Source organism: Entelurus aequoreus, linkage group LG12 (assembly GCF_033978785.1).
Source record: "Entelurus aequoreus isolate RoL-2023_Sb linkage group LG12, RoL_Eaeq_v1.1, whole genome shotgun sequence".
In the NCBI taxonomy this organism is placed as follows: domain Eukaryota; kingdom Metazoa; phylum Chordata; class Actinopteri; order Syngnathiformes; family Syngnathidae; genus Entelurus; species Entelurus aequoreus.
In genome coordinates this window covers 47308150-47380238 of record NC_084742.1, presented here as the reverse complement: position 1 = coordinate 47380238, position 72089 = coordinate 47308150, and the positions used below count along the sequence as shown (strand labels likewise).

The following is a 72089-nucleotide window of genomic DNA, read 5'->3' as shown; positions in this document are numbered from 1 at the left end:
TAGGAATGTGTTTGGAGTTCATACCTGTGGAACTTAGATGCAGCTTGCAGATTTGTGCTCGACTGAGAGCCGTCCTCTTCATCACCGTCTGTCTCACTGTCCTCAGAGTCCTCCTTATGGTTGAAAAATGTTTAGAAATTTGAAGAAATGGAGTGACTATGGTGCAGAAATGCTTCCCACCTCCTGCTCCGACTCGGTGCCGGACAGCTTCTTGTCCTTGCCCTTGGATCCCGATCCACCGTTTTTGTGACCAGACACAGGCTTTCGACCACTGAGGGCAAAAAATGTGTGAAGTTGGAAACACGGATGGATGGCTTCAGACTGCTGGCATCAATACCGGCGTGAGACTTTGTCGCCCGCTGCCTCTGCGTGGTTTTCATCCCCCTCTCCCTGCATGTCGGGCACGGTTGCCACCAGGTCTTTCAAGAAATCAAACTGCTGCTCCAGTTCGATGCACTGCTTCCTACCGACACACAGGGCATTGTGTTCTTGGTTAACTTAAAAGTGATTTCAAGAGTTGAAGGGGCTTACAAGTGAGACGTTGTCATCGTCTTTGCGTTCTTGGACTGGGTGACATGACAGGCCTTTGTCAGCAGTGACTCTAGGAAAAGCTCCAGGGCTCTCGCTGATGTCACATTAAAGGAAATCAAGTTTATGATCCAACACAGCTTTTAAGAGCCAGAACATGACTGTATCACCACAATTTCCAATACTACAGAGCTGCTTCTAAAGTCAAAATCAATTTGTTGTGAACGTTTTAAGTCTTTGTTTTAAAACTGGGAGTTAGCTTTCAATCTACAGGTTATAAGCACAGGGGCCCCCCACGGCTGTGTAAGTTCCTCCTTCCTGTTTATTGCATATACCAACGATCTACGGAATCAGCAACCAAACAACTATATAATCAAATTTTCAGATGACACAGTCATCCTTAGTTTACTGACGAAGCCCAAACTATTGACAAAGCCCAAACGATTACAAAAGCCTAAACTATCCTCCAACATCGACTCATACAAACAAGAGATAGAAGGGGCTGTCACGTGGTGTGAAGAGAAAAATCTGATTTTAAAATGTTAAAAAAACAAAGGAGATGGTTTTTGATCCCAAATCTGTGGGGGATCACAGCCTGATCATTATCCATGGGGAGAGAGTGGAGCAGGTGTCGTCCTATAAGTACTTGGGTATTTGTTTTGATTCCCAGTTAACTTGGGCCAACCAAGTTGACTCTGTTTGCTCCCGTATTAACCAGCGCACTCAAGAGGATCAGGGTCCATGGTGTGGCAAGCAATTTCATGATGTTTAATAAGGCATACATTGAATCAGTCATCCGCTATGGCATCTCCACATGGTTTGGAAATCTGTCTGTCAAACTCAAAACCCAACTTTAAAACCTTATCCAAGAGGGCTGGTAAAATAATTGGCATGCAGCCCCCTGGTTCCCTTCAATAAATATTCGACAAGACTGTGAGGAAGCAGGGTCTTAAAATCCCCCGTGACCCACACCACATACTTCATAGTGAAATTGTGTTGATAGCCAAATGGTAAACGGTACATAACTGCAACAGGTATAGATTTCCCTTTGTCCCACCGGCATTCAAAGAACTTAACAGCGCACTGTTGTCACTGTATTGAGGGATTAACTGTATGTATGCATTAAACGTTGTGTCTTGATGTCCTAGACAAATTTCTCCTCGGAGACAGTAAAGCTAGTTTTTTTATATTATTATTAATCACCCTGAAAGGGACAAGCGGTAGAAAACGGATGGATGGCACTCTATGGGTTATTTGCATTACACAAGCATGCAAAGTTTCTTTGAAACTGAAGACAACACTGGAGAAAGCAAAAAAAATAAATAAAAAAGTGAAGCTTTTTGACAAAAAGGATACAAATAATAACAGGTACTGCTGCAGCCACTTTGCCAATTTCTTCGTCTGTTTGCATAATCTTCTTAATTCTTGCCTGTAAAGAAAAAACATGAGCGTGAAGGTAACGTTCGCGTTAGCGAGTCGTGCTAAAAACAAAGCTAACCGCCTGTAAAGCATCGTTGTCGATTCTAAGCCCCTTTTAGCATGTTTTAGCAAGGCGTGAGTTTAACTAAATCCAGTGCTAAATGATGCAATAACGCCTGCGGTTAAGCCCGACTAAAGAAGAATATCGTAAACAACGGACGTAAACTCCTGAAGTTAGCATAAACACAGTTAGCCGCTCTTAGCTGGGACGCCGGCTCGGCAAAGTTCATCACTTACCGGAGGGAACCTGGCGTTATATTTCTTCTTTTTACTCGGCATAGTTAAACAGCCCGGGTGGTGAACAGAAAATAAAAGTAAACACCAACGCCGGGTTATTAATACTTAGGCATATGGGGGGAATCCTCCTGCCGAGCTGGGCAAGCGACCGGCTAGCTAGCTAGCTAGTTAGCACGTCGTCACTCGGCTGTGTAGCTAGGCTGCGTTGATGGTTTCCCGCAGGGTCCTAACGCCCGTCCGATTAGCGCACACGCGCTGCTTTAATGTGTATTTCTTGTTTGGGTTTTGCTTTAAACTGACGTCTTAAATGTTATATTTGCTCTTTCTCTACAAAGCGACATTCGAGAAATTACCACCATTTAGATTGCGTGCATTTTTTTTCAGAGTGCGCCACTGTAGATATGTTTAAAGTAATGAGTAAAAAAATGCATTTAAAGTACACAATCTAGAACAAGGAGCAGGAGGCAAACAAAACTTAAAACTCAAATGTCAGATCAAAAGTTAAAGACGATCACCTTAAAATCTCCCTTGTGGAGAAGGGTGGCCATGAATGAAGTTCTGGCTGTCCAGAGTCGGGACCTGGGGTGGACCGCTCGCCTGTGCATCGGTTGGGGAAATCTCTGCGCTGCTGACCTGTCTCCGCTCGGGATGGTCTCCTGCTGGCCCCACTAAGGACTGGACTCTCACTATTATGTTAGATCCACTATGGACTGGACTTTCACAATATTATGCTTGACCCACTCGACGTCCATTGCACCGGTCTCCCTAGAGGGGGGGGGGGGGGGGGGTCACCCATCACCCACATCTGCGGTCCTCTCCAAGGTTTCTCATTGTCATCCCACTGGGTTGAGTTTTTCCTTGCCCTGATGTGGGATCTGAACTGAGGATGTCGTTGTGGCTTGTGCAGCCCTTTGAGACACTTGTGATTTAGGGCTATATAAATAAACATTGGATTGATTGATTGATTGATTGATTGATTAAAAGGTTTGAAATATAGTTTTGGTGTATTTTACTGCCAGAGAATATCTGACAGATAGAATAAATCTAGCCAGAATTGTTTTTTTTTTCAAGTGACCAGTGTGTTGAACAGATTCAAATGTAAATTTCAATTTTTGAATTGTTGCATTTGAAGTGTTTTAGTTGACCACTTGCATGCAGTGAATGTACAAAACCCAAAACCAGTGAAGTTGGCACGTTGTGTGAACCGTAAATAAAAACAGAATACAACGATGAGGTGGCGACTTGTCCAGGGTGTACCCCGCCTTCCGCCCGAATGCAGCTGAGATAGGCTCCAGCACCTCCCGCCACCTCAAAAGGGACAAGCGGTAGAAAATGGATGGATGGGACAATGATTTGCAAATCCTTTTCAACCTATATTCAATTGAATAGACTGCAAATACAAGATACTTAATGTTCCCACAGGAAAACTTTGTTTTTTTTGGCAAATATTAGCTCATTTGGAATTTGATGCCTGCAACATGTTTCTAAAAAGCTGCCACAGGTGTATAAAATCAAGCAGTTAGGCATGGAGACTGTTTCTACCAACATTTGTGAAAGAATGGGCCGCTCTCAGGAGCTCAGTGATTTCCAGCGTGGAACTGTCATAGGATGCCACCTGTGCAACAACAGTACGCAGAGAGCTTCATGGAGTAGGTTTCCACGGCCGAGCAGCTGCATCTAAGCCATGCATCACCAAGTCCAATGCAAAGCGTCGGATGCAGTGTTGTAAAGCACGTCGCCCCTGGACTCTAGAGCAGTGGAGATGACTTCTCTGGAGTGAAGAATCACGCTTTTCCATCTGGCAATCTGATAGACGAGTCTGGGTTTGGAGAACGCTATACATCTCGGACTGCAATGCCGAGAGTGAAATTTGGTGGAGGAGGAATTATGGTGTGGGGTTGTTTTTCAGGAGTTGGGCTTGGCCCCTTAGTTCCAGTGAAAATAACTTTGAATGGTCCAGGATACCAAAACATTTTGGACAATTCCATGCTCCCAACCTTGTGGGAACAGTTTGGAGCGGGCCCCTTCTATTTCCAACATGACTGTGCACCAGTGCACAAAGCAAGGTCCATAAAGACATGGATGACAGAGTCTGGTGTGGGTGAACTTGACTGGCCTGCACAGATTCCTGACCTGAACCCGATAGAACACCTTTGGGATGAAGTAGAACAGAGACTGAGAGCCAGGCCTTCTCGACCAACATCAGTGTGTGACCTCACCAATGTGATTTTGGAAGAATGGTGGAAAATTCCTATAAACATACTACGCAACCTTGTGGACAGCCTTCCCAGAAGAGTTGAAGCTGTAATAGCTGCAATAGGTGGGGCGACATCATATTGAACCCTATGGGTTAGGAATGGGATGGCACTTCAAGTTCATATGCGAGTCAAGGCAGGTGGCCAAATACTTTTGGCAATATAGTGTATATACATATACATATATACATACATAAATGTATGTATATATGTATATGTATGTGTATATATATATATATATATATATATATATATATATATATATATATATATATATATATATATATATATATATATATATATATATATATATATAGCCGAGCTAAATTGTATTTTATTTTATTTTAATTTTTGGTCATTTATTCACATCATTTTCTGTTGTGAACTTCCCCAAAAGTGTCTCTTGTTGTAAATAGGTTCCACTCTATTATTTTCCTTTACATACCTTTTTGTTTCCATGGGGGGTGATTTGTAGTGATGGGATCGGCAGTTCTTTTGACTGTACTGAATCACTAGAATCAGTGACTGACACAGCGCCATAGTCAGTACAGTTCAGTACGTGAACCTGAATCACTTCTGCAGCGGCAGTTCTGTTTGCAGGTCAGCGAATCATGTGTCAGTCAATAACAGCTCCCCCAGCGGCGGATCTCGGTGTGTGTCAGTTCGCGAACGACACAAGCCCTCAGCACCCAATGAACGACGCGCACAGTGACTGAACGAGAGCCTCAATGTGACGTCCTCCTCCGCGACACAGTCAGTTCTCTGTGTCAGTAGGTTCGCGAGTCCTGATTCTGAATGAGTGAGGGAGTGCAGCGCGAACCTGAATCACATCCTCAGCGACAATAAATAAATAAAGAATATAAATACCTTCAAAATAAAACAAATAAATTAAGAGCCAGAAATGCCAACATAAAAACTAAATGTCCTGTAGCCTACTTTTAAAAATATAACAAAGAAAATATCAACTTAAATGTGCAAACAAAAGAAAATAAATAGGCTACCTTAAATAAAACAAAACAAATATTAAACCAAGTGCCAGAAATGCCAACATTAAAACTAAAATTTCTGTAGCTTATATTTAAAAATATAAAAATGGAAATATCAACTTAAATATGCAATAAAAAAGAAAATAAATAGCTTGAATAATATAAAAATCAACAACAGTTGCAGTAGAAGGGTAATAATAATAATAATAATATGAATCAGAATTGATCCCCAAGGAGAAATGTATTTTTGTTACAATAACTATGTAAATAATTGCCTATGTATGTGTACATACATTAGTTATTATTTTAATTTTAAATCTTCTCAAAACAGCCTGCCCTACATTTTACCCCCCGCCCCTCCCCCTCGCGTCGCTGCTGCTCAGCCTTTCCCTGCCTGCACTGAGTTTCTTTCTGTCTCCTCTACTCTCATAACTTTATGTGTTGAGATAATGGGGACAGGGCGCGTGTGTGTGTTTGTTTTCATGTAGCTTGAGTCAACATTAGCCGTTAGCTTGGAGAATGAATGGAGAACGGATGCCAATGGCATGAAACATATCCCCGCGACGGAAGGAGAATCACTCGCGGCATTGGGGCAAGCAGAGCAGAGAGCGAGAGCATTGTCGTTCACTGAGTGATTCATGTCGTTAATCCACGGTGAACGAATCGTTCGCTCAGTCCCTCCCCCCGCCCTCTCATTGGCTGCATTTTTATAAACTTTTTGGTTGTCACTCTTAAAGTATTTTATAAGAATGCACACTGTCTTGTGGTGTGCTGTAAAGCATACAGGTTGAATTCCCGAACTTTCTGTTTGTTAAATTGTTGTAAAAAAACGGACTTTGATACAGCTAAATGATGTGTGGATTAGTTTACGGGGTTTCCTGGTCTGGTGAGTTTGCGCACGGGTCAAAAACTCCGCTGCGTGCCTGTGTGGACATCTTGTGTGCCGCTGTGGCATTAATATGAGTGTGCATTATTTATTTCTTTATTCTGTAGTGGAGAGAAATTCTGTGTACCGTTAGTGGGGGCCCTTAGGGAGATTTTAGGGTGTGTTCGTTCACTTTTGTCTAAAAGCGCCAAATTTGGCACAGGTGTAGCTCAGGGCATACTTAAATGATTTGGCTAGGGCGCCCGCACCGGTGACCTTTGGGGTCGCCACAGCGGCTGACCCAATATGGCCACCACCTGAACACGCTTTTGCCTCTACATTTGAACCAAATGAGCTACAAATCCAAACTTGGTGTCCATTTCATGTTTTTTGACAATTAGAAATATGATGGAAAATCATCTTTATGATTGGGTGTGTCTGGACACCTAATTAGCATATTTCCAAGATGGCGGCTATGTAAAAATTAGGTGTACCTTAACTTTTGATACTTTTGGCAAACTATTTTAGGTTTTTTGAGCATCAGAAACATACTGGAATGATCAGATTTATGATCATTTATTTATTAGAGCACTTTAATTTCCATATCAACAACATAGCCATTATCTACCAAAATGTATTGCACATATATTTCAACACAGATAGAATGTAAAGCTACAGATATATTTCATTGTAACATTAGTAAAAGTAGAGAAAGTCAGTGTTACACCCCCCCCACCCCCTCCTGTAATATAGGTTTCTGTTTCAACAGAAACAGAAACAGAAACGTATCTTACAGAGAAGCCTCCGACACTGTTATCCACACAGTGTGGTAATAGTTTGGTCCCTCGACAGGCTACTGTTGTGTCTTCTGAGTTCTCCTGATGTGAAACTCATACAGAAGAGCTTATCTATGTACAGTCATTCTACTGCCTAATCTAACACTGTGAAAATCATCAACTTTATTTTAATGTGATGCATTTTTCAGTGTAGCTATTATCAAACAATATGGCCTTCACATCATCTGATAGTAATAGTAGCAGCAGCAGCAGCATCAATTGGGACTTATGTTGTCTCTGCCAATTACAGTCTGATGACCCCTTACAAACACCCAAAAGCGAATGACTTTTGTCGCTAGAAAAGGATCTCAAAGATTTCATTGAAATTGCGAATGCTAGACCTTCATATATAAATGTCCCAATTGATCAATTGAATGATGGTTCAGGTATCGCATCAACACTTGTATTAAATAAGGCCAAATACCACAAACGCTGCAGAAGCTACTGTAGTAGTTCTCGTGTTAAAAGGGCTCGAAAGCATGAGGATCATGCTGTCCCCTCCTTATTAAGTCCTAAAAAGCTTCGATCAAGTCATCCCCAAACCAATGGTATTCATTGTGTGATATGTGAAGGGGAGGATACGGAAGATCTGCACAAGGTATTAATAATGTTGATTTCAAAATGAAAAGCTGGGCAGAATCTAGTAAAGATTTTAAACTTCTCAGGAGATTAGATGTGCACGCAGCAGATGTGTACTATCATACCAAATGTTATCTGAACTTGAGATATGCAGCACAAGTTGCACAACATAAAACATCTTCCAGCATATCAGAAGAAGAAGCATCTACCAGTGAATCCAGGGAAACCTTTGACCCTCTGACTATAGCGCAAATTGTTGCCCTAGTTGAGGATACAGATTGCTCCTTCACAATTTCAAATTTAAGGCAACTCTATAGAACCCTTATGAATAAACGTGGGCATGTCTGTTGTTATAATGAACCTCACACATCTCCTCTCTTTTCTGCCTGACTGGAGTGAACACCAGAAAGGGAGGGAGACATACATTGCAAGCAAGCAAAAAGTGTCAGACAGTGTAGCTAGAGGCCATGATTCCAACCAGATTGATCAAGATGAGGCACTTTTGTTGACAAGGGCTGCCTTGGTTTTACACAAGTATTGCTTACAACCGGGACACAATTTTGATGGCACCTTACCTTCCAATTGTCTTACGGTATCTGTTCCTGAACCTTTAAGAGTATTCAATGACATTGTCCTTCAAGGACCAGGACTCCTCAAAGCCATGCACCAACAATGAGGGTCTAGCACACTAACCTGGATGCGCACTCTTGGTGCAGCTTTTGTCAAGTAATTGGGGAACAAAAACAACAACAACCCCACCCCCCCAAAACAAAATAAAAATAAATAAATAAAATAAAATAAATTAAAATAAAAAAGGGAGAGAAGACAGCCTCCACAAGTAGCCAAAGAGTAGTTGCTCTTTAAGCGAAACCAATGTCTTCAAAATGTCACAACCACAGCTAACCCCCCACCCCCCTTGACATTTCATATAAACATTAGAAAGGAATCATGCATTATGCAGCAGGTTTTACTCATAACAATGCCCAAGTTACGTCCAATGTCTTCAGAATAGCAAAACGCCACTTGGAAATATGCAAATTAGGGGTCTAGACACACCCAAAAGTAAAAATGAGCATTCCAACACATTTCTAATTGTCAAAACACATGAAATAGACACCAAGTTTACATTTGTAGCTCATCTGTTTCAAATGTTAGAGACAAAAGCTATTAAAAGTGGTGGCCACATTTGATTGGCTGCTGTGGCGACCCCAAAGGTCACCGGCGCGGGCGCCCTAGCTAAATCATTTAAGTATGCCCTGAGCTACACCTGTGCCAAATTTGGCGCTTTTAGACAAAAGTGAACGAAAATATCCTTAAGGGCCTCCACTACGTGGACTGTGTGCAGGCATGTGCACACATAGGGCCCTATGGGTGCTTGAGCCCCTGCCCTTTTTTGCCTCGTCTTAAAAAGTGCCCTCTGCCTGTGTGTGTGTTTGTTTTTTTTTTTTTCTTTAATTACATTAATAAATTCCTGTCAGGGATGTAAAAAAAAACAGCGGTACAAAAACTCCACGTTTTCTTGTAATACCGGGTTGTTTGAGCCTGCCGCTTCCGCCAGAGAGAGAGAGAGAGAGAGGGCGAGTGAGTGAGTGAGTAAGTGAGAGGAGAGAGAGCCAACTGCACCCCTGAGGAGACGTGATAGTGGAGCAACTTGAACCTGTGAGTTATGGTCTAGTTGCCGTCCACTTATTCAGCATCTAATATGGGTAATATTTCAGAAAAACGCTGTATTATTCTATTATTCAATGTGTCAGCTTCTGTTTTTGCCGAACGTCGGAGCACGGCGCATCAATTGAGCACGGCACATCAATTCCGCACAGAGCAGAGCGGATCGTGCGGGACAGGAAGTAGTGTACAAAATACAAAATAAAACACCGGGTTAATTTTCAAAATAAAATGCACTGTGTTTACGGCGGATCACATTTCTCTCACAGTAGAGATTTAAATATAAAGTTTATTGTGACTTTGCTATTACTGTGTGGGTTAACAAAATAATAATAATAATAATGATAATAATGATAATAATAACAAAAATAAGAATAATGATAATGATAATAATAATAATTATTATTATTATTAATAATAATAATTTCAGCATTCTGGGGATATAAGATGTAGGTTATCCGTTAGGAATATTACCATCTGTATTTAAACTTGATTCATGTTGATTATGCCTGCAGCACAATGCCAAAAAAAGAAAGGATACAGAAAAGGAAGGAGAAGGAGCGCCAGGAAGCAGCTAAGGGTAGCAGACCTCTTAATGCATTGCTAAAACCAAGTACTAGCACCAGAATTCAAGAAAGACCACAGACCTCAGAAAGTGTCACACCTGAGAGAGAGGCAGAGACCTTAGAAGCAACACCTGAGAGAGAGGAGGAGGAGAGTGTAGAAGCAACACCTGAGAGAAAAGAGGCTTTAGGTGCAACTCCTGACACAGAGGAAGCCATAGAAATCTTGGTAAATGTTGGGGAGGAAGAATCCACAGGAAGGGAGGCAGATGATACTACTGCAGAGGAAGCCATAGATGAGGGGGAAGTTGAAGGAGCTACAAGTGATGTAGGAGAAGAGGTCTGTTAAAGTATCCTACAGATCCTGCCCACCAACAAGCTTTTGATCTAAAATGTAATGCCAGCTATGTCAAAATGTGTGTTGATAGAGGACCATGTCAACCTGTACTTAGATGTCCCAAAAATGCAGATGGACGATCATTTCAAAGAAACTGGTATAACACTAGGCCGTGGTTGGAATACTCACCAGACAAGGATGGTATGTTCTGCTTCAGCTGTCGTCTTTTTCTTAATGAAGAAAAGAACAGCAAGTCTGCTTGGAGAGTGGCTGGGTTAAACAACTGGAGAAAAGGGCTTGAAAAAATGCAAGAGCATGCAAACTCAGAGGCCCACTTAACAAGCATGGTGCGATGGAACACTTTCAAAAAGAGTGCATTACAAGCAGCTCTTGATGTATCAGACATTCAAGGCAAGGCGATGAGAGAGCGAGAGAAACAAAGAAACAGGGAAATTTTGACCAGATTGATTGACATAATTTTATATCTTGCACGACAGGGAAAGGCTCTCAGGGGTGATGATGAGTCTTCTGCAAGCTCAAACCAGGGCAACTTCCTTGAACTTGTGAAAATGTTCAGCCAATACGATAGTGTTCTCAAGCTACATTTAGATAGTGTAAAAGAGAAGAAAGTTGGTAAAAAGAAGAGTTGGGTTTTATTACTCTCAAACAGAACACAAAATGATCTCATAACAGCCCTGGCCACATTCACAAGAACAGAGATAAGAAAATAAATGGAGGAAGCAAAAATCTATTCCATATTTGTAGATGAAACCACTGATGTATCTCACTGTGAGCAGGTGTCCTTTGTTGTACGTTATGTGTCTGAAATGGATGTCAAGGAGCGCTTCCTCCAGGTTTGTAATGTGTCAACCACAACAGGTGAGGAGATGGAGAAAACAGTTCTGGACCTGTTACAAATGAATGACCTACAGATTGAAAACATGCGTGTTCAAGGCTACGATGGCGCTGCCAATATGAGTGGTCAGTACAAAGGACTGCAAACAAGAATACTACAACACAATGCCAAGGCTCTATATGTCAATTGCCACGCCCACTGCCTGAATCTAGTCCTGGTTGAAAGTGCAAAATCAAGCCTGCACTTTATCACCTTTTTCAACCTTGTAGAGAAGCTCAATGTGTTCTTCACTGCCTCTTCAAAAAGACACACAGCATTTGTAAAATGCCAACAGGACCTGCGCCCTGGAGAGTGTGTCATTCAACTACAGAAGCTCTCTGACACACGCTGGGCATGTAGGGAGAAAGCCCTGAAGGCCCTCAACAAGGTGATGGATGCTGTAGTGAAGACCCTCACTGATCTAACAGTCCAAGAGCCTCCAGATACTGCTGCTGGTGATGCAAGAATGTACCTTAATGCCATCGACTTTGAGTTCTTACTGTGCCTTGCAATAGCCACACCAGTTTTTGATGTCACTGCACTTGCCTCTGATGCACTCCAGAACCAGAGTATTGACCTGTCCACGGCATATAGTGTTGTTGGGGGAGTGATGGATACCTTGTCCAATCTGAGAACAGAAGAACAGTTTTCCAAACTGTTCAAGAATGCCACAGAAAAGGCAGAGGCTTCTGAAATCAGCATTCCCACAGTCCCCCGGGACAGAAAAGCAGAGGAAGGTTCCTGCAAAGTATAAACACAGTTCTACTGCAGCCACAGAGAGCCACTCCTTCAAATCAGTGGAAGAGTACTACAGAGTGAAGATGTACTATCCATTCCTTGATGTTCTTTCTCAGGAACTACATAGGAGATTTAAGGGAGATGGGAAGACACAGTCCTTCAAAGTACGCAGTGCACTCCACAGTTTGACGAAGGCCAGCAACTGCGTAGGTAAAGATGCCATGGGTCCTGACTCTACTGAAGCTGTTCGCACACTGTGTGAATTCTATGGAGGAGAAGAAGAGAAGCTGAAGACAGAGCTCAGAGTTTTCTATGCATCATTCCATGACACTCTCACACTGAATGGGATCTTAAGAACACTAAGAGACAACAGTGGACATGACATCTTTCCAGCACTGGAAGAAATGATGAAAACATATGCCACGATTCCAGTGTCCACTGCCACAGTAGAGAGGTCTTTTTCTAAACTGAAGCTGGTCAAAAACTCACTCAGAGGCCTATGCACAGAAGAGAGGCTGTCTGATCTCCTTCTCCTCTCCATTGAAAAAGATGTATTCATAAATCGCAATGATGTGATCAACATCTACAGGGACATGGCCCCCAGAAGGTTGCTGCTTTAAGGCCCCCAGAAGGTTTGGCTACTGATTGTGCACTGATTTCACAGCATTTCATGGAAGCCCTGAATTTACATTGAGGAGCATATTTGGGTATGGATGGCCTCCATTCTACAGCCCTCTACTGGCCCCTGGTCCATATTTTTGGCCCTGTATTGCGTTTCAGTTGTTTAGTCTGAGCATTAAGTGAGAAAGACCATAAGTTACAACTTGGCACTCAGCATCAAGGGTTGGAGTTGGGGGTTAAATCACCAAAATGATTCCCGGGCGCGGCGCCGCTGCTGCCCACTGCTCCCCAAGGGGATGGGTCAAATGCAGAGGACAAATTTCACCACATCTAGTGTGTGTGTGACAATCATTGGTACTTTAATCTTTAATCTTAAAATTGATGGTGTTTTCATCAAGTTAAGGGAAGAAGGACAGATTTTCACATTGAAGTTTTTTCCATTTGGGTATTTATTTTTGTATTTTTCAAGTTCATGTTGCACTGTTCAATGTTCAATATTAAAGTGCTTATCTTTAACAATTAATAGCCTAATAATAAACCAGTGTTTTGTTGCTTTTCATGTCTTCCAACTATGATAATGTGAATTAACTCGTTATGACAATAATTTGTTGACACAAAAGAAATGGCAATCACTTTTACCTACAAAGGACACACAGCTAAGTAGTTAGCTTCCTATTAGCAAATTTAAATTTACATTAATTTCCATATTGTGTAAAGGACCAAAAAAAAAAGTCCTGCCCTTTTCTGACTTTGAGCCCCTGCCTCTCTATAATCATGTGCACATCCCTGACTGTGTGTGACGCCCTGTTCTTTTTGTTCCTATCAAAAAAAGGTATGTTTGTTATGAGTTTTTTGGCATAGTTTATTGTAGAAAAATACAAAATGAGTTGATGTGAGTGGGAAAAATGAGGTAAATTGCTGCACATATTAAAGATCCTTTTTTTCCAATATATATTTTTGTTATTTGCTGATGTATATATTTTATATACTGTTTTTTATTTAATTAATTTATTTGAGACTATTTTATGCTTTACCTTTTATCAATATTATTATTTTATTTGTTCTTATTATTATTTCCACATGTAAGCATACATTCATGAGCACTGACGCTTCAAGCTGTGGAGAGAAATCCTGTGTACTGTGGACTGTGTGACGCCCTATCCTTTTTGTTCCTATCAAAAAAAGGTGAATAAATCCTCCACGACTCAATTCCTGTGTGTGCCTCACTACATAGACACAACGCAGAACAGATACTGTTGTGTATATATATATATATATATATATATATATATATATATATATATATATATATATATATATATATATATATATATATATATAGGCCCAATTTTTTTCAGCCCAAAGCAGCCCTGTTTCTGGTAACTTGTTCATTAATATTATTTCAGTGTTTGCTTGATATATTATTTAATTCTGTTTGTTTTTGTACAATTGAACGTGTTACTTTTATATATATCTAAATGATCTTATTGTTGCACTTAATTGTTTTCTTGCACTATAAATTATTTTTGCACATTGCTGTTGCAGGTTTTTGTTACCAAAAACAATAAACTAAATCAGAGTCAGCTTTATTGGCCAGTTATGTTTAACACACACAGAATTTAACTTCTGTCGGTAGAATGTAAACATTAAATGATAACAATCAGCTAAAAATAAAAACAGGTAATTTAAGACTAATATGTACAAGATTGATGAGACAAGATGACACTTTTACTGTAAATAGGATTCTTAATAGGACTAGTTGTTAAAGATCCCTAAATATTCAGCATAACAATTAAATGGGGTTGGAGATGTCCTCTTGGGTGGGGTGGAGTTTGGCACTAATCACGTGGTGCCACCAGTACAACACATCTTCAGTTGTGTTCCCCGACGTCATTGGGCGTTTCGGCCATTTATCACAAGACACCCTCTGCCGAGGTTGGCCCACCACCGGCTGATCAGACCTGGGTGTGTGTCGCATGGTGGCACCACGTGGTTATTTGGCAGCCCATGCTGCATCCCTGCGCTTCAGCCACAGCCAGTGACTGCTCCGTTCTGCTGCGGTGGAAAGTTCTTTAATAGCCTTGCGTTGGGCCTGTCCTCTGATTCCTACTTCTTTCAGGAGCCTTGTGGTGGAACTGGCTACAAAGCCTCTACAGCCCACCTCCACTGGCCACACCTTCACGTTCCAGCCCCGTGCCTCTGCCTCAGCTGCCAAGTTGGCATATCGCAGCCTCTTCCGCTCGAATGCTTCATCGATGGCGTCCTCCCATGGGACCGTTAGCTCAACGATGAAGACACGGTGGCAGGACATGGACCAGAGGACCAGGTCTGGGCGCAGGCTGGTTGCTGCAATTTCGGGTGGGAAGATAAGCCTCTGGCTGAGGTCTACCCGCATTTCCCAATCTCGGGCTGCGTTCAGTGGGCCTAAGTCTGGAGGTGATGGCTTGGTCCGCCGTTTCTCTCCTTCGCGGATGAAAGTTGTTTTGCGTGGGAAGGTTGCCTGAGCATTTAGAGGCATGGCATTGGTGACCACTCTCTTATTCTCAAGTTCGGCAGCCAAGCACTTCAGTACCTGGTTGTGGCGCCAGGTGTATCTCCCTTGAGTCAGACTGGTCTTGCAACCTACCAAGATGTGTTTGAGGGTTGCTGGGGCCGTACACTGGAGACAGGCTGGGTCCTCTCCATACCAGAGATGTAGGTTGGTTGGAGAGGGCAGGACATCATATGTGGCTCTAATGATGAAGCTTAGTCTATTAGACTCCATGCTCCCTATTTCGTTCCACGTGATTTTTCTCCTCTCCACGCCCTCCCACCTCATCCAGCGGCCCTGCTGAGCTTGGGAGACTGCCTTGGCACACCTGGCTGCTTCCTCCTGGTGGCGCACTTCCTCCACAACCATGTGCCGCCGTTCGGTTGCAGTTGCCTTTTGCCACGTGGGTGTTGTTTCTTCTAAACCAAGGCCCCCTCTGCCATATTGGACATGCCCCACTATATCCCAGTGTCTGAGGGCAGTCTTTGCCACTGCGACTGCTGCAGATGGATTCCATTTCCTCCCTGTCGCTAGGGTTGGAGCAGCACCTCTGACGAATGGATCCCGGGATTCTGTGAGAGTCATTTCCAGCCTTGATTTGGCACATTTGTACTCCTCCACCACGCTTGAGATCGGTAGGGAGAGGGCTCCGTTGCCATACAGGCCTACGCTGCTATTTATCACTTAGATTGTTCAACCCCAGGCCACTCTTGTAGTTGAATGTTCTAAATTTTGAAATGAGGAACCATATGTGGCACCCTGGACATCATTGGTATTATTTATGTTCTTTACTGGGCCACCAGCATGCACTTATAAATAACATGTCATATGTCAAAACATGCCAGACTAACAATAGGATCATGCAAACAACACGGCCAGAGACTATATAGTAGGTTTCAATGATCAACAATCAATATTATTGGCAGAAATAGAGGGCCCTAAAATCAACATTTTCCCTTGGAGGCTCAGGCCTGGTGCACAGGGATTATTTATACGTTTATTTAAATGTTACAAACTACCACCCTCCGCAGTCACCAGCTTGACTATTTAGTTTTTTGATTGATTGAGACTTTTATTAGTAGGTTGCACAGTGAAGTACATATTCCGTACAATTGACCACTAAATGGCAGAGGTGGGACCAAGTCATTGCTTTGCAAGTCACAAGTAAGTCTCAAGTCTTTGCCCTCAAGTCTCGAGTCAAGTCCCGAGTCAAGACAGGCAAGTCCCGAGTCAAGTCCAAAGTCAAGACTGGAAAGTCTCACGTCAAGTCCCAAGTCCTGCATTTTGAATTTCGAGTCCTTTCAAGTCCTTTTAACCACAGACTAATATATTTACACAGATTGTGTATGCTTTTAAAACGCTGTATTTATTTATTAAAACAAGTGCATTTGAAATTGCAGGAAAAAAAATACTGCTGACATTGCACTTCATAATAGCACTATTATCCAGTCATTTTAAACATTTAACTCATTCCTTTACAGAATAAACACATTTGAAAAAACAAGTGCAACTGTAATTATTTGCACAAAAGTGTTAACATTGTATTTCCTTGGCACATTGCATTGTAACTACCGGTAGTTCCACAGCAGTTTCTATCCTGTTCTTACCTTATCTCATTGATCTCATCTCATACTGTATGTGTGTTGATGTGTGCGTACATATGAAAAACATAACAAAAACATTAACAAAACAATGAACAGAGTTGTACTTTTTAGATGTCAGGGCCCTATGCAATATGTTCACATATTCTTAATATAGTATACATTTTAACTGACCTTTATTTGACTATGTTTGTGTTTTTGTAGGTGGCTAAAATATGCGGTGCTGCTGATCGCCGTCTAACGTTACGTTACTGTGTGTGATACATTGACTAACGTAACGTTAAGTATAGGTACCTCATGCAACCCTGCTTAAAAAAAATCACTTGACAAAAAGTATGAATAAGGTAGCGAACTGCAGTGGACGCAACATATTGCCGTGTTTGCAATGACGTTATAACCATAGACATCTTATAAGTAGACGCAGCATTGGCTGCTGTGACACGAGCAATTTGGCCGCCATCTTGAAGTGGTGATGAGGAGCCGGCGAGCAGCCTAAACTGACAGTTGACAGGTAGAAAACAAAGATGGTGTTCAGCGTTTTCCAACTCAAATGAGCGGACTGTTGAAAATAGAAATCGGGTGATTACTTTTCACAAGTAAGATTTAACATTAATGTACTATTGGTTGTATTTTATGAAAATAATATTACCACAGAGTTGAGAAGGAGCAAAGATCTTTAATATTTGTATGTGAAAATCACAAAGAAATCTTCTGGGGGAGGATGACGCCCCTACATGGGTTTGGTTTACAAACTTTCAGGCCCACCTAAAACAAAATTCACCAGCCGCCACTGATAATGATGCATTCTCATTTTAGGCAAAATATAAGACAATACTTTCTTAACAGTATACTTGTAACCAGGAATAAGTCTTCAAGTAACAATATTCAAATACTAACATTGTTGGGTAAAACAGAATTTGGTTTTATTCTGAATCCAGTGAAACAGATTGGTGGTTTTAGCTGATATAAAGACTTACAGGTGTTTATATATGTTTATGTTGAAGTATTTGGCAGACGCTTTTATCCAAAGCGACATACATAAAAAATACATATAAAACAATGACTGTAAACATGATCATTAAAGGGAAGAATGTAATACAAAATATCAATACAAAGTGTCAAGACAGAATAAACTCTCTGCTGCTGCAGCAACAGAGATACAGTCTATAAGATGTATAGATATCTAATGTATTCATACATTGTTTATGTAGGATATACACATGTATATATAACCTAATCATATTATTTCTTCAATTTAAAAATAGCTGACCGTTTTTTTCCCCTTTCTCTGGGATTATATTCCCAGTTTTGATCTCGGACATCTGGTCACTTATAGCGTATAAGAATATTATATTACTGTTAAGCAAACTATGAATAATAAAACACGCCAAAACATGTGTCCTTTATCATAGCTACACATATAACAAAAAAGCGCGTGAAAATCAGTGGTATTCAGTGAGGTAAAATGAATTAAATGTGCTGACAGTTCATTGCTCCTGCCAAATGAATTGCACTAGTGGAGCGGATCACCACTCCAAGATGGCGGCCCCGCGTCTCGTCTGCGCCTGTAGGCAGTGGCGCGCGATGCTGCGTACCCTTATAAGATGTCTATGGTTATAACGTTAGCAGTGAGTTTACAGCCTCACTGATTTAACTACACAGCAAATAAAAGTCACGTTACTTAGCCAATAAACGTTAGCTTACATTCAAAACTTACCCGTCTTTGTGCATCTTCAAATGTCGAACGAAGTTGGAAGTTGTTACGTCTCCGTCTATAATATTCGAACTGCATGATTTGCTTAGGGCTATTCGTTTTTTGTTGACCGAGTCGTAGTTTTAATACCCGAACGAAATTAACTTTGGCATAATTGTTTCTCACTGCCGCATTGTTTGACAATTCTTCTTCATTGGTTGTCCTGCAATTTGATTGGATGAGAGCTGTGGGATGAAAACAGCGTAGATCTAATTTGATTGGCTGTTGTACTGACAGCACACCAGCTGACAGGAACAACACGCTGATAGACACAGACGAAGAAAAGGAAAAATACGGAGCGGCGCGCTCCCAAATAACTTTTTAATCTTTGGGTTTTGGGGAAAGTAGCAAGTCATGTCAAGTCAAAAGGCTCAAGTCCAAGTGAAGTCACAAGTCATTGATGTAAAAGTCTAAGTCGAGTTGCAAGTCTCTTTACATTTTGTCAAGTCGAGTCCAAAGTCATCAAATTCATGACTCGAGTCTGACTCGAGTCCAAGTCATGTGACTCGAGTCCACACCTCTGCTAAATGGTAACACCCGAATAAGTTTTTCAATTTGTTTAATTTAATTTAATTTGTTGTCCACTTAAATTGATTCATGTTACAGATATATACTATCTAGTGGAAAGAGATGCAAATAAAAGGAGAGAAGTAGCTGTCATTCTATTGTCTTTTTCCAGTAAGTGAATGTGGGTCAGCAAATGTAAGCATGCAGTGTACGCAGACAGTACATGTTTTGAAGTGTACTTAAATGCAGTGATACATTTGAGACACCGCCTTCCATCCATCCAATTCCTACTGCTTGTCCCTTTCGGGGTCGCAGGGAGGTGCTGGAGCCTATCCCAGCTGCATTCGGGTGGAAGGCGGGGTACACCCTGGACAAGTCGCCTTCTCATCGCAGGGCCAACACAGATAGGAAGAGTGAGGCAGACAACATTCACACTTTAGGGCCATTTTAGGGTTGCCAATCAACCTATCCCCAGCTGCACTTTGGATATAAATGTTTTTTCCCCGACTCGCTTTTACTTTGAAAATACTTTTTTTTGGCGTCCTCTTATCGTAATGTCCACCGTGCAAGGCTGCCTTAAAATATCTGCGAGATCACTTTACCGTAAACCCCGGCATAGACGGGCACGCCTATTTAGAAAGGGCTAAGGTTGCTAGCCTCCGGTGTGTTATGCCGCCGAGTTGTTTGGTTCCTCGCCGCTTCCGACAGCACAGGTAACGGTGTAAGATGTACGATACGTGCGGCTCGGTTTGTGAGACGTGACGGTTAAAAAAATGTGTCCCGCTTAACGACCATGTTTGCGCGAACAAACAGATTGGTCAGGTGGCTAGCATGGCTAAACTAGCATGCTAGTGACTTGACGTTCACTTAAACGCGATGTAAACAAACTCGTTACAAAATTGAGGTTGAGTTTATTTGGAACATGATACATCACAATTCCAGTTCCTCTATTCAACATGTTCGAAAAGGAGTAGGAAGAAGCAGAGCTTGTTTAATCCTACCCCCTTTTCCTTTACATAGCAGTTGCTAAAACTTTTGTTCACTTCCTGTTCTCAATTTATTCACTAAATACTCCATGGTACTTGAGTGCAAAATGCACTACTTTAAGTAACACGGTAGCAGTAAATGTTATGGAGTTGTGAAAATATTTTGTTATTTTATCCCACAACAGGACGCCAAGTTATTAGGCATGATGGAGGAGGAAGCTGTGACCCAGAATGAGGGGGAAACGGAGCCCTCCTTCACTGCGGCCACCTACGCCGCTGAGGCCATGGCCGCAGACATGTACCCCTGGATCGTGTTCGATTCCAAAATAACCCCCAAGTCCGAGTTCGACGCCTGGCTGGAGAGCAACAGGCCCTCCCAAGTGTGCCGCTACGGAAACGAGGAGAGCGGCGTGAGCCCCGTGGGCTGGATCGCCGTGCTGGGTCCCGACGACTGCCCCGGCAGCGTGGACGTGAGGAGTCTCCAGGAGGACTGGGACCAGCTAGTGTCCAGCGGACGGCCGGTCAACTTCCAAACCATCAAGGAGCTGGCCCTCAACCACGGGGTCCTGTCGGGCAAGTGGCTCATGCACATGGACCGTGGCTTCAAAGTGGACCACGCCTGGGAGTGCGTGGCCCGCGCCACCCTGGACGGCAAGATCGACCAGGTCAAGGTCAGCCCGCACGACCCTGTAAAAGGCGGCAAGCAGGTCATCTGCGCCTACAACAACAACTTCACCGACGAGAACGATGTGGTGCGGTTGGACATGCACATCCGAGCCTCAGGGGTCAAGTGTCCTCTGGTCTACAAGCCGGACGTGTACACCTATCTAGGGATCTATCGGAACAACCGCTGGAATATCTGTCCTACCATCTACGAGAGCAAATTCAACCTGGAGTGCGTGCCCAGGCGCTCTCGCATCATCAACAAAGTCACCAATATGGAGGTCACTTAGGCTGCTTTGCATTCTGGGTCACCTTTTGCTTGAATGTTGGATCCAGTTCTTCCTGCAGACTTGTTCTTAATTCGCTTACCTTGTGGACAGAGTGAGCTTTGCACATTTTATGAAGGGGATTAACACCCCGCCATGCATTTACATTTGTCTTTTTATTTTTTGGTAGGTAATACTTGGTCTTTGCCAAATAAAATTCCACCTCAGCAGACCATCTTCTGACTTGCTAAAACAACCAATCACAAGACGGCTCCAAGCCTCTTTTATTCCATATTATATATAATATACAGCATGACAGCTTACAGCAGGGGGTCCACAATTTACACTGAAGGCCACAAGTCATCATGACATTTCTTCAATTTGGAAACAGGCTAAAACCAATCCAGTGTTGTATTGATTAACATCCTTTCTGTTACAATTCAACGCTAATAAGGGCAGAATGTATTTTTAACAAAATGGGCCCCAGGCCACACTTTAGGCCTACAGATGTGGGTTTGTGGCGTTGCTGCCATTTCTGCTGTAAAAATTAAGAAACAATTCTGTGTGACATTTACAAAGACCTTCATTTTTTGTTCAAGAAAAGCAATTTGAGTATTTGATGGAGACGATTGCATAGATTCCCTACATTATGCTTCTGCGTCATCAAGCACTCTTGATCATTTTGTGTGGGCGGAGAACAGCGCAGCATGAACACCGACGCACGGAAGCATAAACCTGACACCTTTTTGGCTGTCTCTCAACTTTGCGCACTTCCACTTGAGTGCAAAATGCAGCGCACTTTCAGCACTCAACAAAGCCAAAATGGTGAATTCAATGGTGGGACACATCAGGGGTCCCCAAACTACGGCCCACGGGCCGGATACAGCCCCCCCGCGTCCAAACTCCGGCCCGCAGGAAGTCCCAAGTTAAATTTTTTTGAAATTATTTTAAAAAAATCTGTCCTAGGAGACCCCGCTTGTTACTCCGGAGTCTCCTAGCCGCTCAGGCAAATCATATCTAAAAATGCATTTTCCCCATTAATGTGACATCGCAAATTTTTTAACCCAATGCGGCCTCCCTTCCCCCCCAGTCAAAAATAGTGGAGAGGGAGGCACTGACCAATGGTTGCATTTCACAACTGTGGGTAATTATTGCAATTATTTCTGGTAAGTGCGCATCCTCAGTAAAGACATTTTCATACTCAGGAAGTATAAAAACACAGTGTACACATAACACAAGACTAGCCTACTGATGGAGGTATTCAATTTTGCACACTTCCACCAAGTGTTTTCAATACAAAGGCGTATTTAAACAGAACTACGAAAAAAATGCAGTGTGTTGTCAGTACCTGGATGTTGCACTCCAAATAGTTGATATAGTGAGTGTGCACTGATAGACACTGACTCCCCTCGTTAGGCAGGGACTTACTTGAGTTGTTGCTCTTAACCATTAAAAAGGGTATATACTGCGATCGTCATGAGTGTGTAGCAACAGTAATTGATTTGGGACAGCATGACAAGCGGTAGAAAATGGATGGATGGATGGACATTGTAAAAACTTGGCACTCAGGAAGTACACAGTGCACACAGTATACTTATTGAAGTGTAATCAAGGAAGTAATGCATTTAACAAGGCTTCTTCTCTATGTCTGCATTGCTTCCTATAAGGCAAAACTCAAGTGGTGTGTTTGGCTGTTTTAAGTGCGGTGTCCTGACACAAACCCAGCTTGGTTTCCGCTGGCTAAAATAGAAATGAGATGATCCTCGTCCACCGAAATCAGCTCGTCAAAGTCATCCAGCACGGCGGGCCGCTGCTGGCCGCCGCTGTTGTTGTTGGATAAGACGTCCATCATGCTCTCATTCTGCAGTAGGGTGACGATGCTGTTGGGATAATTCATCCAGGTGCTTCCTGGGTTGCCGGATGGGTCTGAAGTGTTCTGGGATGTCACTGCCGTTTGTTGACAGGCGGCGCCATTGCTGCTCTCATGCGCCGGGTTCAGAAGGTCCACAAAGTCATCCATGTTGAGGCTGTCCAGGGTTCCTGGAGCCTGGCCCTCTGAAAAACTGTGGAACTGCGGGATGTCGTCCTCGGCAATGGATGCGTCCGCTGGGAACTGAGAGCCCGCGAAGGTGAAGGAGTTGGTCGACTGCGAGGAAGCCGCGCTTGACTGAGAGGCCGCCGGCTCCTGGGTGATGACCGAGGAAATGTTGGGAAAGAACTCCTGAAGGTCTGACAGGTTGACGGTGGAGTAGTCCTGGCTGGAGGAGGAGGGCGGGGCGGTTGCTTGGCTCATGCTGAACGTTGCCACTGGAGTGACTTTGGGCTGCGGGCCAAGGTTCAAGCTCTCCATTATCTTCCAAGTTTGATTGGTGGTTGAGATGAAGGAAGACGAGGTCTCGATTTTGGGCTGGCCTGGGAACAACTGGTTCGACTGCATGTATGAGAAGGATGGCTGCTGCTTGGCTACATTGGCACAAGGGGGCACTGTGGCAGACAGAATGCAACAATAATCAAAAACTTCCCTACAGAACATGAATTCATCATAATTTTAAATGATAAATGGGTTATACTTGTATAGCGCTTTTCTACCTTCAAGGTACTCAAAGCGCTTTGACAGTATTTCCACATTCACACACTGATGTCGGGAGGTGCTATGCAAGGCGCTAACCAGCAGCCATCAGGAGCAAGGGTGAAGTGTCTTGCCCAAGGACACAACGGACGTGACTAGGATGGTAGAAGGTGGGGATTGAACCCCAGTAACCAGCAACCGTCCGATTGCTGGCACGGCCACTCTACCAACTTCGCCACGCCATCCCTTTTTCACAAATATATGTTTTAGTGTCATTTGGTATGCACTTCTGCAGCCGAAAAGAACCAACAATTCAAATGTGCTCTATACAGCTTTAAAGGAGAACTGCACTTTTTTATTTTTTTATTTTGGCTATCGTTCACAATCATTATGAAAGACATAACGGTAGATGTATTATTAAAAATAAATAAATAATTGTAACTCGTAAAACATACAGTACAGGCCAAAAGTTTGGACACACCTTCTCATATCAATGCGTTTTCTTTATTTTGATGACTATTTACATTCTAGATTGTCACTGAAGGCATCAAAAGTATGAATGAACACATGTGGAGTTATGTACTTAACAAAAAAAAAAGTGAAATAACTGAAAACATTTTTATATTCTACCGTAATTTCCGGACTATAAGCCGCTACTTTTTCCCCTCGTTCTGGTCCCTGCGGCTTATACAAGGGTGCGGCTTATTTACGGCCTGTTCTTCTCCGACACCGACAAAGAGGATTTCGGTGGTTTTAGTACGCAGGAGGAAGACGATGACACAATGATTAAAGACTGACTTTTCATATACCGGTAGGCTGGTTATTTTGATAACGTACAGGCGAGCACTTTGTATTACTTTGCACCGTTGTATTATTTGTACTCTGCACGAATGCTGTTCGCCATGTCAAAGATGTGAAAGTTTGATTGAATGATTGAAAGATTTATTGTTAATAAATGGGACGCTTTGCGTTCCCAAACAGTCATCTCTGTCCCGACAATCCCCTCCGTGGTAGCAGGAACCCCTATATACTACTGTAATTACACATCAAAACCCTGCGGCTTATAGTCGGGTGCGGCTTATATATGGAGCAATCTGTATTTTCCCCTAAATTTAGCTGGTGCGGCTTATAGTCAGGTGCGGCTTATACTCCGGAAATTACGGTAATTTCTTCAAAATAGCACCCTTTGCTCTGATTACGGCTTTGCACACTCTTGGCATTCTCTCGATGAGCTTCAAGAGGTAGTCACCTGAAATGGTTTTCACTTCATAGTTTTGATGTCTTCAGTGACAATATACAAGGTAAATAGCCTTAAAAATAACGAAAACGCATTGAAATGAGAAGGTGTGTCCATACTTTTTGCCTGTACTGTAAATAAAAGTCTGCTTACAGCAGAGCCAATGTGAGGTCCTCTATTCCGCCAATGAAACACAATAAAAAATAAAAAAACATCCAAAAACCTCTAACAATACTCCATTTACATTTTGTGACTTGAACATTAACCAAGTATTAGTGATATTGTTATTATAAGCGCAACCACACAATTTATAGCGGTGCCGTGATCACGAGCTTGTGTGTCAATGTTGACATGATCGACTGATCAGCTGCTTTCTCGCCTTCTTGCTCGTCAAACTTTATTGTAGATCATAAATCATGCCTCTAACCTGGATGAAGACGTATTTCGACAAGTTGGTACATTTTGACAGCCAATTTAGACCAAGAAAGGACGAGAACGACACAAAGACGCCTGGTCCACAACCCCATTTTCTTCGCGAGGATTATGCGCCATTCTTCATCTAAATGGGAATATATGAACATCCGAACAGTCGGCATCCTAATGACAGCATATATTGTACAGTAAGTGATGTTTTATTATCTTTGTTGGCTCTCGTAAAGTCTGCAGTGAGTAATAATCAGTGATGTTGAAAAAAGCGAACAACGTGTTTTTTAAATTAATGCAAAACATGTAGATATTAATGTTATAAATGTGCCTGTTACTATATTACATATATACTTACAGTACATCATGTATATACATGATATACAATTACAAAGTCTGTGTTCCAAAGTCTCCATTATTTGTTTCCACCGTCTTTTCTTTATTCGGGGGTTTGTTCACGCTTGGGGAACTAGAGTCGATGGTGCGAAGAATGGTTGTGTGTTGTGCAGTGTTGATATTATTGTAACACACCACACACACAACCATCAGACTGCTCAATGCCTGATTTTTTTCCATCTTCATGTGTGGGGGTTGTAACAGATAGAAAAATCTCTTCAGTTTTCGAGCATCTTTACATGTGTACACCGCTTTAATGTGAGCGTTTGCAACTTGCTCAAAATTACATTTTTCAAACCAAAAAACGACAAAGGATATACTCACATTATTTTGTTGGTGTTGTGACATTGTGCTATTTGTATTAAACATTGCTAAAGTTAGTTGATAAGTCCAAAAATATTGAGTTTACCTAAAATTATTTGTAAATAATTGTTTTTCATTTGGCAACTAGAAAGTGGTTTGATGGCACTATCTGAAGGGGAAAAGGAGTTCTGCAGTTTTGAATCCAGCAGAGGGCGCTGTTTAACAAGTCAATTCACTCACCTTTATGGATGTATAACGTTAGAAATATATCACGACCAATACAGTGGTACAGTACCTCAACTTACGAATATTTTCGTATACCAGCTGTTTCTCTGCTTTTTGTTATGCTTTAAGTTGCAAGCATGAAATTGAGTTACGAGCATCCCTGCTGCTGGTAGTACTTGTCCACAGCCAGGGACTGACACAATCCTTCCAATTCCACTGATTTAGAAAAATAAACTATCAAAAACATGTCCTACTGTATGTGCAATGCAACCCCACTGAAAGCTCTGTCAGTCTGCACCACTCTCCGAAGCCTCCGTGCCACAATAACAAGTTTTAGTCCTTAAGTTCTGTCCTCATGTTGCGGGGCAGACTGGCTCGTACATGCACATGCATGCTTATATCCTCCGCTGTTGCCATTTCTAATAAAAATTACAGTATAGTTCTAACTTATAACGGTCAGTAGAGTCGATATGATATGGAAGCACTAAAAACTATAACATGGCTGATGGGGTGGAGACGCAGTCGAAGCGGCCATAGCCTGGAGGAGGGCTTTGGCACGTAAATAAGACGGCAAAATGTTGACCTAAAGAACCATCATTACAGGAAGTTTTATAAATGCAGAAAAAATATATTTTTAAAGTTCTAAATGAACTTGCTCCTCCACCCTTGATAGATGTTATATGAAAAAACAACAACAGTGGAGTCAGAAACAGAGCACTAACTCAGGGAGAGTGTAGTATTCAAAGGCGCAGCACTAAATTCAGCCAAGACACACGTACTACGGCGTAGAATACTTTAACGGCGCACATTAACTGAAGGACCTACTTGATATTTAAAAGGTGTCCTTAAAAATTGGTTAATGTGAGACCAGTCATGCTCCCAAAGATGAACCTCTCCTTGGACGCTCTCTTTTTTCTCCACCTGTGTTATTGTTTGTCTACTGTGTCCATGTTGACCTGTGTGTTTTGTCTTTTTCTACCTGGCAATTTAGCTTTGGTGCTAATACCAGCATATTCATGTTGAAGCTGTTTTTGTTGACACATTGATTAATATGTACTGTACTAATCCAAATAAATAAATCATAATATGACCCCTTTAAGCAAATCAACCAGTTTTGCAGTATGAGGTAACAAGGTAAACAATCTAGCAGCAACATCATGCATACAGTGATGCTGATAAAGTGCCTTGAAATTAACATAAAATAAACTCACAATATATACAAGTTCTTCTAAGAAGTTAAAACAGATAAAATAACAACAGACAGATGCGTATTATTTGCACGGTAAATGGAGATTGCTGCATTAGCGGACCTGTCACGTTGTTAACAATGAGACATAACAGTAACTTATAATAGCGGAGTTAATTACCAGAACTACAAAATTAACTAATCTACTTAACATGACTTACCGTTGACAAAGCATTGTTCCAAATTATGTTGGGAGGTTGCACTGAGCAGTTAAACATGCTGCTGTTCTTCAGCTTTATTTCATGAGTCCATACTACAAGTGTTTCCCTCTTGAACTTTGGGACAAATATCGGACATGTGCAAAAATTGCTAATTAATCTTAATTGGTCAGTGATTAAAAAAAAGTGTACTAAGTAGAGGACACTCACAAGTTTGCACCATGGATGAAGGTTTGGTTGTCACGGTCCTCATGGTTGGACTAATGTGTCGTCGCTCTGGTGGAATGGACACTGAAACCCCAGTAGACGTTCATACTATTATTATTACTACTACTATGATATTAAAGAGCTGTGTGAAAAGTGTCTTGCCTGTAGACAGCAAAGGTCCTAGCTTGAGACACTGGAACGCATCCCCAGTGCGTTTTCTTTTCTCACTCAGCCTGTATTCGTCTGTAGGAGAAAAATACAGTACACGTTAAAATAGAACGTCGTGATTCTCCAGACAACAAATTTGCAGGGCGATGCAGGCGTAGGACTTATACCTCTTTCAGCGGGCAGGTACTGGAAATCTATGGGCTCGCTGACCTCGCGGTCCGAGGGCCGACGGAGCTGCATTTTGACCCGCACTGATTCAGTGAGGTTGGCGTCACGGTACGGTGGCGTGCGGAACACGATGGCCACCTGCCTGTGGACATCCGCTTGGGAAAAAGTGCCCTTCCCCTCCCACGTGTCCTGAAAGAAGCGCACCTCAATGTCCTCTGTGAGGGCAGTAAGACAACACAAATACGTGTCAACATAAAACACAATAAAGAATAGAAGCAGTACTTTAAGTAAATACACTATAGATATAAAATAAAGTAAACATTAACATATTTTTGTCTGCAGCTTACATATCAATTCATTTCCTGAAACATGCCAAATAAGCAAGAAATTGCTCCTGGAATATCAAGGAGTCCCTAAAGATGCCCAACAAAGTCTTAATGTTAGATTTTAACTTTATAAACATAGTAACACAGTACTTTGTACTGGAACAATAACACGTTTTTTGTCATTTAGCGTATACCCAAAAAGCTGAATAACATTTATGTCAGTCAACATATGAGGAAATAAATTACCCAAAACATGCTACATAAACAAGAAACTGCTGCAAATCAAAACTGAAATAGGCGCACCTATGCACGCCAGATAAGATATGACAAAAAACACAAAGAATATATAAATACAGTACTATTTGTATTAGGTAAGTAAGGTAATAATACAGTGGTACGTCGGCAAACGAGCTGACTGAGCTAATTGTTATGCTTTAGGGTGCAAGAATTTGAGTTACAAGCCTCCCAACTGCTAGGTAACATAACAAATGTCACAATGAACCCCAAAATATTAGATCACAACATCCAGTGTCTCATTCGACAGCATTAGCTAAAGGCTAGCACGACATAATTTTATTTTTTTACCATGGTAACAAAAAAAAGTGAGTGTGAATGACAGTGTTGAGAAGACTAACATGATATTTACTGAATTAAACAAAACACGACAAAGGGTGCTGTCGATTTGGCGAGGCAGTTTGAGCATAGCAATGCTACAATAATTTCATCCATTCTGAATGGGTCAATAACATCAGCAAAGGATCCTAAAATAAATTCAAAACAGAGGACATTAATCCATAAAAATATAGAGAAGCTGCTGACGGTGTGTTTGACAGAGAAGCAGCTTGCAGAAGATACCATAGAAGTCCTCCCTCCACAATAAATACTGTACATTATTATTACTACATTACTTCATGAAACTATTGTAGTTGTTTGTAGTACATTCAACTGTACTGTCTGTTTTTATACAATATTGTATTATAACGGAACAATGAAATTTCGATTCATTTTAATGGAGAACACTGATTTGATATACGAGCCAAATGTTCATAAAATCAACTACACTCGGAAGTTGAGGTACCACATTCTGTACTTGTTTTTGACTGGACTATGTTTCTGTCAACTCTTACTCCTTTATTTATTTATTTTACTGTAAAAGCTATCTGCAGACTTTACTATTACGCATGTTTATAATTATATTTTAAATTATTTTAAAAACAGGAAACTGGTATAAATTGAACACGACTAAATGATGTAAGAGATTAAAGCAAGGAATTTAAACAATATACTAAAATGATTTACATAAAAAAAACTGTTCAAAGTCCAAGTGTTTATAAGTACAGGGAAGAAGAATCCTGATAAACACCTTGAACCTTATTAAAAAAAGTAGAAATCTGTTTTGTTTGATCAGCTGTTTTACTGCCGTGTTACAGGCATCGTTTGGAAACAATTATGGTTGTAAATGAACATTTAGAAATTGTCAAAAACGATGTATGCAATTGGTCAGTGGATTTCTCGATCAATCAACCAGTATCGTAAAGTCTGTAATAGCTGCGCCGTTCAAAATAGAAGTACACCATCAAAACTTTAAAACACTTAAATACATTTTTGACTGTAGGTCCATGTCAAGTTTGTGAACCCTGCTATAGAATATTACAGTAGAATGAATATATAATGTATATTGCACCTTTTTGGACTTTGTCACAAAGCAGAAAGATCTCATCACCGCCTTTGCAGCTCCCAGAGTTGCAGTTGACTCTGCAGATCTTCAGCTCGGCTGTGTTTGGGGCCCCTGTTTAACAAGTATGACATTAGAGCCAGGCGAATCCCAAAACCCAAAAGGCGCACGAATGCCTATCAGTAGCATGTAATGGTGTACGCTCACGGTTGTCAAAGATGGGCTGCGACACCACAGGATCAAGGGGGAAGAGGTCTCCCGTGGGCAGCGTGATGGATACTTGGAAGCAGAGCCGCACCGAATTCAGGTCAAATTCCTCCTCCAGCACCTTATCCTTGGGAACTGCAGCCAAGACACAAGCAATGTAATGCAGAGTCTGGCATCACCACACAGTTACGTTTCCCCTCACTCTACTTACTGTTGAAGGGGTTGTTGTTGGTCTGCAGTCGACAGGTGATGGCTTCAAAGACATCCTTCTTCTTCACACACTGGATGCCCAAGTTCTGAAAACTACATTTACATTGTTTCCTTACCATTGCATTCTTTGCACTAACTCTTAAGAATATTAAAAAATATATTGAGTAAGCAAAAATGCAGGCATCGTATGATAGGTGGCACAACGTGATGACGCAACCAACAAAACGCTCCATTTCAACCCGGGCAACCGTGCAGACTTTAAACTACCTGCAAGTCTTTAAAAGGGGAAAATTGGTCAAGTAAAACCCAATATATGATCAACAATGTTCAACATTGCCCAATTTTATTAGTTAAAGATACCAAAATATGACACTTGTATTGTTTGGCTTCCTCCAACCTCCAAAGACATGCACCTGGGGATAAGTTGATTGGCAACACTAAATTGGCCCTAGTGTGTGAATGTGAGTGTGAATGTTGTCTGTCTATCTGTGTTGGCCCTACCCCGCCTAACGCCCGAATGCAGCTGAGATAGGCTCCAGCGACCCCCCGTAACCCCAAAAGGGATAAGCCGTAAAAAATGGATGGATGGACTAATATATGACAAGCGGTACAAGATGGATGGATGGACACTGCAGCATTTACTCTGCTGAGGGACAGACTCAACATGTACATCTAGGTGAGTGTTTGTTATTTGTAACAGACTGTAGTAACAATCCTTTTTCAATTAAAAGTATAAGACATACATGTTCAACAGTATACATCCATCCATTTTCTACAGCTTGTCCCTTACGGGGTCGCTGGAGCCTATCCCAGCTGCATACAGTATACATTTAAATCAATATCAGACTCATTTTTACCACAATCATTTTTAAATACTTGCAAGTCCATCCTGGCCTACGCATCTGAAATACAGTAGTTGTCTTACTTTGCTGCATTAAAATGAGTGCTTAAATGTATTTTATTACTAATAACGTCATGCTGCAAGAGAAAATATGGATATTAATAACGGATATGAGCTTTCATGCTCATACTAAAGTAGCTTTCAGTGCTGTTATATGGACTTTTTAGCAATACGTAAGTATAATTACTATAACTATTACTGAAAAAGGAAGTACCGTATTTTTCGGACTACCGTATTTTCGGAGTATAAGTCGCACCGGAGTATAAGTCGCACCTGCCGAAAATGCATAATAAAGAAGGAAAAAAATAAGGAAATAAGTCGCATTTTTGGGGGAAATTTATTTGATAAAACCCAACACCAAGAATAGACATTTGAAAGGCAATTTAAAATAAATAAAGAATAGTGAACAACAGGCTGAATAAGTGTACGTTATATGAGGCATGAATAACCAACTGAGAACGTGCCTGGTATGTTAACGTAACATTATGGTAAGAGTCATTCAAATAACTATAACATATAGAACATGCTATTCGTTTACCAAACAATCTGTCACTCCTAATCGCTAAATCAGATGAAATCTTATACGTCTAGTCCCTTACGTGAATGAGCTAAATAATATTATTTGATATTTTACGGTAATGTGTTAATAATTTCAAACATAAGTCGCTCCTGAGTATAAGTCGCACCCCTGGCCAAACTATGAAAAAAACTGCGACTTATAGTCCGAAAAGTACGGTATAAGTCGCTCCGGAGTATAAGTCGCACCGGCCGAAAATGCATAATAAAGAAGGAAAAAAACACATAAGTCGCACTGGAGTATAAGTCGCATTTTTTGGGGAACTTATTTGATAAAACCCAACACCAAGAATAGACATTTGAAAGGCAATTTAAAATAAAGAATAGTGAACAACAGGCTGAATAAGTGTACGTTATATGAGGCATAAATAACCAACTGAGAACGTGCCTGGTATGTGAACGTAACATATTATGGTAAGAGTCATTCAAATAACTATAACATATAGAACATGCTATTCGTTTACCAAACAATCTGTCACTCCTAATCGCTAAATCCGATGAAATCTTATACGTCTAGTCCCTTACGTGAATGAGCTAAATAATATTATTTGATATTTTACGGTAATGTTTTAATAATTTCAAACATAAGTCGCTCCTGAGTATAAGTCGCACCCCTGGCCAAACTATGAAAAAAACTGCGACTTATAGTCAGAAAAATACGGTATAAGTCGCTCCGGAGTATAAGTCGCACCAGCCGAAAATGCATAATAAAGAAGGAAAAAAACACATAAGTCGCACTGGAGTATAAGTCGCATTTTTTGGGGGAACTTATTTGATAAAACCCAACACCAAGAATAGACATTTGAAAGGCAATTTAAAATAAAGAATAGTGAACAACAGGCTGAATAGGTGTACGTTATATGACGCATAAATAACCAACTGAGAACGTGCCTGGTATGTTAACGTAACATATTATGGTAAGAGTCATTCAAATAACTATAACATAAAACATGCTATACGTTTACCAAACAATCTGTCACTCCTAATCGCTAAATCCCATGAAATCTTATACGTCTAGTCTCTTACGTGAATGAGCTAAATAATATTGTTTGATATTTTACGGTAATGTGTTAATAATTTCACACACAAGTCGCTCCTGAGTATAAGTCGCACCCCCGGCCAAACTATGAAAAAAACTGCGACTTATAGTCCGAAAAATACGGTAATAGGTTATACTGTTCATATATTATGGGGGTAAACCTTTCTCGTGTTTCACTCTCGCCTGGGGCGTCAAATGGTCGGGAGCCGGCTCTCTGGCTAGCCTTCAACCCTCTCTCATATTTGACGCTATTAAAGAACTGTGATTGGATATATTCGGAACTTGTCCCACCCATTTACAAGACGAAATAAAATATGATTGGATGTCGTTTCTGTCAACATTTTCGTCACATTTTTATTCTTCCACACTGGTTTACTGAGGGCTGAGGGGTGGGGCGTTTGTGTCCTTATGTGAATGGACTCGCAGAGCCTGACAGCCGAGGGAAGATGATAATAATAATGGATTAGATTTATATAGTGCTTTTATATTGACCAGATACTCAAAGCGCTCACAGAGAAGTGACAACCCATTATTCATTCACTCCACATTCACACTTCTGTGATAAGCTACATTTGTAGCCACAGCTGCCCTGGGGTAGACTGCCGGAAGCGTGGCTGCCAATTTGCGCCTACGGCCCCTCCGACCACCACCAGACATTCACACACCAGTGTGAGCGGCACTGGGAGCAAGGGTGAAGTTTCTTGCCCAAGGACAAAACGACCGTGACTTGGATGGCCAGAGATGGGGATCGAACCTGGAACCCTCGAATAGCTGGCACGGCCGTTCTACCCGCAGTATTGTGTCCCTTTTTCAGCGAATTTCTCTGCTACTGCCAATAATGTTGTCAACTTGAGTATATCAAGATGTACTTTCTCAAATTCAAAAATTTTGATTTGAGAGGGCAAAAATTAATCTTGCCCCTACGTAAAGCCGGCCTCTGTGCGCCCTCACATAGATTGCGCCCTGAGCGGTCGCCCATATTGCCCATAGAAAAAAACGGCTCTAAACTCGTAAATAAAAGTCTGCTTACAATGGAGCCATGAAGTCATTGATCACCACTCAGTTACATACAAGATCATAAAACAGACTTAAAAAAACATCCAAAAAGCGCCAACAATACTCATTTACGCTTTGTGACCTGAATATTAAAGTATTAGCAATATTGTTATTATAAGTGTTAATCTTATGGACCTATTTTTAGCTGTATTATTGTAGCAAAATTATTTGCAAAGGTGTATCTCAATCTGTGCGCGTGTAATCCAATTAGTGTGTACTAATTTGTGTATCTGTATATCAGCGTGTTTTCAGATCAGCGTACGTGTGTTTTAAGTTAACTGTGTCTCTAATCAGAAAGAACCCTCGATAGGCTGTCTACTTACCATGTAAAATTTGAGCGCGCACATTCAGAAGTGCGTAAGTGTAATACAATATGCATGTGTGTATCTGAGGTGTGCCGACACGCAATTTAAACCAATCAGAAGCAACATACAGCTGGTGCATGAAAGAGAGATGCCAAGACCGCCTTACGTTGTTTCTGATTGGTTTGAATTGCATAGTGTCTTCTATGGTTGGTTAAATGTAGGCACAGTGGATTGATGGCTTGGTCTGGGATTGATTATTTCGATCAATCAATCAGAGTTACTGGAACTGCGGCAAGCTGTGATAACCAAATTTTATTATAATGAAAAAAATTGAAGGAGTGAATGAGGAATATAAGCATGAAAAACGTCAAGTGTGGTGTGTCACATGAGAAAGGGGTAAATTGCGTGACTGTCACGCTAAAAAGCATGAAGTTTGGCAGGTCTGAGCAAGTGTTCAAGAGTGGTCCATCGTTGTTGACTTCAACTCAGAATAACATGATCAATGGTTGCAAGGCGCCGACTAGTGGTGAGTATTGGGAAAGGGAAGGGGGAGTTACAGACAGACAACTCTTTTTACACGTTCTAATCGCTGTACAGACAAACAAAATAACCAATCCCAGACTAAACCATCAATCCAGTGGGACTACGTTTAACCAACCACAGAAGACACCACGCAATTTAAACCAATCAGAAAACGTGAAGCGGGTCTTGGCGTCTCTCTTTCACACACCTCAGCCGTACGTTGTTTCGGATTGGTTTGAATTGCATGGTGTCTGTCATGGTTGGTTAAATGTAGGCACACCTCAGGTACACACATGCAGATTGTATAACACACACGCACTTCTGAATGTGCGCACAAAAGTTGTACTACACTAGTCCTTCTCAAATGGGGGGACACGGTGCGATGCCAGAGGGGGCCCGTGTGACCTCAGGTAACATGCTTTTTTGCCGTACCAGAATACGATGAAGTGCATGTAGCCAAATTTATATAATTTACACCATATATCATCTATATTGCACACCCCTACCTGGATGCACGTGCACACACTTGGCTAAATGATCATTTAAAGTATACCATACTTATGGTGCATTTAACACCTCTATAAACAGTCAAGTTTAAATTGCAGCAACTTATTTCTGTGCATGTTTGTTTACAATAACTTGGAAATAAAATTAAATCCAAACTATAAACGTCGCTACCTTTGACCCCTAAGCCGCCTGCCATTTTCCTGTTACATTGAAAGGCAGAAAAAAAGGCAAACAGTTTTCCATCAACCAGCATGTGTTGTGAATGATCCACCAAACTCCACACCAGAGTAACATTGGTAAAAACAACAACAAAAACTATGCGTCCTACATTTTTTGTGTCACAGCAGATTCCTGGCAGGTCATCGTGAACTTTGGCGCGTCAGCTTCTTGTGAGAACAGACGGGAGAGAAAAAAGTGCACCTGTGTATTCGCCTCTCCTGCAAGTCTGCCTCATAATAGCCGTGCTTGCAGTCTTTTCCCACAAGCTCGTGCGGGTGAGGCTTGTACGGCGTGTTCTTCGTCACCAACGAGATGCGGACACGCAGGGGGCCGCTGTAGTTGTGCACCTGTACAATTAAACCACACTTTATTAAGTGCAAACCTGCACCATCCAATGAGCTTTAGCTGTAATGGACATTGGGATGTTGTGGTAAGGAGTACTGTGGAACCACACACTGCATGGGAAGACATTAAAAAAGCCAATCACACTAATAAACATTGTTTCCGCAACGCCTCGCTGATGGTGTCAATCAATCAAAATTAGGCAGTTTAAAAAAAAAAAAGTAGGCATTTACTTTTGTATTTGCTCATTAAGGATGTAACGGTATGATAATTTCATATCACAGTTATTGTGACCAAAATTATGTATAATTTTAATGTGTGTATAAAAGTGTTTATACACACACTAAAATCTTTTGACCAAGTCATTAGATTTTTAAATAGACACACTGTTATAAAACCCACTATTTTGCATGTTTTGTATTTTTCATGCTTCACTGATAGTGTTTTAGTCTTAACAGCTGGGTTACAATCACGTGACCTACAGACACATCCGGGCACTTTCGGGTTTCAGGCAATGGTCTAGAGCCCTATTAGCCTACTGTTTATTTACCTGAATCAATGCAGATGTAGGCGTATTTGGAAAGGTTTAGAGCAGGGGTGTCAAACTCAAATACAGAGTGGGCCAAAATTTAAAAGTGAACAAAGCCGCGGGCCAAGGTTGAACAAATTAACCTTTTAATAGGGACCCAAACAAGTTTTGCATTAAATATTGAACAAGCAAGGCTTATAAAACTTTATAGTGACAGGCAAAATCCAGTTTCAAATACAAATAATAATAATTAAAAAATATCAATGGCATATCAAATACAATTTAAATAAAAATTGAATGCCTCTTTTCTATTTGCAGCCTTCTGAGGTAAATATCAACATTAACTTTTTCCACAGGCTAATAAATTTGAAAATAAAATAACAATGAATAAACCAGTGGTTCTCAAACTTTTTTTGTCATCCCCCACTTTGGACAAGGGGGAGTTTTCAAGCCCCACCTGCCCCCATCGCCCCAACAGAACGCTAATGCCAAGCTTAACATTTTCAAATTTATTGAACATCAAGTAACATCAAGTTGTATACATTCAAACTCAATAACATAAAATAACATCAAGTTCAATAATATAATATAATCATATCATATAATCATAAGTTCAATAATATAATATAATCATACCACAGCTGCACAGTTATTTTATTTATTATTGAACTTGATGCAAGTTAACTTGCATCAAGTTCAATAATAAATAAATAACTGTGCAGCTGTGGTATAACTTACATCAAGTTCAATAATAAATAAAATAACTTGCATCAAGTTCAATAATAAATAAAACAAAAGTGTTATAACTTGCATCAAGTTCAATAATAAATCAAAAAAAGTGTTATAACTTGCATCAAGTTCAATAATAAATCAAATAAAAGTGTTACAACTTGCATCAAGTTCAATAATGAATCAAATAAAAGTGTTATAACTTGCATCAAGTTCAATAATAAATCAAATAAAAGTGTTATAACTTGTATCAAGTTCAATAATAAATCAAATAACTTGCATCAAGTTTAATAATAAATAAAATAAAAGTGCCACTTTGCAATATTTGCAAAATAAAAAGGAGGAGCTTAGCAAGACAGGGCAAGTGAACATGAGTTTTACAGTACTCCAGCATTAGTGGCTGCAATGAGCCTGTTTTGCACTGCACAGCTTTTCAAATCGGGGTTGCAGGCTTGACACTGCCACTCTTAAGTCATGCTCAATGACGTTCAGCTGAGACCTGTACTTCGTTTTGAGTGAAGCAACAGCTGAAAAGCCTATCTCACACGGATAAGATGTGGCAAAGGGGAGAAGAATGGACACAGCTCTCTGCCCGATGAGTGGATATTGATTAGCCTGCTACCCATCCGCGCGAAAGTTTGTTCCGCTTAGCCCCGCCCCCATTAGTTACTGTTGCTATGTCTGTCAAACTTTCGCTCCTACCTAGAAATTTAAAGCCTACAGGATAAATAAGTAATTTACATTTATTTATATAGCGGATTTCACAGACAGATAAAGTATAAGTATAGAAAATGAAAGCATAGTAAAAAAAAATATCTAAGAATATAATAATACAAAAAAATAATTAAAGTGACATTTCCTCCTGTTCCTCGCGCCCCACCTGTCATGTCTCTATTCCCCACCAGTGGGGCGCGCCCCACACTTTGAGAAACGCTGGAATAAACCAACCATTCAGGACTTTAAACGGCTTAGTTTGCAACACACTGATCTAATCTGATGTGCCCAAGCCAGATACCTGCCATCTTTTCTTGGATGCTAGTTCATTAATGTCGGGGCTCAGGCTTTGAGCTGAAGCAACCTTCATTATCGAACAAAGGTGTTCATCAGTCATTATTTCTCGTATTCTACAGTCTTGGGGGCGTGCCTTACAGGCACTGCTTTTAACGTCCTCTACGAGCTGAGGTCACGTCCGCTTTTCACCCCTTCTAACAACATGCCCGCCCAGTCACAAGATATGAGCGGCTTCTGTACGCACACACACGTAAATGCAACGCATACTTCATCAACAGCGATACAGTTTACACTGAGAGTGCCCGTATAAGCAACTTCAACATTGTTAGAAATATAAGCCACACTGTGAATCCACACCCAACAATAATGACAAACACATTTTGGGAGAACATCCGCACAGTAACACAACATAAACACAACAGAACAAATACCCAGAACCCTTTGCAGCACTAACTCTTCCGGGACGCTACAATATACACCCCCGCCCCCCCTCACCCCCCACACACACACACCTTGTAGCGTCCCGGAAGAATTAGTGCTGCAAAGGGTTCTGGGTATTTGTTCTGTTGTGTTTATGTTGTTTTACTGTGCGGATGTTCTCCCAAAATGTGTTTGTCATTCTTGTTTGGTGTGGATTCACAGTGTGGCGTATATTTCTAACAATGTTAAAGTTTTTTTATACTGGCACCCTCAGTGTAACCTGTATTGCTGAAGATCAAGTATGCGTTGCATTCACTTCTGTGTGCGTGCCAAAGCCGCACATATTATGTAACTCGGTCAGCACTCGAACTGGACGAAAAGGGGACGTTACAATTCTCGGGAGGGGCACTGAAATTTGGGAGTCTCCCGGGAGGATTGGCAAGTATGAGAATTAGCGGTGTACCGCGGCACCGCCGCTGTATATAATCGGCGAGCCAGCTCTAGTGTTAATTTGATATCGTCTCACGGGCCAAGTAAAATTACCCGGCGGGCCAGAGTTTGACACCCATGGTTTAGAGGCAAATATAAAAGCAATCATGAATGGGTTTTTTTTTAATGGGATGGAGCGGATTTAAGAAAATATATTTTTTTAAAGATTTAAACCACTTATCACCAAGATGTTATTGCTAGCTACGATTTCACTTCATTTTATACTTGAGGTATTTAGAGAACAAAAGATTGAGGCACATCATGTCTTTACATCTGGAGGGGTCCCCATATTAAACATTAACCCGTAAAAGACAAAGTTGGAGTAATTCGTGCATCGCTAAGTAACGTACTTGATTGATATAAAGAGTGCCGTGCTGCTGTGATCGTAATATTTCCTGATACAAATATTAGTCTGTCATCTACAGCAGTGGTCCCCAACCACCAGGCCGCGGCCCGGTACCGGTCCGTGGATTGATTGGTACCGGGCCGCACAAGAAATTAAAAAAATAAAAATACATTTATTTTTTATTTAATCAACATAAAAAACACAAGATACGCTTACAATTAGTGCACCAACCCAAAAAACCTCCCTCCCCCTTTACACTCATTCGCACAAAAGGGTTGTTTCTTTCTGTTATTAATATTTCTGGTTCCTACATTATATATCAATATAGATCAATACAGTCTGCAGGGATACAGTCCGTAAGCACGCATGATTGAATTTTTTTAATGACGGTCCGTAGGACAAATGTTCAAGCGTTGACCGGTCCGCAGTTACAAAAAGGTTGGGGACCACTGATCTACAGTTCATGTCTGCAGTTGTTTTTATGGTGTGAAGTTCATATTTTGTCTCACTATTTAGGTATAGAGGTCCCTGTTGTTCAATAATGTTTGCTAGCGATATCAAGATTCAGTATATGCTGTTAAGCCTCCCAGAGATTTATTCATCTAGTTTATTAATACTGTGAAGGATATTTTCTTGATGCTAACGAATAGCACCAATGGCGTGCCATTAAAGCACTTGGCTTTCCTGCACAACAAACTAAGCTTTTAGTTTCTGTTATAAAAATCGAGAAAGAAAATACGGTGGATTGGACCAACAATCACAATACTCATTACTAGGACTTAACATGACATTACCGGTAGTTTATTTGCACAAGCAGGTTTGTGTAGTTATATTTAGGCATAGCACAAAAGAACACAAACTAAAGTGATCTATTGTCCTTTCTTTATGTTTAGTTCTGCCCTCAAACACTACTAATATAGTAGAGAATAAACTCGATTGCATCACAGAGAGTGTCTCAAACAAGTCAAATGTTCAAACAAACATTTTACAAAGTGATCGCTGCAGACACAAGCGGTCCGATTGTGTTCCACAAGATGATGTGATGAAAGTGTTTATTTTCAAGAGCCATTTCCTTCGAAGCACTTCTGTTTATTCCTAGACTTTATTACCTTTATGAACCACTTCTTTCAGGACTCTATGAACGCTCTCTTCTCTTTTTTATTTGAACGACTGGAACACCCAAGAACAGAACAGCAATAGGGCATAGTCTGCTCAAACTCTACACTCACTTGTTTTAATGCTACGTCCAAGCTGCTTGACCATCATGTTAATTAAGCCGGAAAAAGGAAAACAGACGTGAGGTCATATGCAACCCAGCAATATTTTATTTGTCTTAATGACTAAGCTTTTCTTGTTTTAAATATTGGTAACACTTTATAAGATTTATTTAAATGTAAAGTGCATAACAAATAAAATCGTATTATTTTTGGCTGGCGTTGGTTGTGTCCTACTCTGTTCAGCGGTCCTTGAACGCACTGTAAAAACATCTCAGTCTCTTTTCCTCTAAGAAATGAACGTTCTCTTTTTCCTAAGAGAGCACACTTTGTAGGTTTAATGTGCACAATTGTATATCTTAGTTGCTCAGATGGCAATGTGTTTGTATACATTTAGATTGGGGTATGTTGTTTCTTAATGTTGAAAGACCTTAATGTCTCTTGTTTTCATGTTGGCACTTAAACTAGCGCGCTGACACCAGTCTGAGTTTTTTCAAAGCGCAATTATCAAGCTTGATTTGATAATTTTCATTTAAAATGGTAATACTAACAGTCAGGGGTTTTACAGCGGTTATCATAATAGTTTATCGTCATATCCCTATTACTCACTTACTTTAAAACTTACTTTTAGGGTTGCAAAGGGGTGGAATGTTTACGGCAAATTTACGGAAATTTACCAGGGGAAATAAAGCTTGGGAAGTTTGGAAATATTGACCATTTTTTGATTATTCAAAGTTGGACACCGTCCATGGGAGTTAATGGGAATATATTGGAATTAATGGGGAATTACAATAATTATATATTATTGGGCACTTGTCTATATGCTGCTGCATCTGTGTGGCATTTTTGACGTAGCTCTTTGCACAGTATTTGCAAATGTACACAGCCTTTCCGCCTACATCGGTTGGGGTGAAATGTCTCCACACATCAGATGGTGTACGTGGCATTATTCTGTTTGTATTTATTTATTCTTGTAAAACACTAATGCAATGCCACACACAGATATAAATAGTCAGCTAAACAATTGGAGTAGTCTTTAAAAATATTTTACTGATGGACAAATTAATAGAAATGGGCTAGATGAATAAATGAACACTCAATCAGCATGCTAAATCAAACTATAACCTACATTCTTGGATGACAACAGAATGGCTAGCAGAACAGAAGGCAGAGGAAACTACAAGTTTTGATTTAGTATTTGCTAGTTCAACTTTACAGATCACAAAAAAGATCAATTCGGATTGCTAACGTTGTTAGCATAAATTAATGGGATTTAACATAGAGAAAATTAGCATCACGGCTAACGAATAAATATTTTCGGTTCATTATGAGACTGTGGTGGTACATAAACCTAACTAGCTAGAGATATTGGCCCCAAAATAATTTAAGAAGCACAGGAACAGCTGGCTAGCATGCTGGAGTCATACAGTAACAAGCAATTACACCTCTATTAAACTTCAATACCATGAATCAAATATATTTACCCAGTAATATCATTAAAACTTACCTGACTGGATGAAGTCATTGGGCTCAAATACTAGTGTGGCCTCAATAGCCCTGCTGTAGTGTGTAGCATGCTGGGAATTATCTGTCCATGTGATAGAGGAATGCACAGTGCAGGGTTGAAATTCTACTGAATTTGCATTAAATCAGGTTGTTTTAGCTAATAATCTGTGCTGCAAGATCTAGCATGTTGCATTCAATGTTTATTCTTTTTTTTTCTTTCCATTAATTCCCATGGAAAGTTTCCAACTTTGGATATTCCCGGAATTTTGCAACCCTACTTACTTAACTTACTTTGCATACCACAAATTAACAGCTCTACATGTGGATGCTTCGTGGATACGAACCTGTTTTCATAAATTGATTAAAAACTTTATTTTGGTCCAGAAATATGAGACTCACTCAGGAACTACTTGCTGCGCGTGCGGTGGAAGAATACAATATGTGTCTCTCATGCAGCTTCACTGAGAAAGCATAACACGGCTTATTAGTTAATCCTTTGCAATCCGTAGCGTAAGGCAGTTTCTTCTGATGGTAGAGTGCCAAAGAAAAGGAAAGCCATCAACAGGTAGGTCAAAATTAACATCATTGAAAGCGTAGCGAGGGCGAAAACGCCCACAAATGTGTCTGCATTTTTGGTCTCAACTGCTCTACTGTTGCGACCATCATTAAGCATACAGATTATGAAAGCAACACAGTGTTTCCCATAAACTGCCAAGATACCTGTGGCGGTGGGGGCGTGGCCATGGGCGTGGTCACCATGACATCATCGAGATATTTGCATAATTTACTACAATGATATGATTTTCTCTAAAAAGGCTCAAAAAATGTATACTTACTAATTAATAATAACAGTTTTGTTTTAAACGGACATCCATCCATCCATTTTACAATATAATTACAACACTTTATGTACATATTTATATACAGATTTGAACAATAAGTTATTCACTGAAATATATTTATTAATTGTGGTTCTTACAAAAAATATATCTTATAAAATATAAAAGCTAAAATGTCTCTTAAAGCTCTGCCCCTTTAATTAGTGCATACTAAATAATTTAACTTTAGCCTACTACTACAACCATATTATTTACCAGCAACATAAAGTGAAACAGAGGCAGAGGTGTCCTGCCACAGTCAGGAACAAATAAACAGAAAACAGTAGTGGTGGTAGATAGACACAGAGCTTCATCAAACATCTGATCCACTGAACAAAGAGCTCCAAAAATCTTGAACTTTAGATTGTCATCAGTTTTACTCCCTACACTTAACCATGTGTTTCCTACTGCCTGCAGACTTTGCACCCTTTGTTATATACACATGTTGTGTTTCTAATATAAATACATTTAATAAAGTCAAATACAAATAAGGCAACAAGAGAAGTATCCTACACTTCTCTTTTGTAAAGTAAATCTGAATAGCCGATATGGGCATCTACATCAACTACTATATATGATTTGCCTGAGAAGCTGGAGAGGACAAAAAAAATAGTAATAAAATAAATTTTTATTTATTTATGTTTTTTAAATTTTATATATTTTTTAATTTTTTATTTGTGGCGGACGTAATTCTTTCGTGGCGGGCCGCCACAAATAAATGAATGTGTGGGAAACACTGCAACAGTTACAACTAGGCAGAAGTGATCTCAATATTGAGCTGGAAAAGTTGCTATAGCTTTGGCTGGAAGACTATAATCAATTCTATATCCTGAAAATAATTTTTTTTATTTAAACGGGGATAGCAGATCCATTCCATGTGTCATACTTGATAATTTCGCGATATTGCCATATTTTTGATGAAAGGATTTAGTAGAGAACGACGACGATAAAGGTCGCAACTTTTGGTCGCTGATAAAAAAAAGCCTTGCCTATACCGGAAGTAGCGTGACGTCACCAGAGGAAGGACTCCTCACATTCTACCATTGTTTACAATGGAGCGAGAGAGATTCGGACCGAGAAAGCGACGGTTACCCCATTCATTTGAGCGAGGATGAAAGATTCGTGGATGAGGAAAGTGAGAGTGAAGGACTAGAGGAGGCAGTGCAGGACGTATCTTTTTTCGCTCTGACCGTAACTTAGGTACAAGGGTTCATTGGATTCCACACGATCTCCTTTTTCTATTGTGGATCATGGATTTGTATTTTAAACCACCTCAAATACTATATCCTCTTGAAAATGAGAGTCGAGAATACGAAATGGACATTCACAGTGACTTTTATCTCCACGACAATACATCGGCGACGCTCTTTAGCTACTGAGCTAACGTGATAGCATCGGGCTCAAATGCAGATAGAAACCATCCATCCATCCATTTTCTACCGCTTATCCCTTTTGGGGTCGCGGGGGGTGCTGGAGCCTATCTCAGCTACAATCGGGCGGAAGGCAGGGTACACCCTGGACAAGTCGCCACCTCATCGCAGGGCCAACACAGATAGACAGACAACATTCACACTCACATTCACACACTAGGGCCAATTTAGTGTTGCCAATCAACCTATCCCCAGGTGCATGTCTTTGGAGGTGGGAGGAAGCCGGAGTACCCGGAGGGAACCCACGCAGTCACGGAGAGAACATGCAAACTCCACACAGAAAGATCCCGAGCCCGGGATTGAACCCAAGACTACTCAGGACCTTTGTATTGTGAGGCAGACGCACTAACCCCTCAGATAGAAACAAAATAAATAAATCCCTGACTGGAAGGATAAGACAGAAGATCAACAATACTATTAAACCATGTACATGTAACTACACGGTTAATAATTCCCAGCCTGGTAAAGCTTAACAATGTTGTTGCTAACGACGCCATTGAAGCTAACTTATCAACGGGACCTCACAGAGCTATGATAAAAACATTAGCGCTCCACCTACGCCAGCCCTCATCTGCTCATCAACACCCGTGCTCACCTGCGTTCCAGCGATCGACTGAAGGACGAAGGACTTCACCCGATCATCCGTGCGGTTGGCGGCTAGCGTCGGCTAGCGCGTCTGCTATCCGAGTAAGTCCTCCTGGTTGTGTTGCTACAGCCAGCCGCTAATACACCGATCCCACATACAACTTTCTTCTTTGCAGTCTTCATTGTTCATTAAACAAATTGCAAAAGATTCACCAACACAGATGTCCAGAATACTGTGGAATTTTGAGATGAAAACAGAGCTTTTTTGTATTGGATTCAATGGGGTACCAATACTTCCGTTTCAACGATTGACGTCACGCGCATACGTCATCATATATACACGTTTTCAACCGGAAGTTTAGCGGGAAATTTAAAATTGCACTTTATAAGTTAACCCGGCCGTATTGGCATGTGTTGCAATGTTAAGATTTCATCATTGATATATGACTATCAGACTGCGTGGTCGGTAGTAGTGGGTTTCAGTAGGCCTTTAAGATAAGGCTGGAATATTGTTTGAAAAATTTAAAAGTAAGAAGGGCACAGTAAATGATGGTTTCTGCAATTTATGGTTTATGCTAATTTGCATGACCTCCAAGGTCAAGGCCAGGCTGCTGATTGAATAATAAAGCAGTGAGTTTACTAATACGTTGGCTGCGAACACAAAAGGAATACAATTTAGGAATTGTTCATCAATGAAGACATGGTCAGAGAATTTTCTTTATTGCCTGATACTTAACATTCCAGCTGTCATTAAAGGCCTACTGAAATGAATTTTTTTTATTTAAACGGGAATAGCAGATCCATTCTATGTGTCATACTTGATCATTTCGCGATATTGCCATATTTTTGCTGAAAGGATTTAGTAGAGAAAATCGTCGATAAAGTTCGCAACTTTTGCTCGCTGATAAAAAAAGCCTTGCCTGTACCGGAAGTAGCGTGACGTCACAAGCGGTAGTGCTGCTCACAATTCCCCGTTGTTTACAATGGAGCGAGAGAGATCCGGACCGAGAAAGTGACGTTTACCCCATTAATTTGAGCGAGGATGAAAGATTCGTAGATGAGGAACGTTACAGTGAAGGACTTGAGAGGCAGTGATGGACGTATCTTTTTTCGCTCTGACCGTAACTTAGGTACAAGCTGGCTCATTGGATTCCACACTCTCTCCTTTTTCTATCGTGTATCACAGATTTGTATTTTAAACCATCTCAGATACTATATCCTCTTGAAAATGAGAGTCCAGAACGCGAAATGGACATTCACAGTGACTGAACATGTAAATACACGATTAATAATTCAGCTTTGCGAAGCTAAAAAAATAGAAGCTAACCTAGCTACGTAGCCAACGCGATAGCAGCAGTCTCAAATGCAGATAGAAACTAAATTTTAAAAAAACCTGACTGGATGAATAGACAGAAGATCAATAATACTATTAAACCATGAACATGTAAATACACGATTAATAATATTCCGCTTGGCGAAGCTAAAAAAACAGAAGCTAACCTAGCTGCGTAGCCAACGCGATAGCGTCAGTCTCAAATGCAGATAGAAACTCAATAAAAAAACCCTGACTGGATGGATAGACAGAAGATCAATAATACTATTAAACCATGAACATGTAAATACACGATTAATAATATTCCGCTTGGCAAAGCTAAAAAAACAGAAGCTAACCTAGCTGCGTAGCCAACGCGATAGAGTCAGTCTCAAATGCAGATAGAAACTAAATTAAAAAAAACCCTGACTGGATGGATAGACAGAAGATCAATAATACTATTAAACCATGAACATGTAAATACACGATTAATAATATTCCGCTTGGCGAAGCTAAAAAAACAGAAGCTAACCTAGCTGCGTAGCTAACTTAGATGCGGCGGCGGGCGTTGTACGCTTTTGACGACACCCCGGCCGCCATCAGAGTCGGCAAGAAACATATATTTCCCCAAAGTTACGTACGTCACATGCACATATCGACACGCACGTACAGGCAAGCTATCAAATGTTTGGAAGCCAAAGCTAGACTCACGGTAGTGCGTCTGTTATCCTGCTCAAAACACAACACAACCTCCTGGTGTTGGTGTTGCTGTAGTCCGTCGCTCCACCGATCGCACCTACAACTTTCTTATTTGCAGTCTCCATTGTCCATTAAACAAATAGCTCAATCGCTTTATTAACAAGCGGTAACTGGTTGTAGTTCAAAAAGTAACGCACACACATACACGAGCTGCTGTTAGCCAAAAGTCACGCTCACACACACTCAAGTTCTCCGCCAACTCACTCGCGCATGCGCGTTCCCCAAACCCTTAAAGACACAGTACACTAATGCAAATATCACAGATATTACAGTATTGTACTTAGCCGCTAAGACACAGATCGATCCCACCTACAATGTTCTTCTTTGCAGTCTCCATTGTTCATTAAACAAATTGCAAAAGATTCACCAACACAGATGTCCAGAATACTGTGGAATTGTGTCGAAGAAAACAAGAGGCTATTCTATCGGGTCCGATGGGGTCCAACCACTTCCGTTGCTTTTGTGACGTCACGCGCATAAATCATATCCAAAGGAGTTTTTCAACCGGAAGTGTGGCGGGAATTTTAAAATTGCACTTTATAAGTTAACCCGGCCGTATTGGCATGTGTTGCAATGTTAAGATTTCATCATTGATATATAAACTATCAGACTGCGTGGTTGGTAGTAGTGGGTTTCAGTAGGCCTTTAAAGCATTTGTGATTGTATTTATCTCGAGCCAAAATGGGCTGATAGAATAAGATTTCCAGATGAAGACTACTGTTATCTCCTGGTCTGGAGTGTCGACATACATAAATCTCAATGTCAACATCAGCAGATTTCCCCTATTTCTGCTAATATTTAATGTAAAAAAGGATTCACTGGACCAGTGCTCCCATACATTAATTTTTGTCAATCCGCCTGAATAGATTTGGTGCTGCCTATTTTCACTGATAAGCATGTTACAATGTCTGTTAATGTAGCTCATTGTTCCAACTACCGACAGGAGATGGCATCTTAACTCTGCCCTATAACTAGGGCTGGGTGATATGGCCTTTTATTAATATCTCAATATTTATAAGCCATGTCACGATACACGATACATATCTCAATATTTTGCCTTAGCCTTGAATGAACACTTGATGCATATAATCACAGCAGTATGATGATTCTATGTGTCTACATTACAACATTATTGTTCATACTGCATTAGTATATGCTAATTTTAAACTGTCATACCAAAACTGTATTTATTAAACAGTTATTAAGCAGTGGCACAAACATTCATGTAATTTCAAAACAGAAAGTGCAAGATTTTCAGAGACATTTTAAAACAAGCTATTAGTGCACTGCATGATGTCACTAAGATGACATGTCAAAACAACACTAAATTAAAGTGCACTTTTTGTACAGAACGCCACTACAATAGTTTAAAACAAATAAAGTGCACTTTTGTGCATGATGTCACACAAGATATTTAAAGAACTGTCAAATAAAAATGAGCTGCATAATAGTAAATCAAATAGTGTTATGTCTTTTATTGACTATTTTGTTCATACGGTGTTGATGTGGAAATGGTTGCTTGGGCATTTTGTTGGTGTGGCACCCAACGGAGATGTTGACATGCGGAGTTTCAAGCACGCCTCATTCTCTAGCGGGTGACTTTTCAAATAATGCTACAAATTAGCAGTAGGTGCTACTTTTTGTAACAATGCTTTTGCCGCATACTTGTTCGACATCGTCCCACTTGAAGCCAAACCACCGCCAGACAATGGAACCCGTGCTGTTTTTCTTGGGAATTAATTCTTCCTTCATTTGTTACCAGATTCGCACCTTCTCTCTCTCGTATTACTACTCGCACCACTCCGCTAGCATCACAGCTAATGTTACCCATGCTGCTACCTCTCTGCTCAGAGAGGGCGTATGACGTTGCACGTATGTGACGTATGTAAGAAGGTGCGCTTGATTTAAGTCTCTGTGAGAAGCAGAGACAAGAAAGAGTGAAAAAAGCCTGTAGTGTAATGACCGCAGCTAAAAGCAACTGCGTGAGAACATATACTCGAATATCACGATACAGTCATTTTCTATATCGCACAGAGACAAACCCGCGATATAATCGAGTATATCGATATATCCCCCAGCCCTACCTATAACACACCCCTAGGCACATTGGGCCTCATTTATAAAACTGTGCATGGATTCTATCCCAAACATTGCGTCCTCACAAACCTCAGAATCTAAATATGCAAGAAAATATTCAGATCAATTCCCAAATTCATAACATAATTTTTATCAACAAAAAATGATGCTGCAATCCTTACTTTTTATTTTTAGCCTAAAAAATGTGTACTGTGTCACTGGTTTCTATCTCCTGTTGGGCATACAAAAATGAAAATACATAGCTTCTGACCTATTTATACAGGGCGTCGATATTCAATTAACAATGTAGAAAAATAAACAATACCTAAATAATCAACCCACATGCAAACAATATAACTAAATGAAACACATGCCTATATATAGACAATTAGGTGCCAACAAATAAATATACGATATAAACAAAATCAGAGGAAGGCTTGTGTGTGGAGCACTTGAGCTCTATGTATTTTATACTTAAATTTGTGTTTTTTTATATGACTACGAGCCTTATTATTTGGAGTCACCATTGGGCATTGCGGATTCCTGAACCTAAAAAACGGCCCAACCTCTACGCCTGGGTGAAAGAATGTGTGGCACCCTTCCACGTAGAATTTTTCGATAAATACCAATGTTTGCGGTGAAAGTTGCATACGCACAATTTCACCCCTGCTGACAACTGGTTTGCACGCACCAACTTTTATGAATAATGCCCCTGGTCTGCCAGAGAAAGCAGGTAAGAATATGAGGGATTGGTGCTGCAAATTTAGCAACTTTGTAGCGATATTTAGCAAGTAAACCTAAATAGAGACCCTTCTCGTCTTTTTGAAAAAAGCGACTAGTGAAAAATCTAGCAAATTGTTCTGGTCTTATTGGAGACTTTTGAAGACTAACACGGAAGCACGTATTGTTCTTCTCAAGAGCAGCTGGTCCTGCTGTGGCCCTTAACCACAATAGTAGCGAAAAAAGAAACCTAAGTGGTAGAGGTGTGCATCTGTTTACTATGAGAAGTTTGATACATATCTAGATACAAAGCAGTATGATTCACAAACATTAAGTTTTAACATGTAACAATTAGATTAAATTCCGTAAAATATGATCTGATTTTATTCAATATGTATGCAATCTGGTATAGTTCCTTGTTTAAACTAGAAATGACAATAACACTTGGTCAGTAATACGGCACTGTTTATCTTAAAATATTATTTCCAAAAGACCAGCAAACTTTGACATGACATACCGAACCATGTTACTGTGTTTATTACTGTAGCACATGTTACTGTGTTTATTACTGTAACACATTACCGGTACACTTAAACTTTGAAAGACCTTCTCACAGTAAAAACACTTAATATTCAATAATCACTATTGGCACAAATTGACTTCATCCTTTATGTTATCAAACAGCGCTAGCACACATTTGTTGGTAAAATGCTGTCAACTTGCTATTTTGTACCAATGCATTTATTGTCCCAAAAGCCATCATTCTCCACAACATTCAAACCTTTAACATTGAAATGGGCTATTGAAGACATTATGCTTTGGCTACAGCCCAGTTATAATAGAAGTTAAATGTATTGAATGTCCATGTTTTGGTCCTGTTGTATCTTTTAACTGCCTGTGCTAGTCTTCTCATTGTCATGTTTTCTCACCAGGTGTGTTGAGATTGGTCGTGCTACTCCTGTACTGTACTTCAGTGCTGGAGTATTGCAACAATTCTATCAAATTTACTATTCCTCTTTAAAAAATCCAAATATCTTCCAAACTTTGGAATTAATTGTGTCCTTGCTGCACATTTATTAGTCTTTCTCTTATTTGGTTACATTACTGTGACAAGTCTGTTGACAGTTTCATGGGAAGCAAGACATATGCACACGGCGAGAAAGAGAGATCGAGAGCACAGTAGACACTGAGCTTCCAGCAGTGTAGCAGATCAAATAAACCGATCCATAACTTTGTGATCAGGCCATCAGGCATTTTAAAGAACAACTTTTAAATTAAAAACGATTTTCAACTCATATCGGTTATTTGTTACATCTGTATTTGTATTTCTATACATATTTGTTCTGCTTTTCATATGTTTGGCTCACTCTTTGTCTCTCCCACAGTGTCCATAAAAAACGCATGCACATGCATCATGGACACTTATGCAATTACCCCCCCCCCCCACCCGTCTTCAGCCCTTGCAACCTACCACTTCATATAGATTGCAGTCTTGAGGGGAAACAATGCTGGACTGACCTTAATGGCTGGGTGTGTTTTGGTGGTGTCGTTGCTCTTCTCTCCTGGTATGCTGCCCGCTGAGCGACCCTCGCATTTGTACCGAAACCTCATTCCGCGCTGCTTGGGCTGTTCGATGATCTCGGTGAAGGGCTTTGCTGTTTGGACTTAACAGAGGAAGAAAGGAACTATGTGACTGACTCACAGTATCACTACCAGATTTCGTTACACGCAGTAGGAATGCAACGATTACCGTCATGATGATAAACCGTGATGAAATTCTCGACAGTTAGTATTTACCATTTTAAATTTTAACGAGGTGCGACTTGTCCAGGATGTACTCTGCCTTCCGTCCAAATGCAGCTGGGATAAGCTTTACTTTGAAAAACTCAAGTGATACTGCTCATTTCCTGGAGAAGCAGCTAGCGCGCCAAACGCTAGCTAGCTTGAATGCTAACATAAATACAAGACACTGACAGCTTTTTCAATTACAAACACCAGTTTTGCCTTTAATATGAAAGACTCTATATCCTTTACAAATGAAAACAGAAGAACATAAACATATTAAAACACTCAAAAAATTATCAAAAAATAGTAAACATTTTTCCCTCCCAAGAAAGTATATTGTGTGTTTTACTTATTTATTTTAATTAAAACTTGGTTAAAAGATTCAATATAAGGACTGGGCGATACGGCAGAAAAAATATCACCATTTTTTTTCTATATAATCCGATCTCGATTAATATCACGATTATTTTTTTAAATTAAAGTCAGATTGTCCCGTGCACGATTATAGCAAGTACCATTGCATCCCTACTGTTTACTACGGCAGCATCTTGTAACAAGACATTTCCACCATGTTTGATGGAAGTAATAGAAGTTAACTGCTGACAACTAGAGGTGCAACAGTACATGTAACCCACGCTCCGGTCCATACCTTGGTTCTAGGGCTACGGATTTTGCTTCTTTTTCGGTACATTTTGTGGGAGTAAAGACAACTTTTTTTCCTCTCAAAGCTCTTCTGTTATTTTGCCTGTCATCAAAAAGTACATTCTGCAGTAAACAAAGTATTAGTGGTGTACTGAATACTACAGGACTTTTACTTCAAGTTACTATTTACTAAACAACACTTTCACATGGTAAATTATTATTTGTATTCTTTAATTACTTGTATACATCAGTGCTTTTCACCAGTGCTTTGGCAAATGGCTAGCGGTTTCCCAGATTCAGGAGTTTTTTAAAAACTCAAATACATATATTGTATGCAATTACATTAAAGTGCAGTTTGAATTTGATGTACTGTAAAATAATGTGTACCAACACATAAAACAAGTTTAATGACTATTTCAGGAACAAATTGTTTTTTTATCCACAAACTTAACAATGATTTCAACAAAAAGTGTCTGTCTGCAGAGTTTTTTAATATATGTTATATCAGTGGAGTGGAATCTTTGCAGACACAAACAAAAAGTTTGATAGAAAAATATTTAGATATAAAAATGCCTTTTTCTGATTAAATTAGTGGGTGTGTTTATTCTCCATGTTGGGACTAATAAAAACTCCTGTGAGCTGCAGCAGATAGTGAAAGTTAAGTGTGTCACTAACGCCTCTGCTCCTTTTAAATGTTGTCTCAACTTGTAGGCTAGTGTTCGTCATATTTATTTATTTTGTTATTCTGGGCTGCACTTCCGAGCTGTCTAAGGGGAAGAGGTACAACACTGATTAAACATTAATTACGTCAAGACGAGCCTGATTTTCGCACAGTGGAACGGGAGGTCACACACTCACAGACACCCTTTCACGCAAACGAACACAAATTCACGCACACACACAAAATCGCGGTCAAAAAAGGTGGATTGTTCCGTGCAGGATTATACCAAGCATTGTTGCTTCCATACTGTTTACTACTGCTGGAACTTCTAACAGTTACGCCATGTTTGATTTAGAAAATATGCGAACAGCTGATCACCGTGATCAAACTCAAATTAACCGCGATCAACGATCAAGATCATATAATCACCCAGTTCTAATATATACATCTTTGTGTTGTATATATTGTTACTTTACATGCAATCAGTTTTCGGCCCCTGGCCAAGTTTTTTTTTAGTTCAATGTGGACCCCAAGTCAAAAAGTTTGGACACCCCTGTTCTTATGTGTGGCACCTTGAGACAAGAATATGTTGATTGACAGTCTAAAAATAATGTCTTCCTTCACTTATTATTTTCTCAGTTTTAAGCATTTTTAATGTGTGAAATACAGAAAAACGCAAATCGCAATCACAATTTTGGAGAGAAAAGTAGCAGTTTTGGTTGCAATTTCTGTGATGTTAACAACTACTTATGTTGACATAAGTCAGCCAGTCGTAGAGGCGTTGGCATAAGCAGGTTGGTGTTCCTGGTCGAAACCGGGTGGTCAAATGGACAACATAACGCTTTGTACAGCTTTCTTGGGTGTGGCGAGTAAGTTTTTAATGTGTTTTAAAAAAAAAACAAAGCTAATTGGTAGAGGTGTGCATCTGTTCAATATGAGACGTTTGATACGTATCTAGATACAAAGCAGTAGCATTCACAAACGTTAAGTTTTAAGGTGTAACAATTAGATTAAATTCCATAAAATATGATCTGATTTAATGCAATATGATGCAATCTGGTACAGTTCCTTGTTTAAACTAGAAATAACACTTGGTCAATAATGTGGCACTGTTTATCTTAAAATATTTTTTCCAAAAGACCAGCAAACTTTGACATGACATACTAAACCATGTTTTTGTGTTTATTACTGTAACACATTACGCTTAAACTTTGAAAAGCCTTCTCACAGTAAAAACAGACTTAATATTCAATAATCACTATTGGCACAAATTGACCTTATACTTTATTTTATCATACAGCGCTAGCCCACATTTGTTAGTAAAATGCTGTCAACTTGAACACCTGTTCTCTAATGTATGTGTGGCACCTTGAGACAAGAATATGTTGATTGACAGTCTAAAAATAACATGTCTTCTTGCACTCATTATTTTCTCAGTTTTAAGCAAATCGCAATTTTGGAGAGAAAAATCGCAGTTTTGGTTGCAATTTCTGTGATGTTAACAACCACTTATGTTGACATTAGTCAGCCAGTCGTAGAGACGTTGGTCCTGCTAAAAGCTTGGTGGTCAAATGGACAACATAATGCTTTGTACAGCTTTCTTGCGTGTGGTGAGTAAGATAGTAATGTGTTTACATGACATCGGCTTCGGCGCTAGTCATGGTGCTCCTCAAAAGGTATACTTTTGATAATACTTTGAGCATGACTGTCAAAGTAAAAGTCATGCATGTACACTGTTTCCCACACATTCATTTATTTGTGGCAGCCCGCCACGAAAGAATTAAGTCCGCAGACGTAGTAATCAGACGCGCTAGCCGACGCTAGGAGAAAGTGTGGAATCCAATGAACCCTTGTACCTAAGTTATGGTCAGAGCGAAAAAAGATACGTCCTGCACTGCACTGCAGTCCTTCACTCTCACTTTCCTCATCCACAAATCTTTCATCCTCGCTCAAATTAATGGGGTAATCGTCGCTTTCTCGGTCCAAATCTCTCTCGCTGCATTGTAAACAATGGGAAAATGTGAGGAGTCCTTCCTCCGGTGACGTCACGTTACTTCCAGTATAGGCAAGGCTTCTTTTTTTTTATCAGCGACCAAAAGTTGCGACCTTTATCGTCGTTGTTCTCTACTAAATCCTTTCAGCAAAAATATGGCAATATCGCAAAATGATCAAGTATGACACATAGAATGGATCTGCTATCCCTGTTTGAATTAAAAAAAATCATTTCAGTAGGCCTTTAAACAGGTGGCTGACCTGTTCAGATGGGTGTAACTGCTACTGGTCAAATAATGTGAAATAACATTTAATTTTACATGTATGCAATGCCATTTAAATGTAATTATAGATAATAATAATAATAATAATAATCATAAATACTGTGTAGTGTTGTAAATAGTCAACGGGAAGGATTTTAGTAAGATATAAGCCATAAGCACTACACAGCCAGAAAAAAACCTAGTCAGGACAAGTAAAAATATTGGGGCAAGTAGATTTGAGAAGTGGGGCAAGTAGAAAAAAACTGTTCAGCAGCAGCAGGAGGAGGAGGAGGTTGACTGACTGTGGCAGGACCTCTGCCTGTTTCACTTTATGTTGCTGGTAAATAATATGGTTGCAGTAGTAGGCTAAAGTTAAATTATTTAGTATGCACTAATAAAAGGGGCAGAGCTTTAAGAGACATTTTAGCTTTTATATTTTTTGTAAGAACCACAATTAATAAATATATTTCAGTGAATAACTAATTGTTCAAATCTGTATATAAATATGTACATAAAGTGTTGTAATTATATTCCAACTCCGCGTTCTTCTTGGTCATCGCCGCTGCCGCCGCCACCCCCGCCCCCCGACCACACCACCACAAATAGATGCCTGTCCTGTTGGAAACACTGATGTAATTGAAGTGAATGTGATAATCCTCTTACCTGCGTTGACCGGGTTCAAACCCCATCCGTACACACCTGGAATCACCCCTGGAACACACACAAGGGCAACATGTAACACACGTGATGACAACAATAACACAATTCAGCACATTTTTGTGGTAGGCTTCTCCTTCTCGCTGTTGTCACAGCGGAAGCGCTCCAAAGTGGTGAAAGGTCGGCAAGATAAGGGGCGGGGGCTTCCAGATGCATTTCCTTGTGTGTGTGTGTGTGTGTGTGAGAGAGACTACAAAGAGTGCAGGGAAGAAATGGTGTTAAATGGCATGCTGCCTCCATTGTGGTCAACAATGCTCTGCTCCAGGTTCAGGTGCTGCAAGGAAATGTGTTTCTGTTTACCTCTCTAAGGACGACATCCTGTCATTGCTCGGCAGGGAATGTAAAAGAGAAAGTTAAAGCGCATGTGTGACGCGCATCAAAAGTGTTATCTAATATGTTGGAGACTAAAAGGCAAATATCTACAATTCCCTCTTGTCAGTCAACGCTTTTTAAAGTGTGAGCAGCCAGAAGACTTCAGGTGAGGCCCAGCGGCAGCTTGAGAAATATAAAGAAGACTAGTTTTGTTCAAGCTAACTTCAGTTAAATGCTTTTTAGTTCCTACTAGGGTTGTACGGTATACTGGTATTAGTATAGTACTGCAATACTAATGAATCACATTCGGTACTATACCGCGTCTGAAAAGTACCGGTCCATTCCCTCCCGTCGTCGTGTCAATGCTGGTTTACGAGCAGACAAGTATGTTCGGTAACGCACAATCACGAAGTACTTACAAGCAGACAATGTGTGTAGACAGAAAATGGAACACGGACGCATTTTGGCTTAAAAACTAACGATAAAGGTGAAGTTATAACACTGAAAAGCCTTCAGGAAGAGGAGCTTTAACACATTGCTAGCGACCGGCGTCACAATGTAAACAAACGCCGTTGGTGGATCTACACTTGACATCCACTGTAATGATACCAAGTACAAGAGTGTATCTATTCGATATTACCATGATTACGTCAATATTTTTTGGCATCACAACATCTTCTTTTGTTTTTTTTAAATGTATATTATGTTTATAAACTCAGGAAATATGTCCTTGGACACATGAGGACTTTGAATATGATCAATGTATGATCCTGTAACGACTTGGTATAGGATTGATACCCAAATTTGTGGCATCATCCAAAACTAATGTAAAGTATCAAACAACAGAAGAATAAGTGATTATTACATTTTAACAGAAGTGTAGATAGAACATGTAAAAAGAGAAAGTAAGCAGATATTAACAGTAAATTAACAAGTAGATGAATAATTCATTTTTTTTTACCACTTTTTGTCCTTAATAATTTTGACAAAATAATAGAATGGAAAATGACACAATATGTTACTGCATATGTCAGGTGGTTAATTAGGAGCCTTTGTTTGTTGACTTACTACTAAAAGACAAGTTATCTCTAGTATAAATGATAAATGATAAATGGGTTATACTTGTATAGCGCTTTTCTACCTTCAAGGTACTCAAAGCGCTTTGACAGTATTTCCACATTCACCCATTCACACACACACTGATGGCGGGAGCTGCCATGCAAGGCGCTAACCAGCAGCCATCAGGAGCAAGGGTGAAGTGTCTTGCCCAAGGACACAACGGACGTGACTAGGATGGTAGAAGGTGGGGATTGAACCCCAGTAACCAGCAACCCTCCGATTGCTGACACAGCCACTCTACCAACTTCGCCACGCCGTCCCCAATACCGTGAGATATTGTCTGGTGTGGCGTGGGAGATTATGTAATTTCACCTAATTGGGTTAAAAAAAATTGTATGCAAATCAGTAATTATAATCCGCAAATGTGCCGTTGTTGAGTGTCTGTGCTGGCTACAGTTTGGCAGAGTAACCGTGTAATACTCTTCCATATCAGTAGGTGGCAGCTTTGTAGATGTTGGGAACATGGTTTGTCGTTATCCCAATATGCAGGCGACAGCGGGAGGCAGCGTGCAGGTAAAAATGGTATCCAATGCTTAAACCAAAAATAATCAAAAGGCATTGAAACTTAGGGATGGCTATGCAAAACAAAGCTAAAACTGAACTGGCTGCAAATTAAACAAAAACAGAATGCTGGACGACAGCAAAGACTTACAGTCTGTGGAGCAGCAGATGGCATCCACAAAGTACATCCGTACATGACATGACAATCAACAAAATAGGAGCGCGAGACAAGAACTAAAACACTACACACAGGAAAACACCAAACAACTCCAAATAAGTCACAGCGTGATGTGACATGTCGTGCCAGTACACCTACTTTGAGACAAGAGCTATAGTGATGCGTGGTTGGTTATGGTTTGAATTCATATCCAGCAATTGCGAGAATGACTATTTACTGTCAATATCGGCTGCTGAGTTTCATTTTTTTAATGTTTTCTGCTGGTGGTGTGCCTCCGCATTTTTTCAATGAAAAAACGTGCTTTGGCTCAAAAAAGGTTGAAAATCACTGGTCCAGTATGCTCACTATTTTATTTAAGGACAAACTTGCAATAAGAAACATAGGTTTAATGTACCCTAAAATGTTGTGTTAAAATAAAGCCAATAATGCATTTTTTGTGGTCCCCTTTATTTAGTACTGAAAAGTATCGAAATCATTTTAGTACCGGTACCAAAATATTGGTATCGGGACAACACTCATTCCTACTGGGAGAGAGTAAACACAGCCTGAAATGACGTCTATGCTGTGGGTCCATTCCAACCACCTGTAACGCATGGTGGCTTTTCGCCACTTCCACAATTATCTGACAGTTCCACTCTGGAGCCCAACTTCGGCTACGTTGTCCATTTTGGAGACAATCGAGACATTAAGCAGGCAACAAAACGTCAAACCGTATGATTGTCAAAAGTTGTACGGCCTCGACGCTCGTAGTAGTAGGAAATGCATGATCCAACAGGCCTCGAACAGCTCGCATTCGTACCAGGAAGGTTACCCGCGCCAAGAAGAGTCCGTGTTATCTCGTTTTAGGAACCTTTTTTAAAGCAATAAGCAACGTTGACGTTTCCACTGGTGGGCAACGGGGGGTTTCCCCTGGGCGCACAAACAGCACCTCGTCCACTTTCACCTCCAGTCTCCACTAAAGTACGCAAAGATACGCTTACCGTCCATGGCGCCACAAATCCCTCTTCTTCGGTTTGCTGAAAGATGTAAACAATAAAAGGTGCGAAGTCTTGGTAAAAAAAAAAACAAAAAAAAAACAAATGCTTGACTAAACTGTTCGCTGGTGTGGCCTCCTCATTTCTCTCCACCCACTTCAGCTGTGTTCACGTAATGCACGCTGGGACACGGCGTCAAGCTGCGTCACTTCAACACACGCAATTTCCGGTAAGACAACCGCTGCAATCTATGTTGTTTGCGCAATAAACCAACATACTTCGTGAGTAAACATACAATAGAGAACATTCAGGATTAATAGTTTTTTTTACACAATGCACATTATTACAGTAATTCGATTGATAATAATTACCATGCAGACCTGCATTGAAGGCAACATGTTTTTCAAGACTGTCAACGTTCTAACCAGGTTTGACCAAAAGTGTAAATATTCCCCCGTCTTTTGTGATTGTATTTGTTAAAGCAGAAAGAAATGCAATTTAACAGAAGTCGATGCTTTTATTTCATAACCCCCAAGTACGTCGACTACCAGTTGTTTCTTGTCTACCTTGATTTAAAAAGGATTACGCCCACGCAAAACAGCGCGGAAAAACCCAGAAAAAGATGTGAGTGGGAGAGGCAACAACCAAAACTCCCGATTGAAGTCATCTCGTCTGGTTTCTTATTTCGCTCGGTCTCCTACTTCCTGTTTATTCCCCCTGCTGTAAAAAAATAGAAGCGAGGTAGACCACAAGTAGAGGATACAGAACTAGCCAGTCATACTTTTGGCATGTTAGTGTGTGGAGTAAAACTATAACATGGATTGAGCAATAAGTTCACCAGTATGAGCCAAAGTGCCAATATACTGTACAGCACATGTTTTAAATTAAAAAATCTATATATTCCTACTTAAAACACTTAGCTTACCACAACCAATGTGTGAATGTGGAGTGAATGAATAACCGCTGGGTTCTCAGTTCTCCATGAAGCGCTTTGAGCGTCTAGAAAAACGATATACAAAACCCAAAACCAGTGAAGTTGGCACGTTGTATAAATCGTAAATAAAAACAGAATGCAATGATTTGCAAATCCTTTTCAAACTATATTCAATTGAATGGACTGCAAAGACAAGATAATAACTTTGTTATTTTGTGCAAATATTTATTGGAATTTGATGCCTGCAACATGTTTCAAAAAAGCTGGTACACGTGGCAAAAAAGACTGAGAAAGTTGAGGAATGCTCATCAAACACTTATTTGGAACATCCCACAGGTTAATTGGGAACAGGTGGGTGCCATGATTGGGTATAAAAGCAGCTTCCATGAAATGCTCAGTCATTCACAAACAAAACAACAAAAGGTATGTGGGCTTGTATTAAGCCTCAGGGAGTTGAACGCCCCTGCCTTACATAGTTCCGGGTCACCCTTGGGCAAGGTGTAGCACCCGAATGCCCCCCCCCCCCCCCATCAGGGTTACGATACCCCCCATGAACTACACTAAAAGAGGATGCGTTACCCGGCCCGGAGGAAGCCCGGAGCCCTCCTCCGGAGCTAGGCCCGGAGGTAGGGCTCGTCAGCGAACACCTGGTGGCCGGGCTTGCCACGGAGCCCGGCCGGGCACAGCCCGAAGAAGCTACGGGGACACACCATCTTCTCTGCCACGTGGGCCCACCACCCGCGGTCGGAACCAGTGGGGTCGGGTGCGCTGCCAAGTGGATGGCGGTGAAAGTGGAGGCTCCGGACGGACCAATTCGGGGCAGCAGAGGCTGACTTTCGGGACGTGGAACGTCTCTACGCTGGTGGGGAAGGAGCCTGAGCTGGTGCGAGAGGTGGAGCGCTACCGGTTGGATCTGGTGGGGCTTACCTCTACGCACAGCAAGGGCTCTGAAACCACACTCCTGGACAAGGGATGGACCTTGTTCACTTCTGGAGTTGCTCAGGGTGTGAGGGCACAGGCGGGTGTGGGGATACTCACGAGTCCCTGGCTGAGTGCCTGTACGTTGGAGTTCACCCCAGTGGACAAGAGGGTCGCCTCCCTTCGCCTTAGGGTTGGAGGGGGGAAAACTCTGACTGTTGTTTGTGCATACGCACCAAACAGGAGTTCAGAGTATTCAGCCTTCTTGGATACCTTGCATGGGGTCCTGTATGGGGCGCCGGCAGGGGATTCCATAGTCTTGCTGGGGGACTTCAACGCGCACGTGGGCAATGACAGTGATACTTGGACTGGCGTGATTGGGAGGAACGGTCTCCCTGATCTGAACCTGAGTGGTGGATTGTTATTGGACTTCTGTGCTAGTCACGGACTTGCGATAACAAACACCATGTTCAAGCATAAGGATGCTCATAGGTGTACCTGGTACCAGAGCACCCTAGGCCAAAGATCAATGATCAATTTTGTAATCGTATCAGCTGATCTGAGGCCGTATGTTTTGGACACTCGGGTGAAGAGAGGGGCTGAACTGTCAACTGATCACCATCTGGTGGTGAGTTGGGTTAGATGGCGGGGGAAACCTCTGGACAGACCTGGCAAACCCAAGCGTTTGAACTGGGAACGTTTGGAGGAGTCCTCTGTCCGGAAGGACTTCAACTACCACCTCCGGCGGGACTTCTCTGCCATCCCTGTGGAGGTTGGGGGCATTGAACAGGAATGGGCAATGTTCAAAGCCTCTATTGCTAAAGCTGCAGATGCGAGCTGTGGCCAGAAGGTCTTAGGTGCCTCAAGGGGCGGTAACCCTCGAACACCCTGGTGGACAGTGGTGGTCAGGGAAGCCGTCCGACTGAAGAAGGAGTCCTACCGGGGTATGTTATCCCAGGGGACTCCGGAGGAAGTTGCAAGGTACCGACGGGCCCGAAGGGCAGCGGCCGTGGCTGTGGACGAGGCTAAGCAGAGGGTGTGGGAGCAGTTCGGGGAATCCATGGAGAAGGACTATCGGGCGGCACCAAAGCTGTTCTGGAAGACCATACGGCACCTCAGGAGGGGGAAGCAGGGAACCATCCAAGCTGTGTACGGCAAGGATGGGACTTTGCTGACTTCAAGTGAGGAAACCGTGGGGCGTTGGAAAGAGCACTTTGAGGAACTCCTGAACCCAAATACATCAGACACACCCTCCCTGATAGGAGCAGGGCCTGAGGATGATGGGGGATCGACGTCGATTTCTCGGAGTGAAGTCACTGAGGTAGTTAGACAACTCCACAGTGGCAAAGCTCCGGGGGTTGACGAGATCCGTCCAGAAATGCTGAAGGCTCTGGGTGTTGATGGGCTGTCTTGGTTGATACGCCTTTTCAACATTGCGTGGAAGTCTGGGACAGTGCCGAGGGAGTGGCAGACTGGGGTGGTGGTTCCCCTTTTCAAAAAGGGGGACCAGAGGGTGTGTGCTAATTACAGGGGTATCACACTACTCAGCCTCCCTGGGAAAGTTTTACGCCAAGGTCCTGGAAAGGAGGGTCTGGCCGATAGTCGAACCTCAGATTCAAGAGGAGCAATGTGGATTCCGTCCTGGTCGTGGAACAACTGACCAACTCTTTACGCTTGCGGGAATCCTGGAGAGGGCCTGGGAGTATGCCTATCCAGTCTACATGTGTTTTGTGGATTTGGAGAAGGCGTATGACCGCGTCCCTCGGGAGATCTTGTGAGAGGTGCTGAGGGAGTACGGAGTGAGGGGAACCCTGCTGAGGGCCATCCAATCTCTGTACAACCAAAGCGAGAGTTGTGTCCGGGTGCTTGGATGTAAGTCGGATCCGTTTCCAGTGGGGGTTGGTCTCCGCCAGGGCTGCGCTCTGTCACCTATCCTGTTTTTGATTTTCATGGACAGGATTTCTAGGCGGAGTCGTGGCCATGGCGGAGAGGGTATACGTCTCGGGGGGCTAAAGGTTGCGTCACTGCTGTTTGCAGATGATGTGGTCCTGATGGCACCTTCGGTTCGTGACCTTCAGCTCTCACTGGATCGGTTCGCAGCCAAGTGTTCAGCGGCTGGAATGAGGATCAGCATCTCCAAATCTGAGGCCATGGTTCTCAGCAGGAAACCGATGGTTTGTACAGTCCGGGTAGGGGACAGGACTCTGTCCCAGGTGGAGGAGTTTAAGTATCTCGGGGTCTTGTTCACGAGTGAGGGAAAGATGGAGAAGGAAATCAGCCGGAGAATCGGAGCAGCTGGGGCAGTATTGCAGTCTCTCTGCCGCACTGTTGTGACGAAACGGGAGCTGAGCCAGAAGGCAAAGCTCTCGGTCTACCGAGCTATCTACATTCCTACTCTCACCTATGTGTGAGTAATGACCGAAAGAATAAGATCGCGGATACAAGCGGCCGAAATGAGTTTCCTCAGAAGGGTGGCTGGCATCTCCCTTAGGGATAGGGTGAGAAGTGCAGTCACCCGAGAGAGACTCGGAGTAGAGCCGCTGCTCCTTCGCTTGGAAAGGAGCCAGCTTAGGTGGTTCGGGCATCTCGTGCGGATGCCTCACGAGCGTCTCCCTAGGGAGGTCCTCGTTGCACGTCCCACTGGGAGGAGGCCCCGCGGCAGGCCAAGGACCAGATGGGGGTATTACATCTCCTCTCTGGCCTGGGAACGCTTCGGGATTCCCCAGGAGGAAGTCGCAAATGTTGCTCTAGGGAGGGAAGTCTGGGGGTCTTTGCTGGAGCTGCTGTCCCCGCGACCCGATTCCGGATAAGCGGTTGAAGATGGATGGATGGATGGATTCACAAACAAGGATGGGGCGAGGGTCACCACTTTGTGAACAAATACGTGAGCAAATTGTTGAACAGTTTAAAAACAACATTTCTCAACGAGCTATTGCAAGGAATTTAGGGATTTCACCATCTATGGTCTGTAATATCAAAGCTTCAGAGAATCTGGAGAAATCCCTGCACGTAACATTGAATGCCCATGACCTTGGATCCCTCAGGCGGTACTGCATCAAAAAGTGACATCAGTGTGTAAACGATATCACCACATGGGCTCAGAAACACTTCAGAAAATCACTGTTAGTATCTACAGTTTGTCGCTACGTCTGTAAGTGCAAGTAAAAACTCTATTATGCAAAACGAAAGCCATTTATCAACAACACCCAGAAACGCAGCCGGCTTCGCTGGGCCCAATTTAATCGAAGATAGGCTGATGCAAAGTAGAAAAGTGTTCTGTGGTCTGACGAGTCCACATTTCAAATTTTTTGGGAAATTGTGGACGTCATGTCCTCCGGACCAAAGAGGAAAAGACCCATCCGGACCGTTATAGGCGCAAAGTTCAAAAGCCAGCGTCTGTGATGGTATGGGGGTGTATTAGTGCCCAAGGCATGGGTAACTTACACATCTGCGAAGGCACCATTAATGCTGAAAGGTACATACAGGTTTCGGAGCAAAATATGTTGCCATCCAAGCAACGTTATCATGGATGCTTATTTCAGCAAGAAAATGCCAAGCCACATGTTACAACAGCGTGGCATCATAGTAAAAGAGTGCGGGTACTAAACTGGCCTGCCTGTAGTCCAGGCCTGTCTCCTATTGAAAATGTGTGGCGCATTATGAAGCATTAAATATGACAACGGAGACCCCACTTAAGCTGTACATCAAGCAAGAATGGGAAAGAATTCTACCTGAAAAGCTTCAAAAAATGGTCTCCTCAGTTCCCAAACGTTTACTGAGTGTTGTTAAAAGGAAAGGCCATGTAACACAGTGGTTAAAATGCCTTTGTGCCAACTTTTTTCCAATGTGTTGCTGCCATTAAATTCTATGTTAATGATTATTTGCAAAAAAAAATTACGTTTCTCAGTTCGAACATTAAATATCTTGTCTTTGCAGTCTATTCAACTGAATAAAAGTTGAAAATGATTTGCAAATCACTGTATTCTGTATTTATTTACGAATTATACAATGTTCCAACTTCACTGGTTTTGGGTTTTGTATAAATCTAAACTGTTATCATTATTATTTTTGCTATTCACATTTGGCATATCAATATGTGGAGTAAAACTGTGAAATTGATTAAGCAAAAATTTACCAAAATGAGCCAATGTTCCATAATACTGTAAAATACAGTGGTCTGGTAAGGAAGGCCAGTAACATGTTGGGAGTGGAGCTAGACTCTGGCGGTGGTGTCAGAGAGAAGAAGTCTAGCAAAGCTCCTAGCCATTATGGACAACACCTCCCACCCACTACACTCGGACCTGGCGGAGAGAATGAGCACGTTCAGTGGAAGGCTCAGACTCCCAAAATGCAACACGGAATGACACAGGAAGTCCTTCATACCGACAGCCATCAGACTGTATAATGCATATGTTCCTTTTTGACTGTACTTGAATGTATAATAGACTGTATTTATATTATTCACATGTGAATAAAGCTGTATAATAGACTGTATTTATATTATTCACATGTGAATAATTCTGTATAATAGACTGTATATATATAATGCTGTATAATAGACTGTATTTATATTATTCACATGTGAATTATGCTGTATAATAGACTGTATTTATATTATTCACATGTGAATTATGCTGTATAATAGACTGTATTTATGTTATTCACATGTAAAATATACCTAAGTGTTTATTGTTTATTGTGAGCATGGTGCTGAATTTCCCCCAGGGATCAATAAAGTACCGTACTTTCTATTCTATTCTAGATGTGTTAAATTAAATGTAAAACATCTGTATGCCTGGACACCATTTACCATTTTCACCATATCAATGTGTGGAGTAAAACTATGGAGCAATAAACCAATATAAAAGGTATGGTTAAAACATATACATGTGAAACACTTAACTTTTAGCATGTCAATATTTGTTGTAAAACTATGGAACAGATTGAGCTGGAAACTTAAACAACGTATCAATAAACTGTAAGCCCATATATATGTGGTTGAAAAAAAATTTAAAGCATGCTTGCATAACACTTAAAAAATAATTGTAGAATTTTAAAACTATGGAATGAAGTGAGAAAGGAACTCAAACAATGTTCCATTATGAGACAGTTTTGTGCTTCTTAAACTGGTTCATAATATTATAATATTAAATAGTAATATGTGAACATGTAATAGACACAGGCTACCAGCAATTGCTGAGACAAGTAGAAAAGGTATTAGGTATATATCATCTCTGCTTCTTCCTACTCATTTTCAGACATGTTGCATTGTGTACAAATGTGATGTTCCTTCATGTAGTTTTATCAATAAGCATGTTTTGAAATAAACTACTGTATACTGTGTACCACATATGTCAAACTCAAGGTGCCTGCCACATCAATTTATGTGGCACGCAAAAGCATATATATATATATATATATATATATATATATATATATATATATATATATATATATATATATATATATATATATATATATATATAAATCAATCAATGTTTATTTATATAGCCCTAAATCACAAAAGTCTCAAAGGGCTGCACAAGCCACAACGACATCCTCGGCACAGAGCCCACACAAGGGACGTCGATGTGAATGACTATGAGAAACCTTGGAGAGGACCGCATATGTGGGTAACCCCCCCTCTAAGTACAGTCCCTAGTGGATCCACATAACAGTGAGAGTCCAGTCCATACTGGGGCCAGCAGGAGACCATCCCGAGCAGAGACAGGTCAGTAGCGCAGACGTCCCCAACCGATGCACAGGCGAGCGGTCCACCCCGGGTCCCAACTCTGGACAGCCAGCACCTCATCCATGGTCACTGAAACCGGAATAACCCGGCGAGTGGCCAAAGGAGAAAAGAAAAGAAAACGGCAGATCAACTGGTCTAAAAAAGGGGTGTCTATTTAAAGCAGGGGTCACCAACGCGGTGCCCGCTGGCACCAGGTCGCCCGTAAGGACCAGATGAGTCGCCCGCGGGCCTGTTCTAAAAAAAAATAAAATAAAAAAAATTTTTTTTTTTTAAATTTTTTTAAATTAAATCTACATAGAAAAAACACAAGATACACTTTCAATCAGTGCATCAACCCAAACAACCTCCCCCATGCACACTCATCCACACCCACTCACACAAAAGGGGTTATTTCTTTCTGCTACCAATATTCTGGTTCCCACAACATAGACAACACATCTGCAAGGGACACAGTCCCTGAAGCACACATGATTGTATAGGCTGCTGGTCCACTAACAATTTCATTAATTACTATTTTTTATGTAATTATTTTTATATTGTTTTACTTTCTTTTTTATCCAAGAAAATGTTTTTTATTTATTTATCTTATTTTATTTTATTTTTTAAAAAAGGGCCTTATCTTCAACAGACCAGGTTGTCAATGAAATTAGATTTGTTTAAAGGGTTTTTTAAACCAGGCCCAGTCCAGATAATGTCCAAGTCGGACTCAGCAACACACACATTCATTCATGTACACAGAAAAAAATTAGGGAACACAACAGATTGCATATAATTTATAAACAAAATTACATTTTCAAAATAAGCATTTATGTGCAGTCCAGATTATGTCCAGGTCACTCAAATTAGGGAACACAACAACAGATATCATATAATCTATAAACATAATTATACTTTCAAAATAAGCCTTTGAGGACTTCTCATCTTTTTTTTAATGTTTTTTGGCATCATTATCGTTTTCAACCATGTAACTTTCTAAAGTTAGAAAACACTGAATAAATGTTTTAAAGAAAGTAATACCAAGTGAATATCTGTTTTTGGCCTTAAAAATAAACATTTTACAGAGTACTATAATTAAATTGACTAAATCATGATTGTCAATGAACTCTCCTAAAATAACAGAAACCACATTAAGCTTCATAAACAAACCAATCCTTAAACACATTTTTTCAACTTCCACCCAAAACAAAGACACAATATGACAATACCAAAACAAATGCAGGGTGGATTCAGGCTCCTGACAACAAAATCGGCAATCATCTGACTCTGTCATATTCCATAATTTTAACATTATCCCTGTGGGTAAGAAGTTATAAATAATTTTAATTTGAAAATAACGATTTTGCACATCGATAGTGGTTTTATAGATTAGTTTGAATTTGGCATCCCATGGCAACGGGCAGTCAAAAAAGTCCTCCCATTTTCCATTTGTGTTGTATGGGGCGGTATGGCGTAGTGGGTAGAGCAACCGTGCCAGAAACCTGAGGGTTGCAGGTTCGCTCCCCGCCTCTTACCATCCAAAATCGCTGCCGTTGTGTCCTTGGGCAGGACACTTCACCCTTGCCCCCGGTGCCGCTCACACCGGAGAATGAATGATGAATGAATGAGTTGTAAATATGAATGATGGGTTCTCACTTCTCTGTGAAGCGCTTTGAGTGTCTAGAAAAGCGCTATATAAAATCTAATCCATTATTATTATTATTATTATGAGGCAGCCTTCAAAGATTTCTTTATTAAATAAAAATTATATATTTTTCTATTTATTTTAGTTCCTTTTTGCCAACTAGAATTTCTTATTAGAGGTTTACAAACTAATAATTTAGTAGTTCCATAATTAATTATTTGTTTCCATCTTTTCCCAATTACTCCAGTTAGTTGATAAAATGAAAAGCTTGAGCAAGCATCACCATACATAGCTCTAAATTCATCATACTTCATAATTTTACCATTCTCATTGATAATATCATTGACAAAAATGATTCCTCTTTCAAACATATTTTTCCAAAAGAAAGGCTTTCCATCTATTACAATATTAGAGTTCATCCATATTAACTGCTGCAAAATATCGTCTCTTTTTTCTGGCACATAAAATTGAAAACACCACTATGAGTGGATTGTTTCCTTTATGAACCTCGCCATGTTTCCCAGCAGACTCTCTGGGAGGGGATCACTTGTAAAAAAGGATACAATTTCTTTTGATACAGTACATGTTTTTTGTCCAACAGGACATTTGTGTACCACTCAATGTTTAAATACATCTTTGGAACAATTGATGCTTTTAAAGACAGACACATAGCTTCAAGGTTGAGAAGTTTCAGGCCCCCATATTCATACTCTTTGTACAAAACCTTTCTTTTAATCTTTTCTGGTTTGCCGTTCCAGACAAAATCGAAAACCCTCCGCTCATAAATCTTAAAAAAGTTTTGTGATGGAGCTGGTAATGACAAAAACAAATAAATAAATTGAGGAATAATTAACGAGTTGGCAATAGACATTTTACCATACAAGGTTAGGGATTTCCCTTTCCATAATTGCATAATTTTGTCCAGCTTTCTTAGTCGATTATCATAATTTACTGAGCCTAGATCTTCCAGATTTTCTGGGACAACAACACCAAGTATGTTAACTGGTCCATCTGTCCACAAAACAGGCACTTTGCATTCCATTCGAAAGGACGTTCCCTTTAGATTTCCGATCCTTAACTTTTTACATTTATCATAATTAAGCTTAAGGCCAGATTGCTGTGAAAATATGTCCAAAAGATTAAGAAGGTTCCGCAAACAATGAGGAAAAATCTTATCTTTGTGAATCAGCCTTTTCTGACATGAACTTCATCAAGAACAAACACAGAACACGCCTCACTGATGCACATCTGCAAGACTCACTCAGAGTTGCAGTGTCAAGTTACACACCAGAGTACAACACACTAGTTAACAGCATGCAATGCCAGGCTTCCCACTAACTGACAAAGAAACAGATAACAGATTTGGTGTCCAGTTCAAAGTGTGACATGATTTAAAAATTTGAGAGTTTACTTTTGTATTTTACATGAGTTATTATTTGTACAAACATGGTGCAAAGTAATTCATGATTTGTTAAAAAATGTTAGTGGCTAGCTAGTTAAAATGGGATATTGTGATTTCACAAGACTGTCTTAAAAGTGATCATTTGAAAATGTTCAATTTGAAAAATGTGCACTTAGAGAAAATATAAAAATAAAGTGTTGCATATTGATATTTATCTGTTTCTATATATATTTATTGTGAGAAATCATTAAGATGATCAGTGTTTCCACAAAGATAAATATCATTAATTATTAATAATAACAGAGTTAAAGGTAAATTGAGCAAATTGGCTACTTCTGGCAATTTATTTAAGTGTGTATCTAACTGGTAGCCCTTCGCAGTAATCAGTACCCAAGAGCTTTTGGTTTCAAAAAGGTTGGTGACCCCTGATTTAAAGGCTATAGTATACAAATGAGTTTTAAGATGGGACTTAACTGCTTCTACTGAGGTAGCATCTCTAGCTGTTACCGGGAGGGCATTCCATCAGTGGCGTGCGGTGAGGTTCATGTCTGGTGAGGCACTGACTTCATCACAGTCAGATTTACAAACATATGAACCCTAAATAGTATCTTATTTACCATGTGATTGGCAGCAGTTAACGGGTTATGTTTAAAAGCTCATACCAGCATTCTTCCCTGCTTGGCACTCAGCATCAAGGGTTGGAATTGGGGGTTAAATCACCAAAAATTATTCCCAGGCACGGCGCCGCTGCTGCCCACTGCTCCCCTCACCTCCCAGGGGGTGAACAAGGGATGGGTCAAATGCAGAGGACACATTTCACCACACCTAGTGTGTGTGTGACAATCATTGGTACTTTAACTTAACTTTACACTTACAAACTGTAGCATGCACACAAAAAAGCACATTTAATTTAAAAAAATGTTATTATGGTCTTACCTTTACTTAAAAGTGCGGGAGCAGTGGTGTTCATGTTGGAAGAGTTGTAAATGAATGAAATATGAAATCCGCGCTGCCGTCTGCAGGTGTACCTAATGTTGTGTCCCTGTTCACGGCTCCTCCGGCGCGCCGCGCGAGCATTGTTGTTTTTGCACTTTTTGGCTTCTTGTTAAGTGACTTTTTTTGGGTGGATTCGGTCTTGCACGTGGAGGGTTTGGGTGTGGGCTTTGGTTGGTGTGGCCGCGGCGCTCCCGTCGGGCGGTACATTCTGTGGCGGAGGTGCTTAGCACCAGAAGGCGGGGTTATGAGACGAGCCTCCAGTTTTATGATCGCTCAGCACAAGCTCAGCACAAGAAATACGTTACACACATACAGATGTTGACAAAATACACTGTACATTATATACCTCAGCTAACTAAACTATGGAAATGTATAATATAATTCATATAGCAATACAGTCTCACTGCACAGCAGGCCAGCAGTTATTGTGCACAATCCATGTTGAGGCACAAATCAGTGACGTGCCTCAACTGGCTGCTGATCACCGCACCGGATCTTCTCAGTATTTGAACGGCAAATGAGAAAATAAAAATAAAAATAATCTAAAACTGGTGAAGTTAAATGGAAAATAACTTTAGTATAATCACTGAATACATATAACAATTTAATTATTTTTTTTCCTTTTTTTCTTCTTTCCATGATGGCAGGTGAGGCCGTGCCTCCCCTGCCTCTAGTGACTGCACGCCACTGCATTCCATAGTATTGGAGCCCGAACAGAAAACGCTCTGTAGCCCGCAGACTTTTTTTTGGGCTCTGGGAATCACTAATAAGCCGGAGTTCTTTGAACGCAGATTTCTTGCCGGGACATATGGTACAATACAATCAGCAAGATAGGATGGAGCTAGTCCGTGTAGTATTGTATACGTAAGTAGTAAAACCTTAAAGTCGCATCTTAACTGCACAGGAAGCCAGTGCAGGTGAGCCAGTATAGGCGTAATATGATCAAACTTTCTTGTTCTTGTCAAGAGTCTAGCAGCCGCATTTTGTACCAACTGTAATCTTTTAATGCTAGACATAGGGAGACCCGAAAATAATACGTTACAGTAATCGAGACGAGACGTAACGAACGCATGAATAATGATCTCAGCGTCGCTAGTGGACGAAATGGAACGAATTTTAGCGATATTACGGAGATGAAAGAAGGCCGTTTTAGTAACACTCTTAATGTGTGACTCAAACGAGAGAGTTGGGTCGAAAATAATACCCAGATTCTTTACCGAGTCGCCTTGTGTAATTGTTTGGTTGTCAAATGTTAAGGTGGTATTATTAAATAGCTGTCGGTGTTGAGCAGGACCGATAATCAGCATTTCCGTTTTCTTAGCGTTGAGTTGCAAAAAGTTAGCGGACATCCATTGTTTAATTTCATTAAGACACGCCTCCAGCTGACTACAATCCGGCGTGTAGGTCAGCTTTAGGGGCATGTAGAGTTGGGTGTCATCAGCA

The 72089-nt window shown here is 40.8% G+C and overlaps 3 protein-coding genes across 3 annotated transcripts in view; 1 reads left to right on the top strand and 2 right to left on the bottom strand.

Moving 5' to 3' along the window:
* The window catches only part of drap1 (DR1-associated protein 1 (negative cofactor 2 alpha)), a 12213-nt gene extending 9729 nt beyond the window's left edge, over positions 1-2484 (bottom strand). Inside the window, exons 1-6 of the mRNA XM_062066148.1 lie at positions 2245-2484; positions 1885-1957; positions 532-625; positions 338-463; positions 181-271; positions 25-113 (exon numbers count right to left, since the gene is read on the bottom strand). Coding sequence (XP_061922132.1) covers positions 25-113; positions 181-271; positions 338-463; positions 532-625; positions 1885-1957; positions 2245-2286 — 515 coding nt within the window. The 5' untranslated portion in view covers positions 2287-2484. The remainder of the gene's footprint in view (positions 1-24; positions 114-180; positions 272-337; positions 464-531; positions 626-1884; positions 1958-2244) is intronic.
* A 16570-nt stretch (positions 2485-19054) lies between these two features.
* Positions 19055-59232, bottom strand: rela (v-rel avian reticuloendotheliosis viral oncogene homolog A). The gene is given in 12 exon segments (XM_062066137.1): positions 19055-22627; positions 22629-23374; positions 27658-27738; positions 27817-27897; positions 27990-28205; positions 30001-30105; positions 30199-30333; positions 30410-30501; positions 35735-35880; positions 51398-51543; positions 55886-55933; positions 59030-59232. Coding segments are annotated over 12 exon segments (1866 nt in total). The 5' UTR covers positions 59037-59232; the 3' UTR covers positions 19055-22564.
* Positions 19553-21366, top strand: lg12h11orf68 (linkage group 12 C11orf68 homolog). Its single transcript, XM_062066146.1, has 2 exons — positions 19553-19688; positions 20147-21366. The coding sequence occupies exon 2, from the start codon at positions 20165-20167 to the stop codon at positions 20912-20914; it is 750 nt and encodes a 249-aa protein (XP_061922130.1). The 5' UTR covers positions 19553-19688; positions 20147-20164; the 3' UTR covers positions 20915-21366.
* Positions 59233-72089: the final 12857 nt, after the last annotated feature.

Excerpts from the sequence above, each read along its gene's own strand:
- lg12h11orf68 (XM_062066146.1), top strand. The coding sequence starts at position 20,165 with ATGATGGAGGAGGAAGCTGTGACCCAGAATGAGGGGGAAACGGAGCCC.